At 45.6% G+C, this 72,089-nt stretch overlaps 1 protein-coding gene and 1 pseudogene across 1 annotated transcript; one reads left to right on the top strand and one right to left on the bottom strand.

Annotated features, from left to right (window-relative positions):
- The first annotated feature begins 30,290 nt into the window (after positions 1-30,290).
- On the top strand, positions 30,291-32,576 carry LOC127340625 (bisdemethoxycurcumin synthase). The gene is made up of 3 exons (XM_051366376.2): positions 30,291-30,386; positions 30,887-31,104; positions 31,228-32,576. Exons 2-3 carry the CDS (start codon positions 30,918-30,920, stop codon positions 32,223-32,225), a joined length of 1,185 nt encoding a protein of 394 aa, XP_051222336.1. The 5' UTR covers positions 30,291-30,386; positions 30,887-30,917; the 3' UTR covers positions 32,226-32,576.
- A 2,913-nt stretch (positions 32,577-35,489) lies between these two features.
- Positions 35,490-38,241, bottom strand: LOC139837455 (uncharacterized; annotated as a pseudogene).
- Between the last annotated feature and the right edge of the window lie 33,848 nt (positions 38,242-72,089).

The raw sequence follows: 72,089 nt of genomic DNA, 5'->3' as shown, positions 1-72,089 counted from the left end.
AAAAAAGGCATTGTGTGTCTATGAACGTATATGTGAAAAGGGAAATAATTTTTTTGAACAGACCACGTCAGACGTCAGACGGTTACAGAACAGCTCAAAACTCGAAGCGTGTTGTACGTGCATAGGGAAATAAAAAGGGGAGCGATGGGCGTCCTCCGGGGGATCAAACCCCCCACCAGAGGACGATATGTGTCCAGTTAGCCTTCCCAATCCCGCAAATGTTACCACTAAGCAAAAAAAATTTGTTTCGATCAGAGCAAAAAATTTATGCTATTGTAGCAAAACCAATTCCCATGTCAAACCCGCAAATGCTTCTATAAAGCAAAAAAAAAACCTTTCGTTCGCAACAAAAAAATTATGCTATTGTAGCATCGTTCCAACAACTTTTTTCGCAGTGGGTCAAAAAAGTATTATAGCATTTCAAAACACCAATGTAGAAAAACAAATATGAATGTGTAGCAAAACAAATATGAATGTGTAGCAAAATCATCCCCGGCTCCGCCCCTATGGTAGCATCATTGTCGGCTCATGGTAGCACCGGCCGCCGTAGCCTTTTGCAGCACCGCCAAATACCGCTGGAAGCATCTGCCATCGCCGGTGGGTAGCATTGTCGCCTCTGGTCATAGAGGAGGAAGACGATGTGTACACTAGTGTGGTTTCTCCCAGGGCATTTCACTATCAACTTGCCGACTGATGATGACATGGTCATAGAGGAGGAAGACGATGTAGTCGAGGATGTTGAGGAGGAAGACGATGTGGTCGAGGAGGTTCAAAGCGCACAAGACTTGACTTTGCTTGCCAGGTTCCAACAAGGCCTAGACACCGCCGAGTCAACGGAACCGCCTCCAGGTTACGTCCCCGATTATTGGGGGGAGCGTGATGGCGATGACGAAGCTTGTGGCCCGTTGGTTGTTCGCGATGATCAAGAAACGGGCTTCTGAAATTCGTCGTCTTCCTCTATGTAATAGTGATTTGTAAAAGTAGCCTATTCTAAGAACTCTATGTATTTTAATTATTGCCATTGTAAGAACTCTATGGTATGGTCTTGTACGAACTCTATGTATTTTAATTTATTTGCTTTGCTAATTTCTTCTTTCATCTACATCATTTTGTATCATGCGAGGTTGTATTCTAATTATTGCATTCTTCTTTCATCTATATCATTTTGTATTCTAAGAACTCTATCTAATAGGTACTTTTTTTGTGAATGCAGGTGATTCAAACATGCCAGGAGCACTAGTGAAGAAGGCCGCGAAGAAAGTTAGGGCCGTGTCGAGCCTTCTCTCGAAGCCAGACCAAAGAGCTTCAGGATCCACTTCGAGAAGGGCGGGTAGACGACCACCTAGTCCTGCTCCCACTACGAGGAGGAAGGGTATACGACCACGTACTCCTTCTCCCCCACCCGTTGACGAGGAGGAGGATGAGGAGGAGGAGGAGGAGGACCATGCGGCAGAGGACGAGGACGAGGAGGAGGACTCGGGGAGGGAGCAAGAGGAAGACGAGGAGGAGGACTCGGAGAGTGAGAAGGAGGAGGAGGAGCTGCCTGTTTTTGACTTCGAGGATGAGGAGGGTGAGGCGAGGGTCTGAAAGGAACCGCCCGAGTAAGTTGATCCTGAGTACACGGGGATGCCTCAGGAGCCTGGGACGACGACTCCGTACATGCGGGGGTGGCGTTACTACCTTGTATGGAATGGTGGGAGAAAAAGGATGGGAATGTGGTGCTCACACCGAGCGGAAAAAAGTGAGCACTTAACTTTTTTTCACAACCTTTTAGCTTTTGATATTATAGTAATTAATTCATCACCTGTTGCTAATACCCATTTTGGCTTCTCTATGTGCAGTTCGTTCGAGTATAAGCATGGGAGGCATGCGTGCACCTACTCGAGCAACCTTGGATGCATCATCAGAAAATACTTCCCTGGGGCTGTAAAAATGCCCAATGGTCGTTGGGAGATAGCTTGGACTTGGAGGCACTACAAGCTAGCAAGAGATCCCTTGTGATGGGATTCGTAGCATAGAAAACAGAAATTTTCCTACCGCAAGAACGAATAACAAGCCAAGATCCAATCAAGAAGATGGTAGCAATGAGAAGATCATGAGACTAACCCTCGAAGATTCCAAAGCCTACGAGATTAGATCTCGTTGTTGGTGTAGTCGATCACTTGCCGCTTTCAAAAGCGCGTAGAAGATCTTGACGGTGCCACAGTCGGGCAGCACCTCCGTACTTGGTCACACGTTCGGTGTTGATGACGACGTCCTTCTCCCCGTTCCAGCGGGCAGCGGAAGTAGTAGATCCTCCTCGGAATCCCGACAGCACGACGGCGTGGTGGCGGTGGTGGTGGAGATCTCCGGCAGGGCTTCGCCTAAGCACTGCGGGAGAAGCCGGAGAAGGGGGCGGCGGCTAGGGTTTGGGGAGAGGGGGCACTTGGGGGGGCGCCGGCCTGGGTGCCCTGGGTGGTGCTGGCTTGGTGTGGCCGGCCCCCTCCCTCTCCTCCTCATTATATAGGTGGAATCCCTAGGGTTTGCCCAAAGATCTGAATAAGACCCCAATTCAAAAACTGCCATATGGACGAAACCTAGGGGGACAAGGACTTCTCCCTTTCCCCCTTATGTGGCCGGCCAAGGAGGTGGAGTCCACCATGGACTCCACCTTCCCACTTGGTTGGCTGGTTAGGGTTGGTGGAGTCCTTCCGGGACTCCACCTTCCATGGTGATTTCTTCCGGAAGGTTCTAGAACATTCTAGCGCCTTCCATAAATGCACCGGATCATTTTCCAAACTAGGAAAGTGACTTCCTATATATGAATCTTATTCTCCGGACCATTCCGGACCTCCTCGTGATGTCCTGGATCCCATCCGAGACTCCGAACAACATTCGAACTCCATTCCATATTCCATATCTACTTAAAACGACATCAAACCTTAAGTGTGTCACCCTACGGTTCATGAACTATGCAGACATGGTTGAGACTCCTCTCCGACCAATAACCAATAGTGGGATCTGGAGATCCATAATGGCTCCCACACATTCAACGATAACTTAGTGATCGATTGAACCATTTACATACGATACCGATTCCCTTTGTCACGGTATACTTTACTTGTCCGAGGTTCGATCATCGGTATCTCCATACCTTGTGCAACCTCGTTAACCGACAAGTACTCTTTACTCGTACCGTGGTATGTCATCTCTTATGACCTAGTCACATGCTTGCAAGCTAATCAGACGACATTCCACCGAGAGGGCCCAGAGTATATCTATCCGTCATCGGGATGGACAAATCCCACTCTTGATCCATATGCCTCAACTCATACTTTCCGAATACTTAATCCCATCTTTATAACCACCCATTTACGCAGTGGCGTTTGATGTAATCAAAGTACCCTTCCGGAATAAGTGATTTACATGATCTCATGGTCAAAGGACTAGGTTACTATGTATTTGAAAGCTTATAGCAAGTTGAACTTGATGACTTGATCTTATGCTATGCTTACTATGGGTGTGTGTCCATCACATCATTCACCTAATGATATGATCTTGTCATTAATAACATCCAATGTTCATGATCAGGAAACCATGATCATCTATTTAATCAACAAGCTAGTTAAACGAGAGGCTTACTAGGGACTCTGGTTGTTTACACAACACACATGTATCAATGTTTCCGGTTAATACAATTATAGCATGGGGTGTAAATATTTATCATGAACACTAAGATATAGCAATAACTATTTTATTATTGCCTCTCGGGCATATCTCCAACAGTCTCCCACTTGCACTAGAGTCAATAATCTAGTTTACATTTGTAAAGATATAACACCTTGGCCTTTTGGTGCTTATCATGTTTTGCTCACGGGAGAGGTTTCAGTCAACGAATCTGACACGCTCAGAAACGTATGTATTTTGCAATTCATTTGAGTCTTCACGCATCACTCATTTTCCAAATGAGTCGGCATTAATCGTATATGTTCGGTCTTCTGGTGGAACCTTAATTCTGTGGTCTGAAAAATGTCACTAATATTGTCACACACAACATAGCTTCAAAGTTATGACACTATCGGAACTACACCAAGTTCTCAAAGAACTTCTCGACTTTAACATCCTCAGTCATTGTCAAAACAATGACATATTCTGCCTTCGTTTGTAGAATCCATCACAATATTTAGAACTTATCTAAATCTAGCATTGTGCTACCTTTTAATGAACACTTAGCCTAACTGAGATTTGAAATTCATTTTTATATGTGACCAAACTAATATCGGTGCAACACCTTACAGCGATTTGTTTGTCATTTCTCCATACAAAACTAATATCCTTGGTTCTTCTAAAGCACTCAGGGATATTCTTACTGTTGTCCAATGATCATCACATGAATCATTCTGGTATATGCTCCTAACTCCTTAGAGCACAGGACATCTGATTGTGTACATATTATACGTGATCTAAAATCACTCATGTGTTTTTACTCATTGAGTGTCAGATACACTCAAGTCTTGTTAAACCTTCACATGAAAAGAACACCTTCTTAATATTTTTATATTGAACTACTTCAATATTCATTCTATGTACTTTGACTTAAACTTATTATGCGTTTCAATATATCTTCATAGATCTTTACGCTAAATATGTTTCAGTCCATATCCTTTCATTGAAGTTAATTCTCAATGAAACCTTTTATTCACATCAAGTACATAATTACATCATTTATAATCAATGATATGTCATCTACATAAAATATTATAAACATGTCTCAGCGCTCCCACTTAATTTCTTGCAAATGCAAGTATCTTCATCGTTTCTGATGAAATCAAAAAACTTTGATTATTTCATCCGGTGAAGATTCCAACTCCGTGATACTCACTTCATCCAGTGAAGTTTGTATACCTTTCTAGTATTCTACGGACTAGCAAAACTCTCAGTTGTATCTTGTATACACCTTTAATACACACTTCTGTTAAGGAATGTATTTTGCCATCCTACTAACATATCTCATAAAAGAAATATGTAGTGATTACTAGAACAATCCGTATAGACTATAAGCATCGCTGCTGAAGATCTAATCTTATCGCAGTCAACTCTTTGAACTTTGTCGTAAACAAACTTTCGACAAGTCGAGCTTGTTCAAGGATATTCTATCCAAGTCCATCAATATTATAGATCCATTTACTTTCAAAAAGTATTCATCTATCTTGGATTTAATGGCGCTTAGCCATTTTAACGGAGTCAGGGCCCATCATAGTTTCTTTGTATGTAGTTGGTTTATCATTGTTCAAAATCAATCCTTTGTCCACAAATCATTTATTTGAACACAAAGTAAACCATACCTACAAGGTTCAATAGATATTTCGATCTCCATGACTATAACACTTTGTAGACATGAGAGTCATGATCGTCGTGGCTGCTACTGGAACCACTTCCGATGCTGCGCTACTATGATCATCATGCTCAGGTTCATAAACCTTATCAAGTTCCATTGTCCTCCCACTCAAATACTTCGCTAGAAACAATTTCTTGGAAATAAGTAAGAAACATCGACAAACACTTTTGTCTTTGTCTCCATAGTGGAAAGAATTCCCAATCAATTCTCTGGGATAACCAACAAAGACAATCATCCGATTTTGGTTGTAAACTTATTTACTTATGCTATGCATACCAAAATTTAAGAAAGGACTATTAGGGTTTATACCCATGCCATAACTCGTATGGTGTCATTTCAACGGATTATGATGATGCTCTATTTAGTGTAAAAGCGGTAGTCTCTAAAGCATAATCCACAAAAATATAATGGCGTCATATAATTTTATCTCATCATTAATCCAACAAGGTTTGGATACGTCTCTCGGATACTCCATCATCACTATGATACTCCAAGAAACGTGAGTTGTAGAACAATTTCATAACTCTCTTGGATGTTCGCTAAAATTCGTAATTCAAATATTTCCACGATGATCCAATCATAGATATTTGACTTTTCTATTACGATGATTTCCACTTCATGCTGAAATTTATTTGAATCTATTCAAATGTTTCAAACTTCTTCCTTATTGAATAAATATATCCTTATATATACACTCATTTCATTGTTGGAAGTTTTTATGAAGTAGAAGAATCTCCCGCACACAACTATGCCCAGTGAACCACATACATCATCATGTATGTTTCCACTAAGTTAGTTGCCCATTCAACTCTTGGCCTATGAATGGTATTTTAGTCATTCTCTTTAGAAGAGATTTGCAAGCGCCAAACGATTCAAAAATCAAATGACTCCAAAAATCCATTTGCATGGAGTTTCTTCATGCATTCCTTTCTAACATGACCTAAATGGCGGTTCCACAACTAAGTGGAATTCAAATCATTTGCCTTATGGCATTTTAGCGTCAGTGTTATGCATGTGTGTTTCACCATTAAGATTTATAATAACTTATCCATCGTACATGGAATACGGTCATAACTTTGAACAACTCATTGTTTTTATTTGACCAGAGCTAAATAACAATTATTAAGTTCTTTATTATATATCTGAAGGGCTAGGTAGAATGCCAACGACGAACATAATAACACTTTATTTTGTCCAGACGTGCATTATTACCACATTCCTTATCAGTCACTTAGGCCATTGTATTCTTGTATTGCGTTGTGTTGTATGACATCTCATACCAACCAATATGGTACAAATACCCAAGAATTTCATTGTGTGACCAATCAAAGAATACATGCATAACATGTATATCATCTATATACACCTGAGCTAGACTTTCTAGTCTTTTCTTTCTTTCTACCAAAAACTTTTGTAGTTTCTCTTTTGGCTTTCCTCATATTTCAGAAAACACTTCAACATCAATAACTTTTAGGTTTGTTGGTTGATACGCGTTCAACACGCGTCCGTTGGGAACCCCAAGAGGAAGGTGTGATGCGTACAGCGGCAAGTTTCCCTCAGTATGAAACCAAGGTTATCGAACCAGTAGGAGCCAAGAAGCACGTTGAAGGTTGATGGCGGCGGGATGTAGTGCGGCGCAACACCAGAGATTCCGGCGCCAACGTGGAACCTGCACAACACAACCAAAGTACTTTACCCCAACGAAACAGTGAGGTTATCAATCTCACCGGCTTGCTGTAACAAAGGATTAACCGTATTGTGTGGAAGATGATTGTTTGCAGAAAACAGTAGAACAATATTGCAGTAGATTGTATTTCAGTAAAGAGAATTGGACCGGGGTCCACAGTTCACTAGAGGTGTCTCTCCCATAAGATAAACAGCATGTTGTGTGAACAAATTACAGTTGGGCAATTGACAAATAAAGAGGGCATGACCATGCACATACATATCATGATGAGTATAGTGAGATTTAATTGGGCATTACGACAAAGTACATAGACCGCCATCCAACTGCATCTATGCCTAAAAAGTCCACCTTCAGGTTATCATCCGAACCCCCTCCAGTATTAAGTTGCAAAGCAACAGACAATTGCATTAAGTATGGTGCGTAATGTAATCAACAACTACATCCTTAGACATAGCATCAATGTTTTATCCCTAGTGGCAACAGCACAACACAACCTTAGAACTTTCTCACACATCCTTTGTCCCAGGTGTCAATGCAGGCATGAACCCACTATCGAGCATAAATACTCCCTCTTGGAGTTACAAGCATCTACTTGGCCAGAGCATCTACTAGTAACGGAGAGCGTGCAAGATCATAAACAACACATAGATATAACTTTGATAATCAACATAACAAGTATTCTCTATTCATCGGATCCCAACAAACGCAACATATAGAATTACAGATAGATGATCTTGATCATGTTAGGCAGCTCACAAGATCCGACAATGATAGCACAATGGGGAGAAGACAACCATCTAGCTACTGCTATGGACCCATAGTCCAGGGGTAGACTACTCACACATCACTCCGGAGGCGACCATGGCGGCGTAGAGTCCTCCGGGAGATGATTCCCCTCTCCGGCAGGGTGCCGGAGGCGATCTCCTGGATCCCCCGAGATGGGATCGGCGGCGGCGGCGTCTCTGGAAGGTTTTCCGTATCGTGGCTCTCGGTACTGGGGGTTTCGCAATGGAGGCTATTTGTAGGCGGAAGGGCAGGTCAAGAGGCGGCACGAGGGCCCCACACCACAGGGCCGCGCGGCCAAGGGGGGGGCCGCGCCGCCCTAGGGTGTGGCCCCCTCGTGGCCCCTCTTCGTCTCCTCTTCGGACTTCTGGAAGCTTCGTGGCAAAATAGGACCCTGGGCATTGATTTCGTCCAATTCCGAGAATATTTCGTTACTAGGATTTCTGAAACCAAAAACAGCAGAAACAAAGAATCGGCACTTCGGCATCTTGTTAATCGGTTAGTTCCAGAAATTGCACGAATATGACATAAAGTGTGGATAATACATGTAGATAACATCAATAATGGGGCATGGAACATAAGAAATTATCGATACATCGGAGACGTATCAGCATCCCCAAGCTTAGTTCTGCTCGTCCCGAGCGAGTAAAACGATAACACGAGATAATTTCAGAGTGACATGCCATCATAACCTTGATCATACTATTTGTAAAGCATATGTAGTGAATGCAGCGATCAAAACAATGTATATGACATGAGTAAACAAGTGAATCATAAAGCAAAGACTTTTCATGAATAGCACTTCAAGACAAGCATCAATAAGTCTTGCATAAGAGTTAACTCATAAAGCAATAATTCAAAGTAAAGGCATTGAAGCAACACAAAGGAAGATTAAGTTTCAGCGGTTGCTTTCAACTTGTAACATGTATATCTCATGGATATTGTCAACATAGAGTAATATAATAAGTGCAATATGCAAGTATGTAGGAATCAATGCACAGTTCACACAAGTGTTTGCTTCTTGAGGTGGAGAGAAATAGGTGAACTGACTCAACAATGAAAGTAAAAGAATTGTCCTCCATAGAGGAAAAGCATCGATTGCTATATTTGTGCTAGAGCTTTGATTTTGAAAACATGAAACAATTTTGTCAACGGTAGTAATAAAGCATATGTATCATGTAAATTATATCTTACAAGTTGCAAGCCTCATGCATAGTGTACTAATAGTGCCCGCACCTTGTCCTAATTAGCTTGGACTACCGGATCATCACAATGCACATGTTTTAACCAAGTGTCACAAAGGGGTACCTCTATGCCGCTTTGTACAAAGGTCTAAGGAGAAAGCTCGCATTGGATTTCTCGCTATTGATTATTCTTCAACTTAGACATCCATACCGGGACAACATAGACAACAGATAATGGACTCCTCTTTTATGCATAAGCATGTAACAACAATTAATAATTTTCTCATTTGAGATTGAGGATATATGTCCAAAACTGAAACTTCCACCATCGATCATGGCTTTAGTTAGCGGCCCAATGTTCTTCTCTAACAATATGCATGCTTAACCATAAGGTGGTAGATCGCTCTTACTTCAGACAAGACGGACATGCATAGCAACTCACATGAAATTCAACAAAGAGTAGTTGATGGCGTCCCATGAACATGGTTATCGCACAACAAGCAACTTAATAAGAGATAAAGTGCATAATTACATATTCAATACCACAATAGTTTTTAAGCTATTTGTCCCATGAGCTATATATTGCAAAGGTGAATGATGGAATTTTTAAAGGTAGCACTCAAGCAATTTACTTTGGAATGGCGGAAAATACCATGTAGTAGGTAGGTATGGTGGACACAAATGGCATAGTGGTTGGCTCAAGTATTTTGGATGCATGAGAAGTATTCCCTCTCGATACAAGGTTTACGCTAGCAAGGCTTATTTGAAACAAACACAAGGATGAACCGGTGCAGCAAAACTCACATAAAAGAGATATTGAAAACATTATAAGACTCTACACCGTCTTCCTTGTTGTTCAAACTCAATACTAGAAATTATCTAGACCTTAGAGAAACCAAATATGCAAACCAAATTATAGCATGCTCTATGTATTTCTTCATTAATGGGTGCAAAGCATATGATGCAAGAGCTTAATCATGAGCACAACAATTGCCAAGTATCACATTACCCAAGACATTTATAGCAATTACTACATGTATCATTTTCAAATTCCAACCATATAACAATTTAACGAAGAAGAAACTTCGCCATGAATACTATGAGTAGAAACTAAGGACATACTTGTCCATATGCTACAGCGGAGCGTGTCTCTCTCACATAAAGTGAATGCTAGGATCCATTTTATTCAAACAAAACAAAAAACAAAAACAAACCGACGCTCCAAGAAAAGCACATAAGATGTGATGGAATAAAAATATAGTTTCAGGGGAGGAACCTGATAATGTTGTCGATGAAGAAGGGGATGCCTTGGGCATCCCCAAGCTTAGACGCTTGAGTCTTCTTAGAATATGCAGGGGTGAACCACCGGGGCATCCCCAAGCTTAGAGCTTTCACTCTCCTTGATCATGTTGCATCATACTCCTCTCTTGATCCTTGAAAACTTCCTCCACACCAAACTCGAAACAACTCATTAGAGGGTTAGTGCACAATAAAAATTAACATATTCAGAGGTGACACAATCATTCTTAACACTTCTGGACATTGCATAAAGCTACTGGACATTAGTGGATCAAAGAAATTCATCCAACATAGCAAAAGAGGCAATGCGAAATAAAAGGCAGAATCTGTCAAAACAGAACAGTTCGTATTGACGAATTTTAAAATGGCACCAGACTTGCTCAAATGAAAATGCTCAAATTTAATGAAAGTTGCGTACATATCTGAGGATCACTCACGTAAATTGGCATAATTTTCTGAGTTACCTACAGGGGAAAACAGCCCAGATTCGTGACAGCAAAGAAATCTGTTTCTGCGCAGTAATCCAAATCTAGTATGAACTTTTCTATCAACGGCTTTACTTGGCACAACAAAACACAAAACTAAGATAAGGAGAGGTTGCTACAGTAGTAAACAACTTCCAAGACACAAAATAAAAAAAAGTACTGTAGGTAAAAACATGGGTTGTCTCCCATAAGCGCTTTTCTTTAACGCCTTTCAGCTAGGCGCAGAAAGTGTGTATCAAGTATTATCAAGAGATGGTGCATTCTCAGCGGGGTGCGGAGTTTTCTCAACCAGGCATAGTATATTAGATACATAAGTTTTAGCATCTCCTTTTTCATTAGTCTTAGGCGTGCTACTCTCATCAAACAAATTTTCAGGAACAAGCCAAGCATAGTTATTTTCTAGTGCATCATTCATAGCTAGGAGCTTACATGGTATTGGTGCTTTGATCTCCCCACCATCATCAATATTATTAGTGTATCTTATTCTATCCATGTCCATCTTTTCAAGGAGACTAACAAAATTAGTATGCGAACCAAGCATATTAAATTTAGCAAAGACCTTTCTAGCTTCTCTTGCTAGACCACCAAATTCTCTAAGAAGGGTTTCTAAAACAAAATCTTTCTTTTCCCCTTCTTCCATATCACCAAGTGTGAGAAACATGTGTTGGATTATAGGATTAAGATTAACAAATTTAGTTTCCAACAGGCGAACTAAATGCGCAGCACCAATTTCATAAGTAGGCGCAAGGTCTACCAAGTGTCTATCTTCAAAATTTTCAATGGTACTAACATGATTGAAGAATTCTTCTATATTATTTCTCCCAACTATAGACCCACGTCCTACCGGTATGTCTTTCGTGGTAAAATTAAAAGGAAACATGATGAATCAACTAAAGTAAATGCAAGTAACTAATTTTTTTGTGTTTTTGATATAGCAAACAAGATAGTAAATAAAGTAAAACTAGCAACTAATTTTTTTGTATTTTGATTTAGTGCAGCAAACAAAGTAGTAAATAAAACTAAGCAAGAAGAAAACAAAGTAAAGAGATTGAGAAGTGGAGACTCCCCTTGCAGCGTGTCTTGATCTCCCCGGCAACGGCGCCAGAAAAAGCTGCTTGATACGCGTTCAACACGCGTCCGTTGGGAACCCCAAGAGGAAGGTGTGATGCGTACAGCGGCAAGTTTCCCTCAGTATGAAACCAAGGTTATCGAACCAGTAGGAGCCAAGAAGCACGTTGAAGGTTGATGGCGGCGGGATGTAGTGCGGCTCAACACCAGAGATTCCGGCGCCAACGTGGAACCTGCACAACACAACCAAAGTACTTTGCCCCAACGAAACAGTGAGGTTGTCAATCTCACCGGCTTGCTGTAACAAAGGATTAACCGTATTGTGTGGAAGATGATTGTTTGCAGAAAACAGTAGAACAATATTGCAGTAGATTGTATTTCAGTAAAGAGAATTGGACCGAGGTCCACACTTCACTAGAGGTGTCTCTCCCATAAGATAAACAGCATGTTGGGTGAACAAATTACAGTTGGGAAATTGACAAATAAAGAGGGCATGACCATGCACATACATATCATGATGAGTATAGTGAGATTTAATTGGGCATTACGACAAAGTACATAGACCGCCATCCAACTGCATCTATGCCTAAAAAGTCCACCTTCAAAGTTATCATCCGAACCCCCTCCGGTATTAAGTTGCAAAGCAACAGAACAATTGCATTAAGTATGGTGCGTAATGTAATCAACAACTACATCCTTAGACATAGCATCAATGTTTTATCCCTAGTGGCAACAGCACAACACAACCTTAGAACTTTCATCACTTGTCCCAGGTGTCAATGCAGGCATGAACCCACTATCGAGCATAAATACTCCCTCTTGGAGTTACAAGCATCTACTTGGCCAGAGCATCTACTAGTAACGGAGAGCATGCAAGATCATAAACAACACATAGATATAACTTTGATAATCAACATAACAAGTATTCTCTATTCATCGGATCCCAACAAACGCAACATATAGAATTACAGATAGATGATCTTGATCATGTTAGGTAGCTCACAAGATCCGACAATGATAGCACAATGGGGAGAAGACAACCATCTAGCTACTGCTATGGACCCATAGTCCAGGGGTAGACTACTCACACATCACTCCGGAGGCGACCATGGCGGCGTAGAGTCCTCCGGGAGATGATTCCCCTCTCCGGCAGGGTGCCGGAGGCGATCTCCTGGATCCCCCGAGATGGGATCGGTGGCGGCGGCGTCTCTGGAAGGTTTTCCGTATCGTGGCTCTCGGTACTGGGGGTTTCGCAACGGAGGCTATTTGTAGGCGGAAGGGCAGGTCAAGAGGCGGCACGAGGGCCCCACACCACAGGGCCGCGCGGCCAAGGGGGGGCCGCGCCGCCCTACGGTGTGGCCCCCTCGTGGCCCCTCTTCGTCTCCTCTTCGGACTTCTGGAAGCTTCGTAGCAAAATAGGACCCTGGGCGTTGATTTCGTCCAATTCTGAGAATATTTCGTTACTAGGATTTCTGAAACCAAAAACAGCAGAAAACAGCAACTGGCACTTCGGCATCTTGTTAATAGGTTAGTTCCAGAAAATGCACGAATATGACATAAAGTGTGCATAAAACATGTAGATAACATCAATAATGTGGCATGGAACATAAGAAATTATCGATACGTCGGAGACGTATCATTGGTCAATTACCAATAACCTTGAGGTTCTTGATCATCTCATGACAAGTGTTCTGGATTTCACTGTTCGTAACCTTTTAATGTGATGAACAATTTCACTCATAATTTTTATCCATCAATTCATGTCGTCTTTCCGAGACCATGTCTGTACATGCTAGGCTCGTAAAGTTTAACCTCAGTATTCGCATGTGCAAATCTGACTTGCACCCATTGTATGCACACGTAGAATCTATAACACCCGATCATCACGTGATGCTTCGAAACGACGAGTCTTACCAACGGTGCATGCTAAGGACGATCACTTCATGGATATGCGAATATCGTTAGTGCCCAACTAGTTGGAGGATTGGGACGCCTAGCGTCTTCAACCTTCGTACATTCCCATAAAACTTATGAGTTTATGTAGTCTCACTAAATTATATTCTATCATCTTGTAATAAGGTCTTAGATATCACATATATCTCACACCTTGTTTATTTCTGAAAACAAACTTTCCAGCTCCTTTCTTTTCAAACGGATTTGAACTTCAAGTTTCATGGAGACAAGATGATTTTAGGTACTAATTGAAACCATTGCTCTAATGTGAGTTTTACCAAAAGTTTGCAATAGGACTTAATCATTACTTGATTCTTTAACAATACGGTACCAGTCCGTAAAGTTACTTGTCAGATTTAACAGTATTTCTATCTCAATTATAAGACTAGCGCATGGTAGATAACGGATGCCAATTCTACAAATTTAATTCAAAATACTATTCAAACTATGTTCATGATAATTAGTTCATGTTTTAATCTAATTACTAATGAACTCCCACTTAATACAACATCCCTCATAGTTGTTTAGTGGCACACGATCCATATCCACTACACCAAAACCGATCATCACGTGAGATGATGTAGCTTCAATGGTGAACATCAACATGTTGATCATATCATCCATATGACTCGTGTTCAACCTTTCGGTTTCATGTGTTCCAAGGCCATGTCTGTACATGCTAGGCTCGTCAAGCAAACCCAAGTATTTCCGCGTGTGCAACATGGCTTACACCCGTTGTATGTGAACGTAGAATCTATCACATCCGATCATCACGAGATGCTTCAAAATGACGAACTGTAGCAACGGTGCATACGAGGGGAGAACACTTTATTATCTTGATATTAATGTGAGGAATCATCTTATAATGCTACCATCGCGATCTAAGCAAGATAAGATGCATAAAGGATTAACATCACATGCAATTCATAATGTGATATGATATGGCCCTTTAGTCTTTGCGCCTTTGATCTTCATATCCAAAGCACGGACATGATCTCCATCATCAACAGGCATGATCTCCATCATCGTCGGCGTAACGTCAAGGTCCATGGCGCCGTCTTCATGGTTGTTCACCACATGTAGCAACTATTACAACTACTTTGAAATAATACTACTACATGAAATATAAAGACAACCATAAGGCTCCTGCCAGTTGCCACAATACAATAATGATCATCTCATACATATTCATCATCACATCATGGCCATATCACATCACCAAACCCTGCAAAAACAAGTTAGACGCCACTAATTTGGTTTGCATATCTTACGTGGTTTAGGGTTTTCGAGTAAGATCCAATCTACCTACGAACATGAACCACAACGTTGATACAAGTGTTATCAATTGAAATTGTAAATTGAATCTTAACTATGGTGAGAGAGACAGACACCCGCAAAGGCACTTATGCAATACAAGTTGCATGTCGAGCGTGAAGCAAGTCTCATGAACGCGGTCATGTAAAGTTAGCCCGGGCCGCTTCATCCCACCATCCCGCAAGATGCAAAGTACACATAACAAGAGACAACAAAAGCATCAACGCCCACAAAACCATTGTGTTCTACTCGTGCAACCAATCTATGCATAGACACGGCTCTGATACCACTGATGGGATTCGTAGCATAGAAAACAAAAAATTTCCTACCGCAAGAACGAATAACAAGCCAAGATCCAATCAAGAAGATGGTAGCAACGAGAAGATCATGAGACTAACCCTCGAAGATTCCAAAGCCTACGAGATTAGATCTCGTTGTTGGTGTAGTCGATCACTTGCCGCTTTCAAAAGCGCGTAGAAGATCTTGACGGTGCCACAGTCGGGCAGCACCTCCGTACTCGGTCACACGTTCGATGTTGATGACGACGTCCTTCTCCCTGTTCCAGCGGGCAGCGGAATTAGTAGATCCTCCTCGGAATCCCGACAGCACGATGGCGTGGTGGCGGTGGTGGTGGAGATCTTCGGCAGGGCGTCGCCTAAGCACTGCCGGAGAAGCCGGAGAAGGGGGGGGGGCTAGGTTTTGGGGAGAGGGGGCACTTTGGGGGCGCCAGCCTTGGTGCCCTGGGTGGTGCTAGCTTGGTGTGGCTGGCCCCCTCCCTCTCCTCCTCATTATATAGGTGGAATCCCTAGGGTTTGCCCAAAGATCTGAATAAGACCCCAATTCAAAAACTGCCATATGGACGAAACCTAGGGGGACAAGGACTTCTCCCTTTCCCCTTATGTGGCCGGCCAAGGAGGTGGAGTCCATGGTTGGCTGGTTAGGGTTGGTGGAGTCCTTCCGGGACTCCACCTTCCATGGTGATTTCTTCCGGAAGGTTCTAGAACATTCTAGCGCCTTCCATAAATGCACCGGATCATTTTCCAAACTTGGAAAGTGACTTCCTATATATGAATCTTATTCTCCGGACCATTCCGGACCTCCTCGTGATGTCCTGGATCCCATCCGAGACTCCGAACAACATTTGAACTCCATTCCATATTCCATATCTACTTAAAATGACATCAAACCTTAAGTGTGTCACCCTACGGTTCGTGAACTATGCAGACATGGTTGAGACTCCTCTCCGACCAATAACCAATAGCGGGATCTGGAGATCCATAATGGCTCCCACACATTCAACGATAACTTAGTGATCGATTGAACCAATTACATACGATACCGATTCCCTTTGTCAAGAGATACTTTACTTGTCCGAGGTTCGATCATCGGTATCTCCATACCTTGTTCAACCTCGTTAACCGACAAGTACTCTTTACTCGTACCGTGGTATGTCATCTCTTGTGACCTAGTCACATGCTTGCAAGCTAATCAGACGACATTCCACCGAGAGGGCCCAGAGTATATCTATCCGTCACCGAGATGGACAAATCCCACTCTTGATCCATATGCATCAACTCATACTTTCCGAATACTTAATCCCATCTTTATAACCACCCATTTACGCAGTGGCGTTTGATGTAATCAAAGTACCCTTCCGGTATAAGTGATTTACATGATCTCATGGTCAAAGGACTAGGTTACTATGTATTTGAAAGCTTATAGCAAGTTGAACTTGATGACTTGATCTTATGCTATGCTTACTATGGGTGTGTGTCCATCACATCATTCACCTAATGATATGATCTTGTTATTAATAACATCCAATGTTCATGATCAGGAAACCATGATCATCTATTTAATCAACAAGCTAGTTAAACGAGAGGCTTACTAGGGACTCTGGTTGTTTACACAACACACATGTATCAATGTTTCCGGTTAATACAATTATAGCATGGGGTGTAAATATTTATCATGAACACTAAGATATAACAATAACTATTTTATTATTGCCTCTCGGGCATATCTCCAACACCTTGGCCACGAAGCACGAGTACCTCGTGCACTGCCAGGCGATGGTCATCAAGGAGTTCTGGGTAAGTTTCTTCGAGTACTAACCATTTGGTAACCTTGAGGTTGAAAATAGTTGAACTAACGCATTTCTGCCACTTTTAACCTATGTCCATCTTGCTTGTAGACTTACTTTCAGATGGACCCGGATTATCCCCAGGCGGTGTGCGTTGCCCAGACTCGCAGGGCGGCTGCAAAGCAAGTCACTGACACTATGCATGAGGCGCGTGTATGCTGCGTCCGAAGATGGTACGCCGAGAAGCGCAAGTTGCCGATGCAGAACAAGTCTCAAGCCCGAGATATCCTTATGGAGCTGTGGCAGTACTTGCAAGTAATATGTGTATTTTGTCTAAGCACTGCCCAACTCCGTGCACCTTTCACTAATATGTGTATTTTGTGCATGCAGGTTCCTCCTCCGTTCGTAGGTCACGCTAGACCGGGAGTCTACCGGGCTATGGTCCATTGGTGGACAAACGTCGAGTTCAAGAGGAGGCACATAGCAGGACAGCTAAAGAGAGCTGCGATGATAGGTGGGTCACACACGCAAGGCATCATGCCCACGACCGTCATCATGCAGAACAAGGTGAGAAAAAGCTTTCTCTTAACCTTGCTCATCATGTTGTTCCTTATTCCGCAAATGCGTCCCTCTTGATATATGTTCGTGCTCTCTTTTGCAGGCAAAAGAGTTAGGCACGACGCCCTCGATGTTTATGGTGTGGAAAGAGTGCCATCAGAAGAAGAATAAGGATGGGACGTTGGCGTTGGTGAGCGAGAATGCCGAGCTCAAGGACACATCGTACCGGGCCGGCTTTGCTGAATCATATGGCGAGGCAGACCCTGAGACCGAGCCCTTTGACCCCGAGGTTGCCATGCGTATGGGAGGTGGTAGGAAGAATGGCCGCTTGTGGATGTGTGATGGCGCCGTCGATCCTAAGACCGTCCGGTCTATGAGAGAGATTAGGCGTGACAGCTCGAGCTCCTCCACTACCATACAGTCCCACCCGACGCTATCGTCTAGAGCCATTGAGAAGCTCCGGGTATGCTTTTCTTCCTTTGCCATCCACACTTCATTCCACGTTTTCCATTGCAACATCCATGACCTTCCAATGACATAATGTAGGAGGACTTTGAGAATGAGAAGAGATAGAGAGGGAGCAGGCCCAGGCCCTCCTTGCTCAGCAGAGTCAGATGATGGCGCAACAGAATCAGATTATGGCGTGGTTTACACAGAGGATGACATCGTGCGAGTCCCAGTTATCGGTAAGTTATTTCTCATAGGACCTAAGACAAATCCTAATTCCATACACCTTACCCGCACATGCTTGATTTGCAGGCCATTTTGCCGAGTGGCACCACCCTTCCTACGGTTGATCCACCTCCTTTTAACCTCAGCGCATGGGTAAGTTGTCTTGCGTATTAGGTGCCAATTTCAAAATACCACATGTCTAGTGCATATTGACTAAGGCTCACAATTTTCCATCTTGTAGCTTCAAGCATCGGGTCGATCCAACAACGCGGAGCACGGTGGACCATCGTCTCAGGACGAGACCATGCAAATGCCTCCTACGGGGGGAAACCCTGACAACCCACACGCTCGCTCGCTCTTCTAGGTATGTATTCTAATTCTAGTGACTTGTAGAATTCCACATAGTCATAGAGAAACTTAGTCATACAAGGAACTTAGTCATAGAGAAACTTAGTCATAGAGAAACTTAGTCATAGAGAAACTTAGCCATACAAAAATACATGATCTTTTCCATATAAGTATAGCACATGGTAGCCAATTCTGTATATTTGTATGTTTCTCTTATGATCGTGGTCCTTATTCCTTGTATATTGCAATGTTTCTCTACTTTTCAAAATTTATAGAATCTTTACTTTACTTGGCAAACTTTTAATTTTTTCGTTCTAGACTTGTACATGAATCTCGTGTCTTTGAGTTCTATTTTGTAGGACGTGCTCGAAGGAAGGAGCTATTCCCCGTTTGTTGATTACATGTGATGAGCTCTATGCATGCATATGGTTGTACTCTATTTGTGGTTTGGACTCTATGTATGGTTTGGACTCTTGATGTCTACTTCCCCCTCCTTTTCCTGTAGACAGTGTTGGGCCTCCAAGAGCAGAGGTTTGTAGAACAGCAGCAAGTTTTCCCTTAAGTGGATCACCCAAGGTTTATCGAACTCAGGGAGGAAGAGGTCAAAGATATGCCTCTCATGCAACCCTGCAACCACAAAGCAAGAAGTCTCTTGTGTCCCCAACACACCTAATAGGTGCACTAGTTCGGCGAAGAGATAGTGAAATACAGGTGGTATGAATATATATGAGCAGTAGCAATGGTGCCAGAAAATAGCTTGCTGGCGTGTAGTTGATGGTGGTAGTATTGCAGCAGTAGTAACACAGTAAAACAGTAAACAAGCAGTAGTAACGCAGCAGTATTTAGGAACAAGGCCTAGGGATTAGACTTTCACTAGTGGACACTCTCAACATTGATCACATAACAGAACAGATAAATGCATACTCTACACTCTTGTTGGATGATGAACGCATTGCGTAGGATTACACGAACCCTCAATGCCGGAGTTAACAAGCTCCACAATTTGTTCATATTTAAGTAACCTTATAGTGTAAGATAGATCAAAAGACTAAACCAAGTAATAACATAGCATGCACACTGTCACCTTCATGCATATGTAGGAGGAATAGATCACATCAATATTATCATAGCAATAGTTAACTTCGCAATCTACAAGAGATCATGATCATAGCATAAACCAAGTACTAACACGGTGCACACACTGTCACCTTTACACACGTGCAGGAGGAATAGAACTACTTTAATAACTTTGCTAGAGTAGCACATAGATAAATTGTGATACAAACTCATATGAATCTCAATCATGTAAAGAAGCTCATGAGATTATTGTATTGAGGTACATGGGAGAGAGATGAACCACATAGCTACTGGTACAGCCCCGAGCCTCGATGGAGAACTACTCCCTCCTCATGGGAGCAGCAGCGATGATGAAGATGGCGGTGGAGATGGCAGCGGTGTCGATGGAGAAGCCTTCCGGGGGCACTTCCCCGCTCCGGCAGTGTGCCGGAACAGAGACTCCTGTCCCCCAGATCTTGGCCTCGCGATGGCGGCGGCTCTGGAAGGTTTCTGTGTTTTTCGTCAATCGTATCAGGGTTTTCGATCCAGGGGCTTTATATAGGCGAAGAGGCGGCGCAGGAGGGTCGAAGGGGCGACGACACCATAGGGCGGCGTGGCCAGGGCCTGGGCCGCGCCGGCCTATGGTCTGGGGGCCCAGTGCCCCCCCTCTGGTCCTTCCCGGGTGTTCTGGATGCTTCCGGTGAAAATAGGAACTTGGGCGTTGATTTCGTCCGATTCCGAGAATATTTCGTTACTAGGATTTCTGAAACCAAAAACAGCAAAAACGAGGCGCACTTCGGCATCTTGTTAATAGGTTAGTTCCAGAAAATGCACGAATATGACATAAAGTGTGCATAAAACATGTAGATAACATCAATAATGTGGCATGGAACATAAGAAATTATCGATACGTCGGAGACGTATCAGCATCCCCAAGCTTAGTTCTGCTCGTCCCGAGCAGGTAAAATGATAACACAGATAATTTCTGGAGTGACATGCCATCATAACCTTGATCATACTATTTGTAAAGCATATGTAGTGAATGCAGCGATCAAAACAATGTATATGACATGAGTAAACAAGTGAATCATATAGCAAAGACTTTTCATGAATAGCACTTCAAGACAAGCATCAATAAGTCTTGCATAAGAGTTAACTCATAAAGCAATAAATCAAAGTAAAGGTATTGAAGCAACATAAAGGAAGATGAAGTTTCAGCGGTTGCTTTAAACTTATAACATGTATATCTCATGGATAATTGTCAATGCAAAGCAATATAACAAATGCAATATGCAAGTATGTAGGAATCAATGCACAGTTCACACAAATGTTTGCTTCTTGAGGTGGAGAGAGATAGGTGAACTGACTCAACAATGAAAGTAAAAGAATGGTCCTCCATAGAGGAAAAGCATCGATTGTTATATTTGTGCTAGAGCTTTGATTTTGAAAACATGAAACAATTTTGTCAACGGTAGTAATAAAGCATATGTATCATGTAAATTATATCTTATAAGTTGCAAGCCTCATGCATAGTATACTAATAGTGCCCGCACCTTGTCCTAATTAGCTTGGACTACCGGATCATCACAATGCACATGTTTTTACCAAGTGTCACAAAGGGGTACCTCTATGCCGCCTGTACAAAGGTCTAAGGAGAAAGCTCGCATTGGATTTCTCGCTATTGATTATTCTTCAACTTAGACATCCATACCGGGACAACATAGACAACAGATAATGGACTCCTCTTTTATGCATAAGCATGTAACAACAATTAATAATTTTCTCATTTGAGATTGAGGATATATGTCCAAAACTGAAACTTCCACCATGGATCATGGCTTTAGTTAGCGGCCCAATGTTCTTCTCTAACAATATGCATGCTTAACCATAAGGTGGTAGATCGCTCTTACTTCAGACAAGACGAACATGCATAGCAACTCACATGATATTCAACAAAAGGTAGTTGATGGCGTCCCCAGTGAACATGGTTATCGCACAACGAGCAACTTAATAAGAGATAAAGTGCATAAGTACATATTCAATACCACAATAGTTTTTAAGCTAATTGTCCCATGAGCTATATATTGCAAAGGTGAATGATGGAATTTTAAAGGTAGCACTCAAGCAATTTACTTTGGAATGGCGGAAAATACCATGTAGTAGGTAGGTATGGTGGACACAAATGGCATAGTGGTTGGCTCAAGTATTTTGGATGCATGAGAAGTATTCCCTCTCGATACAAGGTTTACGCTAGCAAGGCTTATTTGAAACAAACACAAGGATGAACCGGTGCAGCAAAACTCACATAAAAGACATATTGAAAACATTATAAGACTCTACACCGTCTTCCTTGTTGTTCAAACTCAATACTAGAAATTATCTAGACCTTAGAGAAACCAAATATGCAAACCAAATTTTAGCATGCTCTATGTATTTCTTCATTAATGGGTGCAAAGCATATGATGCAAGAGCTTAAACATGAGCACAACAATTGCCAAGTATCACATTACCCAAGACATTAATAGCAATTACTACATGTATCATTTTCCAATTCCAACCATATAACAATTTAACGAAGAAGAAACTTCGCCATGAATACTATGAGTAGAAGCCAAGGACATACTTGTCCATATGCTACAGCAGAGCGTGTCTCTCTCCCATAAAGTGAATGCTAGGATCCATTTTATTCAAACAAAACAAAAAAACAAAAACAAACCGACGCTCCAAGCAAAGCACATAAGATGTGATGGAATAAAAATATAGTTTCAGGGGAGGAACCTGATAATGTTGTCGATGAAGAAGGGGATGCCTTGGGCATCCCCAAGCTTAGACGCTTGAGTCTTCTTGATATATGCAGGGGTGAACCACCGGGGCATCCCCAAGCTTAGAGCTTTCACTCTCCTTGATCATGTTGCATCATACTCCTCTCTTGATCCTTGAAAACTTCCTCCACACCAAACTTAGAACAACTCATTAGAGGTTTAGCGACAATAAAAATTAACATATTCAGAGGTGACACAATCATTCTTAACACTTCTGGACATTGCATAAAGCTACTGGACATTAGTGGATCAAAGAAATTCATCCAACATAGCAAAAGAGGCAATGCGAAATAAAAGGCAGAATCTGTCAAAACAGAACAGTTCGTATTGACGAATTTTATTAGGCCACCAGACTTGCTCAACTGAAAATGCTCAAATTGAATGAAAGTTGCGTAAATATCTGAGGATCATGCACGTCAATTGGCTTAATTTTCTGAGCTACCTACAGGGAGGTAGACCCAGATTCGTGACAGCAAAGAAATCTGGAACTGCGCAGTAATCCAAATCTAGTACTTACTTTACTATCAAAGACTTTACTTGGCACAACAAAACACTAAACTAAGATAAGGAGAGGTTTCTACAGTAGTAAACAACTTCCAAGACACAAATATAAAACAAAGTACTGTAGCAAAATAACACATGGGTTATCTCCCAAGAAGTTCTTTTCTTTATAGCCATTAAGATGGGCTCAGCAGTTTAAATGATGCACTCGCAAGAAATAGTATTTGAAGCAAAAGAGAGCATCAAGAGGCAAATTAAAAACACATTTAAGTCTAACATGCTTCCTATGCATAGGAATCTTGTAAATAAACAAGTTCATGAAGAGCAAAGTAACAAGCATAGGAAGATAAAACAAGTGTAGCTTGAAAAATTTCAGCACATAGAGAGGTGTTTTAATAACATGAAAATTTCTACAACCATATTTTCCTCTCTCATAATAACTTTCAGTAGCATCATGAGCAAACTCAACAATATAACTATCACATAAAGCATTCTTATCATGAGTCTCATGCATAAAATTATTACTCTCCACATAGGCATAATCAATTTTATTAGTAGTTGTAGTAGGAGCAAATTCAACAAAGTATCTATCATTATTATTCTCATCAAGTGTAGGAGGCATAGTATAATCACAACAAAATTTACTCTCCATAGTAGGTGGCACCAAAAGACCACTATCATTATAATCATCATAAATAGGAGGCAAAGTATCATCAAAGAAAATTTTCTCCTCAATGCTTGGGGGACTAAAAAGATCATGAAAACCAGCTTCCCCAAGCTTAGAACTTTCTATATCATTATCAACAATGGTGTTCAAAGCGTTCATACTAATATTACTACCAGCATGCAAATAAGATTCCATAGGTTTTTTAATTTTTGCATCAAACAATCCATGTTTTAAATCAGGAAATAGAATAAGAAGCTCATTCTTGTCCATTATGCCAAACTAGTGTAAACAAGAAACAAAAAGTTGCAATTGCAGGATCTAAAGGAAATAGCTTCGAGTACTTACAGCGGCGGGAAATAGCTTAGTAGCCGGGATCCGCAGTGTGAGTACCTTTTACCTTTCCTCCCCGGCAACGGCGCCAGAAAATAGCTTGATGTCTACTTCCCCCTCCTTTTCCTGTAGACAGTGTTGGGCCTCCAAGAGCAGAGGTTTGTAGAACAGCAGCAAGTTTTCCCTTAAGTGGATCACCCAAGGTTTATCGAACTCAGGGAGGAAGAGGTCAAAGATATCCCTCTCATGCAACCCTGCAACCACAAAGCAAGAAGTCTCTTGTGTCCCCAACACACCTAATAGGTGCACTAGTTCGGCGAAGAGATAGTGAAATACAGGTGGTATGAATATATATGGGCAGTAGCAACGGTGCCAGAAAATAGCTTGCTGGCGTGTAGTTGATGGTGGTAGTATTGCAGCAGTAGTAACACAGTAAAACGATGAACAAAGCGGTAGTAACGCAGCAGTATTTAGGAACAAGGCCTAGGGATTAGACTTTCACTAGTGGACACTCTCAACATTGATCACATAACAGAACAGATAAATGCATACTCTACACTCTTGTTGGATGATGAACGCATTGCGTAGGATTACACGAACCCTCAATGCCGGAGTTAACAAGCTCCACAATTTGTTCATATTTAAGTAACCTTATAGTGTAAGATAGATCAAAAGACTAAACCAAGTACTAACATAGCATGCACACTGTCACCTTCATGCATATGTAGGAGGAATAGATCACATCAATATTATCATAGCAATAGTTAACTTCGCAATCTACAAGAGATCATGATCATAGCATAAACCAAGTACTAACACGGTGCACACTGCTTGTCACCTTTACACACGTGCAGGAGGAATAGAACTACTTTAATAACTTTGCTAGAGTAGCACATAGATAAATTGTGATACAAACTCATATGAATCTCAGTCATGTAAAGCAGCTCATGAGATTATTGTATTGAGGTACATGGGAGAGAGATGAACCACATAGCTACTGGTACAGCCCCGAGCCTCGATGGAGAACTACTCCCTCCTCATGGGAGCAGCAGCGATGATGAAGATGGCGGTGGAGATGGCAGCGGTGTCGATGGAGAAGCCTTCCGGGGGCACTTCCCCGCTCCGGCAGCGTGCCGGAACAGAGACTCCTGTCCCCCAGATCTTGGCCTCGCGATGGCGGCGGCTCTGGAAGGTTTCTGTGTTTTTCGTCAATCGTATCAGGGTTTTCGATCCAGGGGCTTTATATAGGCGAAGAGGTGGCGCAGGAGGGTCGAAGGGGCGACGACACCATAGGGCGGCGCGGCCAGGGCCTGGGCCGCGCCGGCCTATGGTCTGGGGGCCCAGTGCCCCCCCTCTGGTCCTTCCGGGTGTTCTGGATGCTTCCGGTGAAAATAGGAACTTGGGCGTTGATTTCGTCCGATTCCGAGAATATTTCGTTACTAGGATTTCTGAAACCAAAAACAGCAGAAAACAGGAACTGACACTTCGGCATCTTGTTAATAGGTTAGTTCCAGAAAATGCACGAATATGACATAAAGTGTGCATAAAACATGTAGATAACATCAATAATGTGGCATGGAACATAAGAAATTATCGATACGTCGGAGACGTATCAACTCTATGTGTGAACTTGTATGATCTTATTATGGACATATGGACATATGCACTCTATATTTGTGGCTTTGGATCACTTATTATGGACATATGTTGTGGTGTTTGATCTTTTATGTGATCTATTTGTGGTGTTTGATCATTGTATTGTGGATTACATGTTATATGCATTGAATTATGTTGCTATTGTGCCACATGTTGGCTCTGATATATATATTTGTGTATATTTGAATTTGAATTGCTGTCAAAAATGGAAAAAGGGTGAAAAAAATATATACAGGCACCTTTGCCGTGTGTTAAGAGACCAAGGTCTCTTTGCCGTCAAAGGTGCCACGCGGCACAATACTGTGCTCCCGGGGCGCACCTGGTGACCAAATGATCACTTTGCCGTGTGCTGCCCCAGGACGCACGGCAAAGGGCGGATGATCTAGCAGCCCCAGGACTCTCTCTGCCGTGCGAGAGTGCATGGCAAAGGGTAGAGCTTGTGCCGTGTGATGCTTCACGACAAAGGACATAGCCTTTTGCCGTGTGAGGGTGCATGGCAAAGGGTAGAGCCTGTGCCGTGTGAGGTTGCACGGCAAAGGACAGAACCTTTGCCGCGTTAGGGTGCACGGCAAAGGACAATGCCTTTGCCGTGTGAGGGTGCACGGCAAAGTGGCCTAATGGGACCCACCAGCGGCGCCGTCTCGCCCGCGACGGCGTCAAGTTCTTTTCTGTGCCGTCCAGGGAAGCAAGGCACATGGCAAAGGCTTTGCCGTGCATATTCATCGATGCGCACGGCAAAGATACATTTGTCGTCCCGATTGTTGCCGTGCGATCTTTGCCGTGTAACCATGCACGGCAAAGGCTTTGCCGTGCACTTTTGAGGCTTTGCCGTGCACTTCCAGTTACACGGCAAAGCATCGATTTCCTGTAGTGATTGATATGATACTAATATCAATAACGTGTGTGCAAAGGACTTGGAAGCGGGATGGAATGAAACTTAGGGTCTGTTTGTTTGGGCTATCACATTGTTTTCCCCTTCACATTCCATATCTTGCTATCACATTGTTGCTCATATGAAAAAAGAGAATGTGAAGGGGAAAAAAACGACCCCCGCGTTGCCCTCCTCTGGCGACACGGGGGAACCACCGCCGCCGCCGCCTCTTGCGGCCCCCCACCACCCTCCCCCTCTTCGCCATCACCGGAGAGGCCATCGGCGAAGCTGTGCGCGTCCCATGGAAGGTGGCGGCGGGGAACCTTTCTCCTCCCCACGCGGGGAGCACTCCATGGCACGCGAGCATGGCGACAAAGATGGGGTCAGGCTCGTCGGCTGCGGGCGGCGGGCGGCGGGAGGCGTGGAGCAGCGGCGATGGGCCGGGTGCAAGGACGCCGGAGCAGCGGCTCCGGGACGGTGGCGGTTCTGGGGCCTTCGCACCCAGATCTGATGGGGGAGGCGGGCCGTGGCAGCGGCCCGGCGGATGCGGCGGCGCTCAGACCGTGTGGACGGTCGGGCGGCGGCGCACGCGGTCCCTGCCCGACGTGGGGTGCGGGGACGGTTCGGGAGCGCTGTGCTGGCCCATTTCTGGCCTCGCCGGGGTTCCAGAGGGCTTGGGCAGCGCGGATCTTCGGCGGTGCTGGGCAGCGAGGCTGTTGCCTCGAGACCTCGGCGGTGGTTCCAGTGCGGAGGTGGCGCTGTCGCCACACAGGAGGTGTGTGTGTCAGTGGAGTGCGGGCTGGCGGAGTTGGTGCTGTCCGATTGCGTGGTGATGTGTAGGCTCGATTGCTCCGGATGAAAGCCTGACCGTGCGGCGTCCGTGGATGTCATCGTCCTCTTTGGGGGCGGTCGTGGAGCTCTCCGACCTTCACTACCCTCGGGTTCACGTCTTCCGGTGAAGGCCTAGATCCTGCCTTGTGGGATCGGACGACGGTGTCGTTCCATTGTCGCTTCCCCTCTTGAGGTCGTCTGTCTTGAAGACGGGGATCCCCTTCGCGGACTCCGGCGGGCTAGCCGCACACGGCATCTGGTTTGGCAGGAGGTCAACCGGAGATGCGGGTGTTCCGGGTGGAGGCCTGTGAGGCAACGATGATGGTGGTGACCAAGGTTTGGTTGCGGCAAGGTCATGTTAGTCGGCTCCATTCCGGCGTGTCCGAATGTCTTCGTGGTGGTCTCCTCTTGTTGTGAAGTCACTAGTAGAAAAAAGGCTTTCCATCCCAACCCATTAGTCCCCAAATACTTTGACCCGGGACTAATGGGGTCTTTAGTCCCGGTTCTTCTGGTGAACCGAGACTAATGCTCACCAACCAGGACTAAAGGGCTATGGTGGGCTGCCGGCCCTAAAGGGTACCCTTTAGTCTCGGTTGGTGTCCCCAACCGGGATTAAAGGTTTTCCCTGGTTTTTTACTTTCCCACGCACCCTTCACCCTCCCCCCCCGCGTGGATTGCCTTTTTTTGCTTTGTAAAATACAAAAGAAAATGATAGAAAATTCAAAAAATAAAATGTTTTGAGATTCTTGTATGTTATGCAACCTACTATTCGGCGAAATTAAGAAATTCGAATTTTCACTTTTTTTGCAAAAAAGGTTTGAAAAATGGTAAAACCGCATTAACTTTTGCATACGACGTTGGAAAAAAACGTATAACATATCAAAATCATCGTGGGAAAAAGTTACATCCGAATTTACCCGGTTAGCCAATTTTTAGATTCTCAAAATTCCAAATGAAAATATGAAAGCAGGAAGATTTTAGTTTTTGCTATAAATTACGGATTTTATATTTTTTAAATTTTTAAAAAAATTAAAATTAATAATTGCATCCTGCATAAAGATTACTATTACTTTTACCCAATTTTTAGATTTTCAAATTTTTAGGTTTTGGGTTTGGCAAAAAAATAAATATTTAAAAAATTAAAAAATTAAAAAATAGAAATAATACAAATTAAAAAGTTAATGTTTATTTATTTATTCAAGATTATTATTACATCATTACTTTTGTTTATTAAAAGATTTATTTGAAATTCAAACAATAAAGAAATGTGACATCGACTAACATGTTAATATGATTGATATGATACTAGTATCACATACATGCGCGCGAAGCACTTGGATGCGGGACGGAATGGAACTCGGAAGTTAAGCGTGCTAGTGCTAGAGTAGTGGGAGGATGGGTGACCGAGCGGGATGTTTGACCACGAGTAAGTAATTTGACTAGAGATAATCGTAGTTAGACACTAAACTATGCAAGTAACTGAAATAATAGAAATTCTGAAAAAATAGGAAAAGAAGGAGTAAAAAATAATTAAAAACCCAAATGAATTAATTTTTTTTTAACGAAATAGCCTTTAGTCCCGGTTCGTGTTACAAACCGGGACTAAAGGTCCTTCGCCCCGGCGCACGCCAGCCGCCCACGTGGATGGACCTTTAGTCCCGGTTCGTAAGCAACCGGGACTAAAGGGGGGGGGGGGGGGGCTTTAGTCTCGACCCTTTAGTCCCGGTTGCACAACCGGGACTAAAGCCCGTTATGAACCGGGACTAAAGGCCATTTTTCTACTAGTGAGTCGAAGCTTCCCTTGGCGGTGTACGATAACCTTTGAGGGGCGGTCCAGTGAAGGTCCTATTCGGCGCTTGTCTTGCGCATCTCCTCTCCGAGGCTCGTCTTCAGAATCGAAGCTGCCGGTCTCTCCTCGAAGAGCCATCTGTTTGGCATATGCCGACTTGAGCTTCTTGTGTAGCTTTTGTGGGTAGCCAGGGTGGCGGTGTGTGTGGTTGTGGGTGTGCTTTGGCACTGTTGTTGTTGGTTTTCGCCCGGTTTTCTTCTAAAAATCGGGCACCTTCTGCTTAATGAATGGATGAGGCAAAGCTTTTGCCTCCGTTTAAAAAAAAATTTGTTGCTCATATTGCTTAGCATAGGTTGTTGGTGCACATTAGGCAAACCCTAGTTTGTAGGCTTTGTGCTTGACAAGTAAAACGATAGTTTTATTCCGCACTTGTTGAGCCCTCAAGTAGAAGTTTTTGAAACTGCCTATTCAACCTCACCTCTAGGCGACATCCTTGGTCTTTCAAACGAGAGTCTATTTTGAATACTACCTCTATCCATACTTATATCTAAATTTTGACAAATCTAAGACATCTATTTATGGACGGAGGGAGTAGTAAATTTTAGTGTAGTGTTCCACATGGCAGCACTTAGGAAGTCTCACCATGCTTGTAGGTTTGTCCTGGCTCCTTGGCACTACATGCTCCCATTTCCAAGCATCTGCAGAATTATTAGCGTGTCATTTTAACTAAACTAGTACACGTGAGTAACGTTGATAGTGTGCGCACCAGGGAGAGAGAGAGGGACGGCACATCTCGCCAGAGCTAGCAGGAAAAAGGCAAATAAAAGGGCGAGGAACTATTGCGCTTCCCGAGTCTTCCAGGGTGTTGTTGTTTGCGTATGTTGCACGAGTCGAGTATAAGATGCATGCGACCGTCGGCATCACATCTGCCCTGCTCCCGTCCTTATAAATACAAATCCCTCACATCTCGCAAAGCAAACAATCTTAGAGCAGCTACCCTAGCTTGTCCATCTCTCTTGGATTGCACTGGGTACTCCCTTCTTATTGGCTAGGTATGTTCCCATTCGTACGTTTTCCCCTTTCGTTCTTACCTAGCTAGTATCTTTACGCTGTATCTATATTAAATAACTATGCATATATGTTGATCTAGCCTCTGCCCTTATAATGCATATATACTTTGACAATTAAATGCCTTAATATAGTTCATACTCTCTACTACAACTTTCGGTCCATACGAATTTCGAACTATTTTCTACTGGCCAACCGAATTATCACCAACTATATATGCATGAATTGAGCTAATGAAGCTGAACAGGAAAACACTTTACAAAACCAGGGTATGTGTGATTGTACAGGTTTACTGAACGGAATTATCCTTTGTCCATAAAATTTTACATATGGACATAGAACACGGAAACATGTGAGTGTTAACGTCTGCAAGCGCGCGTTTGTGTTGTCACTAGTGGTGCGAGAATGAGTCGTGTGATACTGTTTTGATACTTTAAAATTATCTCTAATAGAGTACCATTTTCCTCCGTATGCATACGTACAGGCTAGATAGTCGGTCACTCAGCTCCGAGACCATGGCAACAAGCAGTACCCTGGCCGAGATCAGGCGTTCACAGCGTGCGGACGGGCCTGCGGCCGTGCTGGGCATCGGCACAGCGAACCCGCCCAACTGCGTATCCCAGGAGGAGTACCCGGACTACTACTTCCGCGTCACCAATAGCGAACACCTCACGTACCTCAAACAAAAATTCAAGACAATGTGTAAGCACAATGCATGGAAATATGTTTGTGGAGATATCAAAACGCAAATCATGTCCAGCACTACAGCACAGTACGTATATTTAATCTGATTGAATCAAGTGTCTTTCCTAATTAATCATCCAGGTCAGAGCACAGACACGGAGAAGCGTTTCTTTCACCACACGGAGGATCTGCTCGACGCCCACCCTCATTTCCTGGATCGCGGGCAGCCGTCCCTCGATGACCGGCTAATGATCACAGCCGCCGCTGCTCCAGAGCTCGCCGCATCAGCCGCGGCGAAGGCCATAGCCAAGTGGGGCCGTCCAGCCACCGACATCACCCACCTCATCCTCAGCACCAACTCATGCGGGCACGCCCCGGGCGCCGACCTCCGCCTAGCCTCTCTCCTCGGCCTCCGCCCGTCCGTCGTTCGCACGATGCTCCAGCTCAATGGCTGCGCCGCCGGTTCCGCTTCGCTGCGCCTCGCCAAGGACATAGCCGAGAACAACCGCGGCGCGCGTGTCCTGGTGGCCTGCGTCGAGCTGACCATCGTCGCCTTCCGTGGGCCAGAGGAGGCATACCCCCACACCCTCGTCAGCCAGGCTACGTTCGGCGATGGCGCGGGCGCGGTCATCGTCGGTGCTGACGCCGTGCACCATTTCGAGCGCCCTCTCTTCGAGATGGTATCCGTCTCGCAGACGGTGATACCGGGGACCGATCACGTGCTCACAATGAAGCTCACGGAAGCCGGTCTTGACGGCCACCTTTTGAGGCGGGAGCTCATACCGATAGCGGCAGAGAACATTGAACGGTGCCTGTCGAATGCGTTTGGGCAGCTTGGAGTTGGCGTGGAGTGGAATGACCTCTTCTGGGCGGTGCACCCTGGCCTCCGTGCAATCTTGGACCACATTGACGGGGCTCTCCGGTTGGAGCCAGGGAAGTTGGCGGCCAGCCGGACTGTGCTAAGAGAGTACGGGAATATGCTTGGTGCGACGGTGATCTTCGTGCTCGATGAGCAGCGGCGGCGAATGGAGGAGGATGGAGAGGGGGCTGATTGGGGTGTGATGGTGGGATTTGGACCGGGGTTCACTATTGAGACCATGGTGCTGCATGCCACCACCAGCCTCAGGAAAAAATATTAACACTTTTTTAAGCTACGTACAAAGCTACTTCTTTCATATGTAATGTGAAAATAAAGTAATAAAGGGTCAACCCGGAGGTGGTTTGAATACAATGGTATATATCATGGTCAAACTCTTTCACACTGGTATAGTATATACAGGTGAGACTAATCTGTCGAATCTGGATACATATATACATCGAGAATCCCCAATTAATGTTGAATGCGCAATATCCTATGATTTTATTAGTGCACAAAGGTTAAGGGGTAGAAAATATCATAGTCAGACTCGTACTAGAAAAGTAAAATAGTTTACAAACGGTTGTAATTGCCTTATGGGAGTAGATACATGTAACGCCCCAATTTTCATTAACCTTGTTTTTGTGAATTCTTCTGATTAAATTTGGTGGCAACCTTTTTATTTGGATTTCTTTGGAATTAATTGGATCTTATTTAGATCTTTTGGTGGATGATGTTGGAATGATGGTATCATTTATCCCTCAACCCAACAAATATTCCCCAAATATATATTTTCCACTATTCATCTCATTCCTTAGGGTTTTATCTCTAAAACCCTAATTCCAAATATTAAATCCATAAACCCTAATCTTGCCTTTCCAAAGCAACCCTTATTTTATTTTTCTTGTAAAATTCCCCAAAAATTCACAGTGACTACTCTACATATATATAGACCACTTAAGCAAAACTATTGCCATGTTCAGTGCAATACTTCAAGAATAAAAATAATTCCATTTCTGGCCATCAATAGCCCATAAATCCACTCCTGTATTTCCACTCATCTATAAATCATGAAACATTGGATTTTTTAAAAATATTTTTTTTACCAAATTTCAGAATATTATTCCAAAAAAATAATTTTCAGAAATATTACTCCGTCGTTCAGCGCTTGAACGATATCATCTTATCGTTCTGGGTTCGAATGATAAGTTCTGACACCGAGGAAACACAGGTTGCTAGGGACTGATCGTTTGGCCCAGAACGAAATGTCCTTATCGTCCTGTGCTTGGACGATAAGGGGCTTCTCGCGTAACCAGGCCGACAACAGTGCATGTCGTCCAGGCCTAGGATGATTTGGGCCCGTCGTTCTGGCCGTGGACGATACGCCCTTTTTTTTCTCCTGCCTTTATCTCCCGCGTTTCTTCGTTCCTGCCCTTTTTCTTCCCTCTATTTCTTCGTTCCTGCCATTTTCCTTCCCGCCATCTCTCTCCCGCCCTATTTCTTCCCGCCATTTTCCTTGTAAGTTGCATATATCCCCGACGTCACCAATCTTAAGGTTCTCGCCTGAGAAATATGCATGTCACATTAAGCTAATTGGTAATGGAATCAAGGCCCATCATTGCTTCCTTGTATGTAGTCGGTTCATCATTGTCCAACAATTAGACTTCGTCCTCAAATCTTGCTATTTGATTTTGAATTCTTCCTGATATACGTGGTTCAATACAAACTTCCATTTCCGGGGCCACACCACTTGTGGCACGAGAGCCGTGGAAGTCGTAGCCGTCTCCGGAATAACTTCCGGTGCTACACTACTTTGATCTTGCTCGGGTTCAGCAACCTCGTCGAGTTGTACTATCCTCCCACTCAAACCTTTTGTGAGAAACTCCTTTACAAGAAATACGCCATTCTTGGCGACAAACACTGCACTTTGCCTTCAGTTCTGTGATACAAGGAATACCTAGCGGTTTATCTAGGATAACCTACAAATACACACTTTTCCGACTTGGGTTCGAGCTTGTTTGGTTATAACCTCTTTACATAAGCATCGCATCCCCAAATTTTAAGAAATGACAAGTTGGGTTTCTTCCCAAACCATATTTCACATGGTGTTATTTCAACAGATTTAGATGGCGCTCTGACGAGGGAATATGTAACCGGATAGGCCCAAGGGAGCGAGTCGCTGACTAAGACCAGGATGGCCCAGTCCAGTCGCCTCCCTTGGCTATGCACCCTTGGCTATAAATTTTGTGCTTGCGTGTGTTCATCTATTTTTGATGTGACGATCTGTGGGCGAATTCCAACATCCCCTTCTAGTCCGTCCGTCCAGGTACGCGTCGTCCTCCTCCCCTTCGCGCCCTCCTCCTAGCTCTGCTCGCCCCTCCCGTCAGGATAGCACTATTAGGAAAACAGCTATCCGTGGGTTTGATATCAGTGACGCACCACAAACCTATGCGCCACTGATATCAACTTATCAGTGACACACCATTTAAAGGGGTGCGCCACTGGTATTCCTAGGCCGGGCTGGGTGGGGTTGCCACAGCGCAACTGATATGTGTGGGCCCTCTGCTATCGAAAGGGGCCTCGTTATCATTGGCGCACCATATACTGATGCGCCACTGATATCTCACATATCAGTGGCGCACCAAATAATGGTGCGCCACTGAGAACCTGTGGGCCAAAATCCTCACCCCCCCCCTCTCTTGGATCGCCTTTTCAATTTTGAAAGAAATAAAAGAAAATGATAGAAATTTCAAATTTTAAAATCCTTTGAGATGTCTGCATGTAATGTAATCTAGCTGTTAGGAAAAATAACAAACATGAATTTCATTAAATTTTGCAAAATGGCGCCATGTTTCGGTAAAACGGCTCTGGATTTTGCATACAACGTCGGATGAACTTAGCAGAAAAAGTTACATCCGAATTGGATGGCCTTTGGCCGTTTACCGATTTTTAGAATCCTCAAAATCAAAAGGGAAAATAGAGTTTTTGGAGGTTTTAAATTCCGCTAAAAAAAATTCGAAAGAGGCAAAACTTAGCAGTGGCGCACCAAGATGTGGTGCACCACTGATATGGGAGACATCAGTGGCACACCAGTATTTGTTGCGCCACTGGTATCCTGGCACCACCCAAGTCCAAACCCTAGGAGGAAACCCACCTGGTGGTCTGGCATTGTTCCTTTTACCCCCCCCCCCCCCCCCACCCGCCCCCCGTTTCCTTTCAAAAGCGATCAAGCCCTTCTCTCCACCCCGTCGCCTTCTTCCCGAGCAGAGCAAGCTCGCGATGCGCGCGAGCACTCCTACCTTCCTCTATCGATCCCCTTCGTCTCCTCCCCGCGAGCATCCGACCTAGCCACGGGAGGCTCCCCTTGGCTTTCCTCTTCTGGATTGCGAGCACGCGTTGCTTCGGCTCTCCCTGCCGGCGCCACCAAGGACCCCGACGCCGCCTCTCTCATCACGCCCTGCTCCACGACGGCGACCGCCTCTGCTCTAGCCGTCCGCCACCGGCTGATAGGGGTGCCACCTCCACGAGCTTGTCCATGCCTCTCTGCTCACCACTCTCTCTCCTCCATGTCATCTTTCACTGTCACTTTGTTTAAATCAATGTCACTTTTATTCAAATCAATGTCTCCAAGCATGCTCATCTAGTGTTAATACATTACATACAGTAACATTATTATACCAAAAGAAATAGGACATTGATTGCCATGTTGAGATACACATGTCTGCCAAAAATTGGCTCATTTAATACATATAGTCACTTGTTTCCTAAAATGCCTTGGAGGCCATGAACCTTCTTCGCGTATGTCCCTTGCTTATGATCGCGTCGGCCCTAACCATGAAGCATCTTCATCATTTAACCGGATGCTTGGGTCAGTGTTCACTGTGAAGGGCGGAATTTCATCAAATTTATTATAATCTTCTGACATGTTTGTCTTGTCCTCCACTCCCACGATGTTTCTTTTCCCTGAAAGAACTATGTGGCGCTTTGGCTCATCGTATGATGTATTCGTTTGCTTATTTTTTCTTTTTTTTCGGTTTGGTAGACATGTCATTCACATAGAAAACCTGAGCCACATCATTGGCTAGGACGAATGGTTCGTCTCTGTACCCAAGACTGTTGAGATCCACTATTGTCATTCCGTACAGCTTGTCTTCCTGAACGCGGCCTCCTGTCAGCTTTACCCATTTGCACCGAAACAAAGGGACCTTAAAAGAAGGTCCATAGTCAAGTTCTCATATCTCCTCTATGTAACCATAATATGTGTCCTTTTGCCCATTATTGTTTGTTGTATCAATGCGGACACCAGTTTTTTGGTTGGTGCTCTTTTTTTTATCTTGGGCGATCGTGTAAAATGTATTCTCATTTATCTCGTACCCTTGGAAAGTCAATACAGTCGAAGATGGTGTCCTGACCAACAAGTACAACTGATCTCCAACAGTGGTGTTATTCATGAGATGTGTTTGCAACCAACCACCGAAAGTCGCCATGTGTGCACGTGTAATCCAGTCGTCAGATTGCCCCGGGTATTGGGAGCGTACAATATTCTTGTGTTCATTGATATACGGAGCCACCAAGGTGGAACTTTGTAGAACTGTGTAGTGGGCTTGAGTGAAAGAATGCCCGTCTGTACTTATTATTGCTTTCTTTCCTAGCGTGCCTTTTCCACTCAGTCTGCCTTCATGCCGCGGTTGAGGAACACCAATCGGCTTAAGGTCAGGAATAAAGTCAACACAGAACTCAATAACCTTCTCTGTTCGATAGCCCTTGGAGATGCTTCCTTCTGGCCTAGCACGGTTATGAACATATTTCTTTAAGACTCCCATGAACGTCTCAAAGGGGAACATATTGTGTAGAAATACAGGACCGGGAATGGCAATCTCTTCGACTAGGTGAACCAGGAGATGCGTCATAATATTGAAGAAGGATGGTGGGAACAGTAGCTCAAAACTAACAAGATATTGGACCACATCATTCTGCAACCTTGGTAGAATTTCTTGATCGATTACGTTTTGAGAAGTTGCATTGAGGAATGCACATAGCTTCACAATGGGTACTCGATAATTTTCCGGTAGAAGTTCCCTCAATGCAACCGGAAGCAATTGCGTCATTATCACGTGGCAGTCATGAGACTTTAGGTTCTGGAATTTTTTCTCTGCCATATTTATTATTCCCTTTATATTCGACGAGAAGCCAGACGGGACCTTGATACTGCTCATGCATTCAAAAAAGATTTCCTTCTCTGATTTGGTAAGAGCGTAGCTGGAGTAATGACGTCCTTTATCCGTCTCGTTCTTTGGATGCATGTTATCTCGTTCCTTCATACGTTGCTGGTCTTACCGTGCTTCCGGTGTATCTTTTGTCTTCCCATACACGCCTAGGAATCCTAGTAGATTCACGCAAAGATTCTTCGGCATGTGCATCACGTCGATTGAAGAGCGGACCTCTAGGACTTCCCAATAAGGTAGCTCCCAAAATATAGATTTCTTCTTCCACATGGGTGCGTGTCCGGCAGAGTCATTTGGAACAGATTGTCCGCCTGGACCCTTTCCAAAGATTACTTCTAGATCCTTGACTATACCAAAGATATTATCACCAGTACGGTGGACAGGCTTCTTCCGGTGATCTGCCTCACCTTTGAAATGCTTGCCTTTCTTTCTTACGGGATGATTCTACGGAAGAAATCGACGATGCCCCAGGTACATGATCTTCTTATACTTATCCAAATATATACCTTCTGTCTCATCTAAATAGTGCGTGCATGCATTGTATCCCTTGTTTGTCTGTCCTGAAAGGTTACTAAGAGCAGGCCAATCATTGATGGTTACGAACAGCAACGTTCGTAGGTCAAATTCCTCCTGTTTGTGCTCATCCCACACACGTACACCTTTTACGTCCCACAACTGTAGAAGTTCTTCAACTAATGGCTTTAGGTACACATCAATTTCGTTGTCGGGTTGCTTCGGGCCTTGGATGAGCACTGGCATCATAATGAACTTCCGCTTCATGCACAACCAAGGAGGAAGGTTATAGATACATAGAGTCACATGCCAATTGCTATGACTGCAGCTCTGCTCTCCAAAAGGATTCATGCCATCTGTACTTAGACCAAACCTTAAGTTACTTGTGTCATCTGCAAAGTCCGGGAACTCTCTCTTAATTTTTCTCCACTGCGACCCATCAGCGGGGTGTCTCAACATCATGTCTTTATTACGGTCTTCTTTATGCCATCGCAACAACCTGGCATGCTCTTTGTTTCTGAACAAACGTTTCAACCATGGTATTATAGGAGCATACCACATCACCTTGGCAGGAACCCTCTTCCTGGGGCGCTCGCCCTCAACATCACCGGGGTCATCTCGTCTGATCTTATACCACAATGCGGTGCATACCGGACATGCATTCAACTTCTCATACTCCTCACCGCGGTACAGGATGCAGTCATTAATGCATGCATGTATCTTCTGCATGTCTAATCCTAGAGGGCAGACAACCTTTTTTGCTTCGTACGTACTTTCGGGCAATTCGTTACCCTTCGGAAGTTGCTTCTTCAATATTTTCAGCAACTTTTCAAATCCATTGTCAGTGCAACAATTCCAGTGTGCTTCCCAGCTTTTTCAGGCCATCTTCGCAATTTGGGTATAACATTTTTTTGTGATCCTCTAACATCTGCTCGAACATCAACCTCTCATTTTCAGTTTCGCAGTCTCTCTTTGCATCAGCAATGGCCCGACCAAGATCATCAGCGGGCTCATCTGATACCTCTTGATCTTCAGCTTCCCCCGTTGCAGTATCACCGTATTCAGGGAACATAGGATAGTTGTCATCATCCTCTTCTTCTTCATTGTCTTCCATCATAACCCCTCTTTCTCCGTGCTTGGTCCAACAATTGTAGCTGGGCATGAAAGCGGACCGAATCAGGTGGGTGTGAAGGGTTCTCGAGGAAGAGTAATCCTTCTTATTCTGACAGACAACACATAGACAACACATAAAACCATTCCGATTGTTTTCCTCAGCCACACCGATAAAATTTTTCAGGCCCGTAATGAACTCGGCATGGCGTCGGTCACCGTACATCCATTGCCGGTTCATCTGCATTATATAATTAAGTTTATCAAAAACCATTACAGAACATCATGAATAGTGAAGCGATGTACATCGACACATGCATTTTATCAATAAAGGATAAAAGGATAAAGTTGTTAACCTCGATCGAGAAGGAAAAAAAAGGAGAAAGCTTAAGTGTGGATCAGGCACTTCATATCATATTTGTTTTGTGTGAACTCAAGTGGCATCATTCTCTTAAGCATTTCATCGAGCACCTCTTGTGCATAAGAAGGAAAAGCAAACCAACATACACCCTTCTGAATAAGAAGGGAAAAAAGAGGAGAAAGTTAAGCTTGGGCAGGACATGGGGACACTAGTAGAAAACAGGCCTTTCGTCCAAAGCCCATGGGAGCTTTAGTCCTAGTTTTAAAGCAAACTGGGACCAGTGGGAGGTATTGGTCCCGGTTCGTTTGGCGCGGCGCGACGCCACCCTCTGGTCCCGGTTCGTTTGGGGCCTTTGCAGCAAGGCGCTGCAGGCCGTGTTAGGCCCCGATACCCTCTAATCCCGGTTGGTATTTCCAACCGGGACCAAAGGCCTACCCTTTGGTCCCGGTTTGTCTTACCAACCGGGACCAAGTGCCGATTTGTCTATATATACCCTTGCCCTGCCCAAGTTTGAGCCACACTTAGCATTTTCCACTTCTTAGCACAAGAGAGGTGTATGTTGCTTTGCCCTCTTCATATGCATAAGAGGTGTTCGATGAAATGCCTAATAGCTTTTGCCACTTGATTTCACACAAAACATGCCACATTTAACTGTCTTTTTCCTTCTCCATCGAGGTTAACAACTTAATTTATCCTTTAACTGTCATTGATAAAATGCATGTGTATATATATACATCGTTTCACTAATCATGATGTTCTGTAATAGTTTTTTAATAAGCTTAATTATATCATGCAGATGAATCGGCAATGGATGTACGGTGACCGACGCCTTCACGAGTTCACTTCGGGCCTGCAAAATTTTATCAATGTGGCTGAGAAAAACAAACGGGGTGGTTTTATGTATTGTCCATGTGTTAACTGTCAGAATGTCATAAATTACTCTTCCTCGAGGACCATTCACACCCACCTGCTGCGGTCCGGTTTCATGCCCCACTACAATTGTTGGACCAAGCACGGAGGAAAAGGGGTTATCATGGAAGACAACGAAGAAGAAGAGGACGATGACAACTATCCCATGTTCGCTGAATACGGTGATACTGCAAAGGGGGATTGTTTTCCATCAGAAGACAACAATGAAGACAATGAAGCAGAAGATCAAGAGGCATCAGATGAGCCTGCTGATGATCTTGGTCGGGTCATTGCTGATGCAAGGAGAGAATGTGAAACTGAAAAGGAAAGGTTGAACTTCGACAAGATGTTAGAGGATCACAACAAATTGTTGTACCCAACTTGCGAAGATGGCCAGAAAAAGCTAGGTAGCACACTGGAATTGTTGCAATGGAAGGCAGAGAACGGTGTGACTGACTCGGGGTTTGAAAAGTTGCTGAAAATAATTAAGAAGCAGCTTCCAAGGGGTAACGAATTGCCCGCCAGTACGTACGAAGCGAAGAAGGTTGTCTGCCCTCTAGGATTAGATGTGCAGAAGATACATGCATGCATTAATGACTGCATCCTCTACCGTGGCGCGTACGAGAATTTGGATGCATGCCCGGTGTGCACTGCATTGCGGTATAAGATCAGACAAGATGACCCGGGTGATGTTGAGGGTGAGCGCCCCAGGAAGAGGGTTCCTGCCAAGGTTATGTGGTATGCTCCTATAATACCACGGCTGAAACGTTTGTTCAGAAATAAAGAGCACGTCAGGTTGTTGCGATGGCACAAAGAAGACCGTAAGAAAGACGAGATGATTAGACACCCCGCTGATGGGTCCCAGTGGAGAAAAATCGAGAGAAAGTTCCCGTACTTTGCAGAGGATGCAAGGAACTTAAGGTTTGGTCTAAGTACAGATGGCATGAATCCTTTTGGAGAGAGCGGAAGCTGCAGTCCTGCTTACAATTTGTGACTCTGTGTATCTATAACCTTCCTCCCTAGTTGTGCATGAAGCGAAAGTTCATTATGATGCCAGTGCTCATCCAAGGCCCGAAGAAACCCGGCAACGACATTGATGTGTATCTGAAGCCATTAGTTGAAGAACTTCTACAGCTGTGGGCCATAACAGGTGTACGTATGTGGGACGAGCACAAGCAGGAGGAATTTGACCTACGAGCGCTGCTTTTCGTAACCATCAATGATTGGCCTGCTCTTGGTAACATTTCAGGACAGTCAAACAAGGGATACAATGCATGCACGCACTGTTTAGATGAGACGCCAGGTGCATATTTGGATAAATCTAAGAAGGTCGTGTATCTGGGGCATCGTCGATTTCTTACGCGTACCCATCCCGTAAGAAAGAAAGGCAAGCATTACAACGGTGAGGCAGATCACCGGAAGAAGGCTGCCCACCGTCATGGTGCTGATATATTTGGTATGGTCAACGATCTAGAAATAATATTTGGAAAGGGTCCTGGCGGACAGTCTGTTCCGAATGACGCTGCCGGACACGCGGCCATGTGGAATAAAAAATCTATATTTTGGGAGCTACCCTATTGGAAAGTCCTAGAGGTCCGCTCTTCAATCGATGTGATGCACGTGACGAAGAATCTTTGCGTGAACCTGCTAGGCTTCCTGGGCGTGTACGGGAAGACAAAAGATACACCAGAAGCACGGGAGGACCAGCAACGTATGACAGACCCAAAAAAACTGCATGAGACAGATAAAGGACGTCATTACTCCAGCTACGCTCTTACAAAAGCAGAGAAGGAAATCTTTTTTGAATGCTTGAACAGTATCAAGGTCTACCTCATACTTGCTTCGAGAGGTCTCCGTACCGCTACGTCCCGTCTGGGGTTCGTGTTACGCAGGCGAGGTACCACACTGGTGGGTACGTTGACCCGGAGCAGGATAACAGCCGCCTGTTCATGACAGCTCAGTTCGTGCAGTGCCAGGACCGTTTTACTCAGGCTCTTCTCCAAGAGCTGGACTCCGTCACTGAGCAGCTCTGGTGCACACGACAGCACTTGGCAGCTTATACCACTCCTCAGCCGTCGCACCCCTCCTACCCGCAGAGTGTGCAGTTTCCTCCCAGTTGTGCTCCTTCAGATGTTGGAGGGTACATTCCTCGTCGTGGGCAGCTTCTCTCGGTCGACCCACACCACCGAGGGCCACTTCTGTACGGAGAGCAGGGTCCTGAGGCTCACTCTTTGTACACTCCGAGGCTCCGTCTTCCCGTGGATCAGCACAGTCGTGGTCGCCGCCGTACCAACAGGCATCGTGGTGACTACCAGCCCATGGGTTGAGTGGATGTGTTAGATTTGCTATCTTTGTATCCTTGTGTTGGTTGTAGTTGTTCTATCCTTGTATCCGGTTGGATGGATCTCAGGTGTACTTGAACCATGTATGGTGTACCTTGATGAATTCTTTGGATCGATGTGTTATCTGGTCTTGAATCCTTGTTGTTAAGCTATGTTGTCATATGTTGTTTCAACTGTCTTAATGTTTTCCCTCAACAGGATGGTTAGACCTCCACCACCCCCTGAGCTGGGACCAACCCTGTTGCATATGACTCAGCTGTTGGGTCAGATGCAACAAACCCAGCACAACTTCGATCAAGCTCGTCAAGGCTATGGCCAAGTGATGATCCGGGACTTCCTGTAGCTGAACCCGCGATCGTTCGACTCTACTCCTGAACCGCTGGATGCAGATGATTGGGTGCGCGATGTCAACCGCATGCTCAACACAGCGGGAGTCGCCCCAGAAGACAAGGTGCGGTTTGCGACTCACCTACTGACAGGAGGGTCCGCCGCATGGTGGGAGAACTTTCTCGAGATGCGTCCCGCCAATGCGCCTGATGTCACATGGGAAGAATTCAGGGAAGCTTTCAGGAGCCACCACATTCCTGAAGGGCTCATGGACAGGATGAAGGAGAAATTCCTTAGTCTTGTTCAAGGCAACAAAGATGTGATGGCCTATAGCATCGAGTTCTCCAAGCTAGCTCGCTATGGTGGTGAAGAAGTGTCTACTGATGCCAAGAAGCAGAAGAGGTTCCGTAATGGCCTCAAGCCGGCACTCAAGTACGCGCTCACTCATGTCACGCTGGACACCTTCGACAAGCTTGTCAACACTGCCATCAAGGAAGAGTCGGGTAGGCTTGCGTTCGAGGATTCGCGCAAGCATACTCGAGAGGTTGGTGCTCCTTCAGCATCAGCGCCGCCTCAGAAGCGCAGGCTGTGGGTTCCTTATCCCGCACTGCCAAGACAGGCTGCACAAGCTGGGTATGCTCCCCGCGCAGCAAACGCTGGGTATGCTCCCCGCCCTCCCACCCCACAGCTACAGCAGAGGACCTACCAACCTCCGCCAAGGCCTGCATATGGTGGACCAAGGCCGATGGGTCCACGTGCCGACCCCACGTGCTACAAGTGTGGCCAGGCAGGGCACATCTCCACCTTCTGCCCTCAGAAGCTACCTCCACCACCACCACGCTCCACTCCGACACAAGCGATGGTTCGTGCACCAGCTCCAGGCCGTGCCTTCAACAACAACAACAGGCAAGGTCCGAGGGCTGCTCGCGTCAACAACCTCAACATCGAGCAGGCTGAACAAGCTACCGACGTCGTGCTTGGTACTTTGCTTGTTAACTCTATTCCTGCCAAAAATCTTTGTTCGATACAGGAGCTTCTCTATCTTTTGTATCTGATAGTTTTGCTCAAAGTAACAACCTCCCTATGGAAAGCTTACCGTCTAATCTCTTGGTTCATTCTCCCGGAGGACAAATGTTATCTTCGAAAATAAGTCATGGCAATCAAATTCAGATTGGAAGCCATGTGTTCCTTGCATCCCTCATCGAGTTAAGATCTTCTGGCATTAATGTCATCCTTGGCATGGATTGGTTGAAGGCCAACAAAGTTGTCATTCATTGCGCTGAACATTCAGTTTCTCTTCCTACTTCGTCAGGAACCTTGACCTATACACCTTCTCAAACACCTTCCGTTCAGCTCTTTGCTTTGAATCCTAGTTCTCTTCCGGAGCTTGAGTCTATACCGGTGGTTTGCGACTTTCCTGATGTTTTTCCTGAAGAACTCCCTGGTATGCCACCTGACAGGGCTGTTGAGTTCGTCATTGAGCTAGAGCCTAGAACAGCTCCTATCTCAAAGCGGCCATACAAAATGGGTCCAAATGAGTTGGCTGAACTCAAGAAGCAGCTTGACGAGTTGCAAAAACTTGGTTTCATTCAGCCAAGCACTTCTCCTTGGGGATGTCCTACCATCTTTGTCAAGAAAAAGGATAAAACTGATCGATTGGTGGTTGACTACCGCCCTCTCAATGAGAAAACGATCAAGAATACATATCCTCTTCCTCGCATCAATGAGCTCTTTGATCAGCTTGCGGGTGCAACTGTGTTCTCTAAGATGGATTTGAGAAGCGGTTATCACCAAATCAAAATCCGCAAAGAAGATGTACCCAAGACAGCCTTCAAAACTCGTTATGGTCTCTATGAATACACCGTCATGTCCTTTGGCCTCACTAATGCTCCTGCCACTTTCTCTCGGTTGATGAACTACATTTTCATGGAGTACCTCGACAAGTTTGTGGTAGTCTATCTCGATGATATCCTTGTCTACTCCAAGTCCAATGAGGAGCATGAAGAGCATCTTCGCCTCATCCTCCTGAAGCTTCGTGAACATCGCCTTTATGCCAAGTTCTCCAAATGTGAATTCTGGCTTCCTCAAGTCGTCTATCTTGGGCATGTCATTTCTGGAAAAGGCATTGCTGTCAATCCTGAAACCGTCAAGGCGATCGTTGAATGGCTTCCTCCGAAGAATGTCAAGCAAGTGAGAAGTTTCCTCGGTTTGGCAAGTTACTGCCGCCGCTTTGTTGAGAATTTCTCCAAGATCGCCAAGCCTCTTACCGATCTCCTGAAGAAAGACAAGAAGTTCTTTTGGTCCCCTCAATGTCAAGAAAGCTTTGACCTTCTCAAGCAGAAGCTCACTTCCACACCTGTCCTTGTTCTACCAGATACTTCTAAACCTTTCCAGATATTCTGTGATGCCTCTCTTCATGGACTAGGTGCTGTCCTCATGCAAGAACGTCAAGTTGTGGCGTATGCTTCTCGTCAGTTGAAAAAGCATGAACTCAACTATCCCACACATGATCTCGAGCTTGCAGCTGTGTTACATGCTTTAATAACATGGCGCCAATACTTGTTGGGCAACAAATGTGAGATCTTCACCGACCACAAGAGTCTCAAATACATCTTCACCCAACCCAACTTGAACCTCCGTCAAACGAGATGGATGGAAACCATCAAGGACTTTGATCTGTCTATCAGCTACACTCCAGGCAAAGCTAATGTCATGGCTGACGCCCTTAGTCGCAAGTCCTATTGCAACAACCTCATGATTCAAGAAAGTCAACCTGCTCTTTATGAAGAATTCAGGAAATTGAATCTTGAGCTCGTTCCCCAAGGCTACCTTGCAAACTTGGTGATCACGCAGACTCTTGAAGATAAGATCCGAAAAGGACAGTTGCGAGATATTTGCAGCAAGAACATCAAAGAGAATATGCACAAGCCCAAGTACAAGTCCTTCTCTATCGACGATCAAAGAACTCTGTTCTTCCAAGGTCGTTTTGTTGTTCCGAACGATCCAGACCTGAGAAACCTCATTCTCAAAGAAGCTCACGACACTCCTCTTTCTATACATCCTGGAAGCACAAAGATGTATCTCGATATCAAGTCTACCTATTGGTGGACTAGGATGAAAAGGGATGTTGCTCGCTATGTCTCGGAATGTGATGTCTGTCGCCGTGTCAAAGCAGAACATCAGAGACCTGCCGGTGTCCTGCAACCCCTGAAGATTCCTGAGTGGAAATGGTATAAGATTGAGATGGACTTTGTAACTGGTTTTCCAAAGTCTAGAAAAGGCAATGATGCTATCTTCGTGGTGATCGACCGTCTTTCCAAGGTTGCTCACTTCCTTCCTGTCAAAGAGACAATATCTGCTAGTCAGTTGGCCGAGCTCTACACCGCAAAGATCGTCTCTCTTCATGGTGTTCCCTTGGAAATAAGCTCTGATCGCGGAAGTATCTTCACTTCCAGGTTTTGGGCTAGCTTTCAGAAAGCTATGGGAACTAATCTGCTCTTCAGTACAGCTTACCATCCGCAAACGAGTGGGCAAGTCGAAAGAGTCAATCAGATTCTCGAGGACATGCTCCGTGCCTGTGTTATCTCCTTCGGCATGAAATGGGAAGAATGCCTTCCATTCGCTGAGTTCTCTTACAACAACAGCTATCAAGCCAGTTTGGGCATGGCACCTTTCGAAGCTCTCTATGGTCGCAAATGCAAAACACCTCTAAACTGGTCTGAAACCGGTGAAAGGCAAATCTTTGGCCCCGATGTCATCAACGAGGCTGAAGAAAAGGTGCGAATCATTCGTGACAATCTGAAGATAGCACAATCTCGGCAGAAAAGCTATTATGACAGCAAGCACCGTGATATGATCTATCAACCTGGAGATCAAGCCTACCTTCGTGTTACTCCTATGAGGGGCACTCATCGCTTTGGTATCAAAGGCAAGCTGGCGCCAAGATACATTGGTCCCTTCAAAGTTCTAGCAAAGCGTGGTGAAGTCGCTTACCTCCTTGAACTTCCCGAGAAGCTCTCCAAAGTGCACGATGTCTTCCACGTGTCACAGCTCAAGAAGTGCTTCAAAGATCCGGGCCGTGCAGTTGATCACGAGTCCATCGACCTCCAAGAAGACCTCTCCTACAAAGAGTATCCCGTTCGGATTCTTGATGAAGCTGAACGTCGAACTCGCAACAACTATGTCAAGTTCCTCAAGGTGCAGTGGTCGCACCATTCCGATAAAGAAGCAACTTGGGAGCGGGAAGATCAACTCCGTTCCGAGTACCCGTCCTTTTTCTCTTCTTCCTGAGAATCTCGGGGCGCGATTCCTTCAAGGGGGGGCGTTTGTAACATCCCAAGAGTAATACATAGACCCCTTTGTATCTTTCTTGCATCTTGTTCATGTCATCATGTTGCATTCATGCATTACACCACCTTTGGCTTTTATAAAGTTGCATTTGGTTTTTGTTGTTGACCTCTTTTGTTTGCTTGTTGTTCTCCTTCTTCTTCTCTTTTGGTTCATCCCCTCCTCTTGTGATGTTCCAAGAAAGGCACAAGCCAACCACCTCCCTCCTTTAACCCTAATACACAAAGGTCATGCCAAATTTTCTAAAATTTGGTGACACCCTTAATCTCTCTTCTACCTCTCCTACTTGCTAAACCAATCTAATTGAGTTGGAGATACTCCATTCCAAATGGTTGGTCCCTTTTGTTATTCTCTACCAAACTATGTTGCACATAAAATATTGAACCACATCTTCCTTTCAAACCCTATGTGCAACCCTTCTTTATTTTTTTCTTCTTTCTTCAGCATATGTGTTATGGTGGAACCTTCTCATACTCTTTCCCCTCTTCCAATTCCCAAACAACACCTTCTGGTCTTTTCCAAAAACAGTTGGTGTTTTGAAAACAAAATAAAAACAGAAAAATAAAAAGAGGAAAAGAAGAGAGAAATAAAAAGGAAAAATAACAAACCCTAGCTAAACCCATCTAACCTATCCAGCCGGAGCCACAGCAGCCCATCTTTCTTCTCCTCTCTCTCTCCCACCGAAGCCACTCCTCTGCAGCCCACCTAGCCCAGCCCACTTACCTGAAGAGGTAAGCGAGGACCTCGTCGTCGCCAACTTTACACGTCGACGCTTCCACCATATCGGGTAATGGCTGCGCCCTGGCTCTCCACGTCGCCTCCTTCACCATCGCAGGGCCTCCCCTTTCCCTTTTAAAGCACAGCACCAGCCTCGCCAACCCTAGCTTGCCTTCCTCTCCGCGCCGCCGCCATCGCTTTCCTCCACTTCCTTCTGTGAGCTTACGAGAGGGTTTTACCCGTAGACGCCGTCGACCGCCGCCGTCGCCATGGACCGCCGGGCGCCTAGCTGAGTAGCAGAAAAGACCGCCGCGTCTTCGTCATCATCCTCGTCTACTTCACGGAAGCGGAGACGCCAAGTTCTGCTCATCTACGGCCGCGAACGTCGCTGTCTACCTCAGCCATCTCCTTCTTCTACGACGCCGGCGAAACCTCCTCTTCTTCCCCTCCTCTTCGGCGAGCCCAGGGTGAGCAACACCACCTCATACACCTCATCGGCATGCCAGTATCACAGATCGAGGTAGGAAACATTTTTCAAAAACAAAGAAAGTGTGCACTTTTATCTGCTCCACGGCACCTTTCCGACAAACGCCGCCGGTGACACACACCTCGCCAGAACGCGCCGTCAGCTCCAGTCGATGCACGGCACTGTGGGCTACACCTTTGCTGTTGACATCATCCCAAGGCGATGCTCGCACGCAACGCCCACGTCAACACAAGATCGTGCCGTGAGCAGATCTCGCCACCTTGTCACTGCCGCGGTACCCTTTTTCTCCGGCGAATCACAGGCGCCACCGTCCACCTCAGCTTGCAACGTTTGTACCTCTAGATGCACGGCACCTCAGGCTACATCTTGGTTGTTGAATCATCCAAATCGGCGCAGAAACGACGACGCCACACTCATCCAAAGTTTGGTCCAGAACAAGGGTTTCAGTTTCGCAGTTCATCGCTGATACGCGGGCTCGTCTTCCGACGATCGTCGCCGTCGACTCCGTGCCCCGTTTTCCTCCAAACATGTTGCATTCGAAACTTGGCATCTCCACCTTGCTCAACTACACCGGAGTTCCCCCTAGCACCTACTAGATTCGCCACGAGCACGTCTTTAAAATCCGTGCGTAACACTGTCAACAGTAACTGCTACTGTCACGTTTTTCAGTGTTCGCTGTCAGTTTTCAGATAACCGCGGCCAACACCTTACCTAGTCTGCAGCCTGTCTTCTGACAAAAACGAGTCAGCAGCCCAGTGGCTGTGCCCTAGCTCTTCCGCCGCACAGACCCAGGTTCGACTCCCCCGCGGCGCAAGGTAAGCCCACCTTTTTGGATTGCCACGCACGCAGTCCTACGTGGCAGTGGGACCCACTGGTCAGCCACAGGGGTACATCCCAGCACGGTATAAAATGTTTCCCGCCCAGTCTTTTCCAAATTTTGAATTCTGTTCTTTTTCTGAAATTGATTTCTGCCCATATTCCAAACTAATAATTTTTGCACTTTTCGAATTCCAATTTCAACAAACTTTATATGTTTGAGTATCAGCAAATTGTGTACTTTCCAAATATGAACTTTGTTTTGGGTTTTGGATAATTAAAATTTGGACATTTTTAAATCTGAAATTAATTTGGTTAATATGGCATAATTCATAACTCTTTTTCTATAATTCCAAATTCAACAAACTTTATATCTATTTTCATCAGAAAAATTAGGGGAAGTCAAATCTTGCATCATCATGCATCATTGGCATCATCTCTGAATTGTCCAAAATAAAACTTGCAACTTCAATTAAGGTATATGTGAGGGTGCTTATCATTTCATGTGACATTGGAGCACCCCACTTAATTTTGCCTTGCACAAATCATCTTGCCATGTCATCATGCATCATATTGCGCATTGCATTCACTTGTATTGATTTGTGCTATATCTTTCCTTGTATGTGTTATTTGGTTCTTCTCGAGTAGACGCCGACGCAGAGCAGTACGAGCAGGAGTACGAGCACCCCCAGGAGGATCGTGCCTGTGCTTCTACTGCTGATCTGACAGGCGAGCCCACCTCTTCACCTATTTTACAGTTTCATGCTCTTTTGATCTATTGCTATCCCTATGTTGCGATTCTGTTGTGTCACGTGTCCTATCCACCTGTTACCTATATATCCGAGTTACACCTCCTCGCCCAACCTATTGTTTGTTGTTTGCCAGCTTTGCGAGTCGTAGGCGAGTTTAGGGTTTTTGTTGATATCTCGAGAAAGTTCGGGATATCTTGTTGGGAAGTTGACACATGTATCACCTTTTGAAAATGATGATGATAACTTTTGCTACAACTAAAATTGATAAGGGATAATAATATTGCAGAGGCATCGGTGAGCCCCTTTGCGAAAGCATCGGATTTTTTTTGTCTCGCTTGTGTCCCCTAGGACCCGAGTTCTTGTTATCTGTTCTAAGACTGAGCGCGCTAACCACTCGTGGGAGATTTTATCGGGATCCCCCATCACCCATTACCTTTTCTCAAGTCTGTTGAAAAGGGGGCCACAACCTTGGTTTTATTTGCCTATGCCATGTATGCCATGCTTTACTTACTGTTGCCTTCGGGTGTTTACTTTCTGTTGCCTTCAGGTGTTTATATTCTGTATTGTACCCCGCGGGACGTTTAGCGAAAGCGTGTGGTTCGCACGCCTAGCCGCCGTCGCAAACCCTGAGTCCGCTTCGGAGTACGGCCGGACTTCGTTACGGGTAGCTTAGTCGGGTGGCCCCCCTAGGCATTCTTGCAGATCTGGGAACGGTCTTGTTGTGAGACTCCGCCGTAATTAAGCGGGTTCGAGCGTGCGTGTATGGTAACATTGGTGCACCCCTGCAGGGTTAAATCTTATCGATAAGCCGTGTCCGCGGTTATGGACAACTTGGAACTGTTTAACTCGATCATAGAACAACTTACACCTAATCTTGTCGCTAATAATTTTGCTAATAATCTGCATAGTAAGTTAGTACTACTACAATGGATATGGAATAAAATTGTCAACTGTGTGAGTGCCTTGTTAGTACCTCTTGGCTAAGGGGGATCGCATTGGCTGGGTATTGTTTGCAGAGTATAGAACTGTTAGCTTATGCGCTCTCTCATCTTCTCTGATAGACGAATGTTGTAGCGTGTCTCTATTGGTTAGTTGCTTTGCTGCCGCTAAACTCCACATATAGCCGGGCGAAGTTTATACCACCCCCAGCAAGCATAGCTGGTCTTGTCTCGCAAGTACGTGCCATTTGGTACTTACCCTCGTTTTTCTCTCTTTTTCCGGAACCCGCTTTTCGACAAACAGGTACGATAGATGATGAGCAGTACGCAGGAGGCTACTTTGTCGAGTTCACGGACGACGACTTCGTTGCGTAGCAGGATCGTTCCTAAGGCAGCAGCCGGTGGCTTGTTGGTTATGGACCCCGCTTGGTTATCTTCAGGACTCTTAGTCCAATTTGGATCTTGTCTGTACCCAAACTATTTGCTATCTTTATGTATGATGTACTGATGGGATATGTTTCCCTTTTGAGTGTCATTTGGATCTTGCTCAGTAGAGCGTTGCTATATATGAACTTTATTTCCATCTTTTGTGTCGTAGATGGTCATGTTGTGATATTGAATCTGTATTCTACCCTTGTATCCTGTGCACCGTGCGTGTATGTGTGAAGTGCACAGGAAGGTGAAGCACTCAGGCTTGGAAAGCCTAACGTGAGCCTTTGAGGTGGGTGATGTGTGCATGGGCGTGTCGAGCTGTTGCTTGGCCTACCCATAAGCTTGGGAATGCGAGGCGACCTCACGGTCCCTTGTAGTGACCTCATGCACATAAACCCCTCATACCTGCGCGCTCTGGGTTTTCCTACTCCTGGGGCTTACAGACTTGGTATCAGAACCGGTACCATGAGGATTCCAGCGATCCCGCCGAAATCCGCACGATATCGATTCAGAGACGCCCTCCGACACGACGTGCGCGACGAATCACACACGTGATGCCAGAGGAATTAACACGAGCGGTAACATTACAACAGGATTACAATAGAGCCCACAAGAAACATATATTACAACAACGACTCCAACGAGTCAAGATACAAATATACAATACAAAGAACCAAATCATACAGAAGAGCGAATACATCCGAGTACGGACAAGATACAAATTGGACTAAGAGTCCTGAAGGTAACCAGTGGCGTCCATAACCCTGCCCAGGCCAAGCCGGAAGGGTAACCTTGCTAACGTCGTCTTCGTCGAACAAAACTTCATACCTGCCCGGTTATGTCCCAAAGAAGCAGCAATAAGTACGGGTTCGTACTTAACAAGACTTCAAGACGTATAAGCATTCGTCAACCAGTCGTCCTTTGTACTTGAGGCACGCAGGGGACTTAGAGGACGCAAGAGGAACGTCATAGGCAATATGGTGGGGTTAAGCGGCAGCGCGCAAGCACTAAAAACCTATAGAGACACTCTACAACATTCGTCTAATCAGAGAAGATGAGAGAGCGCATAAACTAACAGTTCTATACTCTGCAAACATAACACAGCCGATGTGTTCCCCCCTCGCAAGGAAGTACTTACAAAGGCACTCACACGATGGACAAGTTTTATTAGGTAGCCGTTGTAGTAATGCTATATTACTACACAAGTTATTAGCAAATTATTAACATAAGCACAAAGGTGTAAGTTGTTCTATGATCGAGCTATACAATTCCAAGTCGTCCATAACCGCGGACACGGCTTATCGATAAGATGTACACCCTGCAGGGGTTGCCCAAATGTAACCATACGCATGCTCGACCCGCTTCTTACAGGCGATGTCTCACAACAAGACCGTTCCCAGTTCAACAAGAAAGTCTAGGGGGGCCACCCGACTAAGCTACCCGTATCGAAGTCCGGCCGTACTCCGAAGCGGACTCAGGGTTTGCGACGGCGGCTAGGCGTGCGAACCACACGCTTTCGCTAAACGTCCCGCGGGTACGGTCTGAGAATATAAACACCCGAAGGCTACAGGAAGTAAACACCCGAAGGCAACAGTAAGTAAAGCATGGCATACATGGCATAGGCAAATAAAACCAAGGTTGTGGCCCCCTTTTCAACTGACTTGAGAAAAGGTAAAGGGTGAGGGGGGGGGGTCCCAATAATCGTCCCCACGTACGGGTAGAGCGCTCAATCTCGGAACAGATAACAGGAACTCGGGTCCTAGGGGACATTAGCGAGTCAAAGTTCCGATGCTTTCGCAAAGGGGCTCACAGATGCCTCTGCTTACAATTTTAGTTGTTAACAAAAGTAAGTGTGATTATCTCCAACAAACATATCCAAAAACCATGTGTTATGATTCCCCAACAGATAACCCGATAAGATAACAACAACGGTAACGAGATATAAACAGCACTAGCATGCACTACGACTCGCAAGGCAGACCCGATAACCAAACAATAGCTGTAGGAGGTGGTGGTGGCAATATGGGCTGCTTGAGGTAACAAGTGGAAAGGACACGTGACAAGAACGCAACTCAAGGCTAGCATAAGAGAGAAGGCAAAATAAAATAGGTGAGCGACTCCTGCATTGACAGGAGTATAGGAAATGCTTGCCTGTTAAAGCTTGCCGAGGAACATCCGGAGAACTCGTCGTATCTCACAACACCACTTCGCGATCCTATCCGGGAAGAAGCAAATGCTGGAGCAAGCAACGAATGCAAATCTTACTACTACGGCAAAAGAATCGGCATGATCATGATATGATATGCATGGCATGGCAAACATGATGCGACGATGCAACTATCCAATTAAGCGGAGTCGGAACCCCGGACAAACAATTAAGGTTGGAGTTGCATTTCTACCGCCAAAGTTAAGGGTGGATTAGCATAGCAACATGACAGGGGTGAGCTACAACAAAGTTAAATGGAACCGGGACAACATTTATATAGTATCCCACATATTCCATATGTTCCATATTAGGTGTTATTGCAAACTATCACGAGGTTGTATGATGCGTTATGCAAAAGCAAGTATGGATGGCATATTAATGTTCCTCTCATTTTTCTGATCAATTTTCATATATAACTTATTTGGTTTCGAGTTAGCATTTGAAAGATATGAATTATACAAGATATATCATTTTCTGGAATTTCAGAAAAACAGAGAAAAGGGAAAAACGTTTTATACCCAGGATGGGCTAGCCACAGTGGCTGACGGGGCGGGCCCAGGGGCGCTGACACGCAGCTGACAAGGCAGAGGGGCCCCGGGTTGCTTCTCAGGACTTCCAGGGGGTTATGCTGAAAATGGCCAGGGAGCAAGGACTGCGGGTTTAGAAAGGAATAACTTCAGGGGTCTCTTTGCAAAACGATTTCAGATCTAGATCTGCAGGGTTTCCTCACCAGCGAGGAGGCTAGGCACGGTGAATGATGGGTGGGCCCGGTGAAGAGGACGTGGCGCCAGCGTGGCCGACCTTCTGCGCACAAGGGGTGCCGCGCGCGTTCTGGCAGTGGCGGTCACCGCGGGGCGGCGTGCACGGGCGGGCGAGGCAGGGCGCGCGAGGATGCAAGGCTGGGCGCGTTCCACTCGTCTCGCCGGCGCGGACCAAGAGGGCGAGGCGCCGCCAGGGGGAGGTCACCGGAGGGCCGCCGTCGAAGAGGACCAGGATGTCGTGGAGAGGGTCGGAGACGAAGGGGAAGGGCGGACGGCGACGCCATCGCCGGCGACGTGCTTGCAGACGGAGACGGGGAAAACGAAATTGACGGCGATGTAGGGCGCCCCCGGATCGACTAGGTGTACCAGGGGAACGAGGAGAACGAGGCGCAGTTCCTGGTGGTGGTGGCTTGGCGGGGGAGGCTCCAGAGCGACGGCACCATGGGGTGCTGCTCGGTGGCCGGGGATGGAGGTTGCTCCTCTCTCTGTGTTTGCTTGTAGGAGGGGAAAAAGGAGGAGGGAGCGGTGGTGAGATAGGGACTGAGAGGGTGCGGTCCAGGCAGGCAGCTGGAGATGGGGATCACGCTGGTGCCAGAGCTAAAGCAAGGTTGAGGAGGACCACGTCGTGGCTCACACTCTCTGCGTGCCAGAAAAGATGAGGAGAAACGAGAGAGAAGAGAAAAAGAATCGAGGGGGGGTACGGTGGGACTTGGGCCAGGGGAGGTGGAGAAGTGGGCCGAAAAGAAAAGGGGACGATGGGCCGCGCCAGGGGGAAAAGAAAAGGAGAGAGGGAGAGGGCCCAGGGAGGCTGCGGCCCAAGGTAGGGTTAGGGTTTTGTTTTCAGGTTTTCATTTTACAAACCATTTGAAATTTAATTCAATTCTGTTTTGAATTTGAGGAGTGAGAGTGAGATTCAAATCTAGTTTTTCAAATAGTTAGTTTATTTGTAATCAAATCAAAGCATATTTTTAACCCAAAATTATTTGTTGAAAAGGCTTAGTTATGAAATAGAGAATATGAGGGGGGGAAGATTAGGGTTTCATTATATCACCCATATGAGAAAGAAATAAAATAATTTTAGGGTTTATAAAATAGTTTTATTTAATAAAATCATGGATGACATGATGCATGATGCATGTTGATGCACAAAAAGAGAAGAGCAAACAAATCTATAGGGGGTACTACCCGGGGCCGTTACAATCGACACCACTAACAAGGAACCTCGCCCCGAGGTTCCACGTCAACCTAAGGGGGAGAGAGGTGAACTATCGGATCTTCTGGCGACGTGTCGAGCTCCTCGACACCACTATCAAGAGGTCTTGCTCCAGATAGAATGGTCGACACCACCAACAAGAAGTCGTTGTTCCGATGACGACGATGACTCTGGAGAAACAAAGAAAGGTGTAACAGTCACACAGATCCACCAATTCATCGTAACAAGAGCGAATAATAAGAGTAGTCGGTATGGTGATCAGCCCATCCCGCACTCAAAGTATTACTCTGCACATGAATAGGAGAGTCGTGTAACAGCTCCCAGAATTCTGATTGACGATATCGACAAGCATTGTCAGCAAGGATTCGATTGGGTCAAAGCACAAGGAATTGAAGAGGGGTCACAAAAATAAGGATGATATCAATCGGAGAAGACAAGGTTGCCGTCGGTGATGTTCTTCTGTTGGAAAGGTCTTCAAAGATCAGTCCTATTAGGTTAAAGGCATAGATCGTCCAACCAACGTCGAAACCTAAGACTCAAAGAAACTCAGGTAAGAGAGAAGACACAAAATCGCAAAGGTAAGAGGAGAAAGAAAATAGGTAAGAAGAAAAATCAGAACTAATCAGAACTATCCAACGAGTTTTAGAAAATAGTTTTGACACTAGACACAACAACGTCCATTGGCAAGGTTATCCTACAGGCTGGACTAGTGGGGTACCGTCAACCTGAGGCTCTGATACCAACTTGTGACGCCCCGGAACCGGTACCATGAGGATTCCAGCGATCCCGCCGAAATCCGCACGATATCGATTCAGAGACGCCCTCCGACACGACGTGCGCGACGAATCACACACGTGATGCCAGAGGAATTAACACGAGCGGTAACATTACAACAGGATTACAATAGAGCCCACAAGAAACATATATTACAACAACGACTCCAACGAGTCAAGATACAAATATACAATACAAAGATCCAAATCATACAGAAGAGCGAATACATCCGAGTACGGACAAGATACAAATTGGACTAAGAGTCCTGAAGGTAACCAGTGGCGTCCATAACCCTGCCCAGGCCAAGCCGGAAGGGTAACCTTGCTAACGTCGTCTTCGTCGAACAAAACTTCATACCTGCCCGGTTATGTCCCAAAGAAGCAGCAATAAGTACGGGTTCGTACTTAACAAGACTTCAAGACGTATAAGCATTCGTCAACCAGTCGTCCTTTGTACTTGAGGCACGTAGGGGACTTAGAGGACGCAAGAGGAACATCATAGGCAATATGGTGGGGTTAAGCGGCAGCGCGCAAGCACTAAAAACCTATAGAGACACTCTACAACATTCGTCTAATCAGAGAAGATGAGAGAGCGCATAAACTAACAGTTCTATACTCTGCAAACATAACACAGCCGATGTGTTCCCCCCTCGCAAGGAAGTACTTACAAAGGCACTCACACGGTGGACATGTTTTATTAGGTAGCCGTTGTAGTAATGCTATATTACTACGCAAGTTATTAGCAAATTATTAACATAAGCACAAAGGTGTAAGTTGTTCTATGATCGAGCTATACAATTCCAAGTCGTCCATAACCGTGGACACGGCTTATCGATAAGATGTACACCCTGCAGGGGTTGCCCAAATGTAACCATACGCATGCTCGACCCGCTTCTTATAGGCGATGTCTCACAACAAGACCGTTCCCAGTTCAACAAGAAAGTCTAGGGGGGCCACCCGACTAAGCTACCCGTATCGAAGTCCGGCCGTACTCCGAAGCGGACTCAGGGTTTGCGACGGCGGCTAGGCGTGCGAACCACACGCTTTCGCTAAACGTCCCGCGGGGTACAGTACAGAATATAAACACCCGAAGGCTACTGGAAGTAAACACCCGAAGGCAACAGTAAGTAAAGCATGGCATACATGGCATAGGCAAATAAAACCAAGGTTGTGGCCCCCTTTTCAACTGACTTGAGAAAAGGTAAAGGGTGAGGGGGGTCCCAATAATCGTCCCCACGTACGGGTAGAGCGCTCAATCTCGGAACAGATAACAGGAACTCGGGTCCTAGGGGACATTAGCGAGTCAAAGTTCCGATGCTTTCGCAAAGGGGCTCACAGATGCCTCTGCTTACAATTTTAGTTGTTAACAAAAGTAAGTGTGATTATCTCCAACAAACATATCCAAAAACCATGTGTCATGATTCCCCAACAGATAACCCGATAAGATAACAACAACGGTAACGAGATATAAACAAGACTAGCATGCACTACGACTCGCAAGGCGGACCGATAACCAAACAATAGCTGTAGGAGGTGGTGGTGGCAATATGGGCTGCTTGAGGTAACAAGTGGAAAGGACACGTGACAAGAACGCAACTCAAGGCTAGCATAAGAGAGAAGGCAAAATAAAATAGGTGAGCGACTCCTGCAGAGACAGGAGTATAGGAAATGCTTGCCTGTTAAAGCTTGCCGAGGAACATCCGGAGAACTCGCCGTATCTCACAACACCACTTCGCGATCCTATCCGGGAAGAAGCAAATGCTGGAGCAAGCAACGAATGCAAATCTTACTACTACGGCAAAAGAATCGGCATGATCATGATATGATATGCATGGCATGGCAAACATGATGCGACGATGCAACTATCCAATTAAGCGGAGTCGGAACCCCGGACAAACAATTAAGGTTGGAGTTGCATTTCTACCGCCAAAGTTAAGGGTGGATTAGCATAGCAACATGGCAGGGGTGAGCTACAACAAAGTTAAATGGAACCGGGACAACATTTATATAGTATCCCACATATTCCATATGTTCCATATTAGGTGTTATTGCAAACTATCACGAGGTTGTATGATGCGTTATGCAAAAGCAAGTATGGATGGCATATTAATGTTCCTCTCATTTTTCTGATCAATTTTCATATATAACTTATTTGGTTTCGAGTTAGCATTTGAAAGATATGAATTATACAAGATATATCATTTTTTGGAATTTCAGAAAAACAGAGAAAAGGGAAAAACGTTTTATACCCAGGATGGGCTAGCCACAGTGGCTGACGGGGCGGGCCCAGGGGCGCTGACACGCAGCTGACAAGGCAGAGGGGCCCCGGGTTGCTTCTCAGGACTTCCAGGGGGTTATGCTGAAAATGGCCAGGGAGCAAGGACTGCGGGTTTAGAAAGGAATAACTTCAGGGGTCTCTTTGCAAAACGATTTCAGATCTAGATCTGCAGGGTTTCCTCACCAGCGAGGAGGCTAGGCACGGTGAATGATGGGTGGGCCCGGTGAAGAGGACGTGGCGCCGGCGTGGCCGACCTTCTGCGCACAAGGGGTGCCGCGCGCGCGTTCGGCATGGCGGTCACCGCGGGGCGGCGTGCACGGGCGGGCGAGGCAGGGCGCGCGAGGATGCAAGGCTGGGCGCGTTCCACTCGTCTCGCCGGCGCGGACCAAGAGGGCGAGGCGCCGCCAGGGGGAGGTCACCGGAGGGCCGCCGTCGAAGAGGACCAGGATGCCGTGGAGAGGGTCGGAGACGAAGGGGAAGGGCGGACGGCGACGCCATCGCCGGCGACGTGCTTGCAGACGGAGACGGGGAAAACGAAATTGACGGCGATGTAGGGCGCCCCCGGATCGACTAGGTGTACCAGGGGAACGAGGAGAACGAGGCGCAGTTCCTGGTGGTGGTGGCTTGGCGGGGGAGGCTCCAGAGCGACGGCACCATGGGGTGCTGCTCGGTGGCCGGGGATGGAGGTTGCTCCTCTCTCTGTGTTTGCTTGTAGGAGGGGAAAAAGGAGGAGGGAGCGGTGGTGAGATAGGGACTGAGAGGGTGCGGTCCAGGCAGGCAGCTGGAGATGGGGATCACGCTGGTGCCAGAGCTAAAGCAAGGTTGAGGAGGACCACGTCGTGGCTCACACTCTCTGCGTGCCAGAAAAGATGAGGAGAAACGAGAGAGAAGAGAAAAAGAATCGAGGGGGGGTACGGTGGGACTTGGGCCAGGGGAGGTGGAGAAGTGGGCCGAAAAGAAAAGGGGACGATGGGCCGCGCCAGGGGGAAAAGAAAAGGAGAGAGGGAGAGGGCCCAGGGAGGCTGCGGCCCAAGGTAGGGTTAGGGTTTTGTTTTCAGGTTTTCATTTTACAAACCATTTGAAATTTAATTCAATTCTGTTTTGAATTTGAGGAGTGAGAGTGAGATTCAAATCTAGTTTTTCAAATAGTTAGTTTATTTGTAATCAAATCAAAGCATATTTTTAACCCAAAATTATTTGTTGAAAAGGCTTAGTTATGAAATAGAGAATATGAGGGGGGGAAGATTAGGGTTTCATTATATCACCCATATGAGAAAGAAATAAAATAATTTTAGGGTTTATAAAATAGTTTTATTTAATAAAATCATGGATGACATGATGCATGATGCATGTTGATGCACAAAAAGAGAAGAGCAAGCAAATCTATAGGGGGTACTACCCGGGGCCGTTACAATCGACACCACTAACAAGGAACCTCGCCCCGAGGTTCCACGTCAACCTAAGGGGGAGAGAGGTGAACTATCGGATCTTCTGGCGACGTGTCGAGCTCCTCGACACCACTATCAAGAGGTCTTGCTCCAGATAGAATGGTCGACACCACCAACAAGAAGTCGTTGTTCCGATGACGACGATGACTCTGGAGAAACAAAGAAAGGTGTAACAGTCACACAGATCCACCAATTCATCGTAACAAGAGCGAATAATAAGAGTAGTCGGTATGGTGATCAGCCCATCCCGCACTCAAAGTATTACTCTGCACATGAATAGGAGAGTCGTGTAACAGCTCCCAGAATTCTGATTGACGATATCGACAAGCATTGTCAGCAAGGATTCGATTGGGTCAAAGCACAAGGAATTGAAGAGGGGTCACAAAAATAAGGATGATATCAATCGGAGAAGACAAGGTTGCCGTCGGTGATGTTCTTCTGTTGGAAAGGTCTTCAAAGATCGGTCCTATTAGGTTAAAGGCATAGATCGTCCAACCAACGTCGAAACCTAAGACTCAAAGAAACTCAGGTAAGAGAGAAGACACAAAATCGCAAAGGTAAGAGGAGAAAGAAAATAGGTAAGAAGAAAAATCAGAACTAATCAGAACTATCCAACGAGTTTTAGAAAATAGTTTTGACACTAGACACAACAACGTCCATTGGCAAGGTTATCCTACAGGCTGGACTAGTGGGGTACCGTCAACCTGAGGCTCTGATACCAACTTGTGACGCCCCGGAACCGGTACCATGAGGATTCCAGCGATCCCGAAATCCGCACGATATCGATTCAGAGACGCCCTCCGACACGACGTGCGCGACGAATCACACACGTGATGCCAGAGGAATTAACACGAGCGGTAACATTACAACAGGATTACAATAGAGCCCACAAGAAACATATATTACAACAACGACTCCAACGAGTCAAGATACAAATATACAATACAAAGATCCAAATCATACAGAAGAGCGAATACATCCGAGTACGGATAAGATACAAATTGGACTAAGAGTCCTGAAGGTAACCAGTGGCGTCCATAACCCTGCCCAGGCCAAGCCGGAAGGGTAACCTTGCTAACGTCGTCTTCGTCGAACAAAACTTCATACCTGCCCGGTTATGTCCCAAAGAAGCAGCAATAAGTACGGGTTCGTACTTAACAAGACTTCAAGACGTATAAGCATTCGTCAACCAGTCGTCCTTTGTACTTGAGGCACGTAGGGGACTTAGAGGACGCAAGAGGAACATCATAGGCAATATGGTGGGGTTAAGCGGCAGCGCGCAAGCACTAAAAACCTATAGAGACACTCTACAACATTCGTCTAATCAGAGAAGATGAGAGAGCGCATAAACTAACAGTTCTATACTCTGCAAACATAACACAGCCGATGTGTTCCCCCCTCGCAAGGAAGTACTTACAAAGGCACTCACACGGTGGACAAGTTTTATTAGGTAGCCGTTGTAGTAATGCTATATTACTACGCAAGTTATTAGCAAATTATTAACATAAGCACAAAGGTGTAAGTTGTTCTATGATCGAGCTATACAATTCCAAGTCGTCCATAACCGCGGACACGGCTTATCGATAAGATGTACACCCTGCAGGGGTTGCCCAAATGTAACCATACGCATGCTCGACCCGCTTCTTATAGGCGATGTCTCACAACAATACCGTTCCCAGTTCAACAAGAAAGTCTAGGGGGGCCACCCGACTAAGCTACCCGTATCGAAGTCTGGCCGTACTCCGAAGCGGACTCAGGGTTTGCGACGACGGCTAGGCGTGCGAACCACACGCTTTCGCTAAACGTCCCGCGGGGTACAGTACAGAATATAAACACCCGAAGGCTACTGGAAGTAAACACCCGAAGGCAACAGTAAGTAAAGCATGGCATACATGGCATAGGCAAATAAAACCAAGGTTGTGGCCCCCTTTTCAACTGACTTGAGAAAAGGTAAAGGGTGAGGGGGGGTCCCAATAATCGTCCCCACGTACGGGTAGAGCGCTCAATCTCGGAACAGATAACAGGAACTCGGGTCCTAGGGGACATTAGCGAGTCAAAGTTCCGATGCTTTCGCAAAGGGGCTCACAGATGCCTCTGCTTACAATTTTAGTTGTTAACAAAAGTAAGTGTGATTATCTCCAACAAACATATCCAAAAACCATGTGTCATGATTCCCCAACAGATAACCCGATAAGATAACAACAACGGTAACGAGATATAAACAGCACTAGCATGCACTACGACTCGCAAGGCAGACCCGATAACCAAACAATAGCTGTAGGAGGTGGTGGTGGCAATATGGGCTGCTTGAGGTAACAAGTGGAAAGGACACGTGACAAGAACGCAACTCAAGGCTAGCATAAGAGAGAAGGCAAAATAAAATAGGTGAGCGACTCCTGCAGAGACAGGAGTATAGGAAATGCTTGCCTGTTAAAGCTTGCCGAGGAACATCCGGAGAACTCGTCGTATCTCACAACACCACTTCGCGATCCTATCCGGGAAGAAGCAAATGCTGGAGCAAGCAACGAATGCAAATCTTACTACTACGGCAAAAGAATCGGCATGATCATGATATGATATGCATGGCATGGCAAACATGATGCGACGATGCAACTATCCAATTAAGCGGAGTCGGAACCCCGGACAAACAATTAAGGTTGGAGTTGCATTTCTACCGCCAAAGTTAAGGGTGGATTAGCATAGCAACATGGCAGGGGTGAGCTACAACAAAGTTAAATGGAACCGGGACAACATTTATATAGTATCCCACATATTCCATATGTTCCATATTAGGTGTTATTGCAAACTATCACGAGGTTGTATGATGCGTTATGCAAAAGCAAGTATGGATGGCATATTAATGTTCCTCTCATTTTTCTGATCAATTTTCATATATAACTTATTTGGTTTCGAGTTAGAATTTGAAAGATATGAATTATACAAGATATATCATTTTTTGGAATTTCAGAAAAACAGAGAAAAGGGAAAAACGTTTTATACCCAGGATGGGCTAGCCACAGTGGCTGACGGGGCGGGCCCAGGGGCGCTGACACGCAGCTGACAAGGCAGAGGGGCCCCGGGTTGCTTCTCGGGACTTCCGAGGGTTATGCTGAAAATGGCCGAGGAGCAAGGACTGCGGGTTTAGAAAGGAATAACTTCAGGGGTCTCTTTGCAAAACGATTTCAGATCTAGATCTGCAGGGTTTCCTCACCAGCGAGGAGGCTAGGCACGGTGAATGACGGGTGGGCCCGGTGAAGAGGACGTGGCGCCAGCGTGGCCGACCTTCTGCGCACAAGGGGTGCCGCGCGCGTTCTGGCAGTGGCGGTCACCGCGGGGCGGCGTCGCACGGGCGGGCGAGGCAGGGCGCGCGAGGATGCAAGGCTGGGCGCGTTCCACTCGTCTCGCCGGCGCGGACCAAGAGGGCGAGGCGCCGCCAGGGGGAGGTCACCGGAGGGCCGCCGTCGAAGAGGACCAGGATGCCGTGGAGAGGGTCGGAGACGAAGGGGAAGGGCGGACGGCGACGCCATCGCCGGCGATGTGCTTGCAGACGGAGACGGGGAAAACGAAATTGACGGCGATGTAGGGCGCCCCCGGATCGACTAGGTGTACCAGGGGAACGAGGAGAACGAGGCGCAGTTCCTGGTGGTGGTGGCTTGGCGGGGGAGGCTCCAGAGCGACGGCACCATGGGGTGCTGCTCGGTGGCCGGGGATGGAGGTTGCTCCTCTCTCTGTGTTTGCTTGTAGGAGGGGAAAAAGGAGGAGGGAGCGGTGGTGAGATAGGGACTGAGAGGGTGCGGTCTAGGCAGGCAGCTGGAGATGGGGATCACGCTGGTGCCAGAGCTAAAGCAAGGTTGAGGAGGACCACGTCGTGGCTCACGCTCTCTGCGTGCCAGAAAAGATGAGGAGAAACGAGAGAGAAGAGAAAAAGAATCAAGGGGGGGGTACGGTGGGACTTGGGCCAGGGGAGGTGGAGAAGTGGGCCGAAAAGAAAAGGGGACGATGGGCCGCGCCAGGGGGAAAAGAAAAGGAGAGAGGGAGAGGGCCCAGGGAGGCTGCGGCCCAAGGTAGGGTTAGGGTTTTGTTTTCAGGTTTTCATTTTACAAACCATTTGAAATTTAATTCAATTCTGTTTTGAATTTGAGGAGTGAGAGTGAGATTCAAATCTAGTTTTTCAAATAGTTAGTTTATTTGTAATCAAATCAAAGCATATTTTTAACCCAAAATTATTTGTTGAAAAGGCTTAGTTATGAAATAGAGAATATGAGGGGGGAAGATTAGGGTTTCATTATATCACCCATATGAGAAAGAAATAAAATAATTTTAGGGTTTATAAAATAGTTTTATTTAATAAAATCATGGATGACATGATGCATGATGCATGTTGATGCACAAAAAGAGAAGAGCAAACAAATCTATAGGGGGTACTACCCGGGGCCGTTACACTTGAACAGTATCAAGGTCCCGTCTGGCTTCTCCTCCAATATAAAGGGAATAATAAATATGGCAGAGAGAAAATTCCAGAACCTGAAGTCCCATGACTGCCACGTGATAATGACGTAGTTGCTTCCGATTGCATTGAGGGGGCTTCTACCGGAAAATGTTCGAGTGCCCATTCTGAAGCTATGTGCATTCCTCAAGCAATTTCTCAGAAGGTAATCAATCCAGAAAGTCTACAGAGGTTGCAGAATGATGTGGTCCAATGTCTTGTTAGTTTTGAGCTGGTGTTCCCACCATCCTTCTTCAATATTATGACGCATCTCCTCGTTCACCTGGTCGAAGATATTTTCATTCTCGGTCCCGTGTTTCTACACAATATGTTCCCCTTTGAGAGGTTCATGGGAGTCTTAAAGAAATATGTTCATAACCGTGATAGGCCAGAAGGAAGCATCTCCAAGGGCTATGGAACAGAGGAGGTCATTGAGTTCTGTGTTGACTTTATTCCTAACCTTAAGCCGATTGGTGTTCCTAAATCGTGGCACGAGGGGAGACTTAGTGGAAAAGGGACGCTAGGAAAGAAAGCAATGATATGTAGGGACGGGCATTCGTTCACTCAAGCACACTACATAGTTCTACAAAGTTCCACCTTGGTGTCTCCGTATATCAATGTACACAAGAATTTTGTACGCTCCCCAACCTGTGCGCTCGGACGATCGGATTATACGTGAACACATGTCGACTTTCGGTGGTTGGTTGCAAAAACATCTCAGGAATGACACTACTGTTGGAGATCAGCTGTAATTGTTGGCCCAGACACCATTTTCGACTATATTGACTTTCGAAGGGTACGAGATAAATGAGAATACATTTTACACGATCGCCCAAGATAAAAAGAGAACCAACCAAAACAGTGGTGTCCGCTTTGATGCAACAAACAACAAAGGCCAAAAGGACACATATTATGGTTACATAGAGGAGATATGGGAACTTGACTATGGACCTTCTTTTAAGGTCCCTTTGTTTAGGTGCAAATGGGTCAAGATAACAGGAGGCGGGGTTCAGGTAGACAAGTTGTATGGAATGACAACAGTGGATCTCAACAATCTTGTGTATAGAGACGAGCCATTCGTCCTAGCCAAGGATGTGGCCCAGGTTTTCTATGTAAAGGACATGTCTACCAAACCAAGAAAAAGGAAAAATAAGGAAACGAATACATTATACGATGAGCCAAAGCGCCACATAGTTCTTTCTGGAAAAGAAACATCGTGGGAGTGAAGGACAAGACAGACATGTCAGAAGATTATAATAAGTTTGATGAAATTCCGCCCTTCTCAGTGAACATTGACCCAGGCATCAAGTTAAATGATGAAGATGCTCCATGGTTACGGCCGAAACGATCATAACAAGGGCATACACGAAGAAGGTCCATGGCACACATGTGTATCTCAATATGGCAATCAATTTCCCATTTGTTTTTGTGTAATAATGTAACTGTATGTAAGATATTAAAAGTGGAGATGGTTGGCTTGTTTTTACTAGTTCAATAGAGGCTTTCACGGGCTTGCTGGGAAATTTTTCCGAGGCGGAGTTTCTGAAGATGCTGTAGGGCATGTGCACCAACGACATCTTCGAGAAACTCCGCCACGGGAGATTTCCCAACCCTTTCCCCAACAATGTTACGGGAGATGGAGGCTTTCACGGGCTTGCAGGAAAAAAATTCCGAGGAGGAGCTTCCGAAGATGTCGTAGGGCGTGTGCACCAACGACATCTTCGAGAAGCTCCGCCACGGGAGATTTCCCAACCCTTTCCCCAACACTGTTAGAGGAGATGGAGTCTTTCACGGGCTTGCAGAAAAAAAATTCCGACGCGGAGCTTCCGAAGACGTCGTAGTGCGTGTGCACCAACGACATCTTCGAGAAGCTCCGCCACGGGAGATTTCCCAACCCTCATCCATGTGGATGAATCTCTCCCTACCTTCTAGGTTGGCTTGTTGAGCTGCTTGCTATGGCGTATCGATGCTCCTTTTATAGGCACGGTGCCGCTTCTACTTGGTCTTGTTCCTCCAACAGGGCGTCATGCGCTACATGCTTTATCTCATCGAGCAGTGCGTCCACGCACGCGTCCTTATCCTGCCGACAGCTTTAGTCTCGGTTGCACCCACCAGCCGGGACTAAAGGTTACCCACACGTCCTTATACCACCGACAGTTTTCTTAGATGACACAAAAACCACTTTAGTCCCGGTTCTACCCACTAGCCGGGACTAATGGTTGCCCGCACGTCCTTATCCCGCCGACAGTTTGGTACATGGCTTCTAAAACCACATTAGTCCCAGTTGCACCCACCAGCCGGGACTAAAGGTTAGATGGCCAGCTCTGGGTTCCTCTTCTTCCTCCATATGCTCACCACCAGCTCTAGCTTCCCCTTCTTCCTCCTCCTCATCATCATCGGCCTGAGCCACGATGAAGCCACCAACTTAGGCTTCCTCTTCTTCCTCCATATATATGCTCACCACTAGCTCTGGGTTCCTCTTCTTCCTCCATATGCTCACCACCAGCTCTAGCTTCCTCTTGTTCCTCCTCATCATCATCGGCGTCAGCCACGATGAAGCCACCAGCTTAGGCTTCCTCTTCTTCATCCATATGCTCACCACCAGCTCTGGTTTCCTCTTATTCCTCCATATGCGCACCACCAGCTCTAGCTTCCTCTTCTTCCTCCTCATCATCATCATCGGCGTCAGCCACGATGAAGCCACCAGCTTAGGCTTCCTCTTCTTCCTCCATATGCTCACCACCGGCTCTGGGTTCCTCTTCTTCCTCCATATGCTCACCACCAGCTCTAGCTTCCTCTTGTTCCTCCTCCTCATCATCATCGGCGTCAGCCACGATGAAGCCACCAGCTTAGGCTTCCTCTTCTTCATCCATATGCTCACCACCAGCTCTGGGTTCCTCTTCTTCCTCCATATGCGCACCACCAGCTCTAGCTTCCTCTTCTTCCTCCTCCTCATCATCATCGGCGTCAGCCACGATAAAGCCACCAGCTTAGGCTTCCTCTTCTTCCTCCATATGCTCACCACCAGCTCGAGCTTCCTCTTCTTCCTCATCCTCATCATCATCGGCGTCAGCCACGATGAAGCCACCAGCTTAGGCTTCCTCTTCTTCCTCCATATACTCACCACCAGCTCTAGGTTCCTCTTCTTCCTCCATATGCTCACCACCAGCTCTAGCTTCCTCTTCTTCCTCCTCCTCATCATCATCGGCATCAGCCACGATGAAGCCACCAGCTTAGACTTCCTCTTCTTCATGCATATGCTCACCACCAGCTCTTGGTTCCTCTTCTTCCTCCATATGCTCACCACCAGCTCTAGCTTCCTCTTGTTCCTCCTCCTCATCATCATCGGCGTCAGCCACGATGAAGCCACCAGCTTAGGCTTCCTCTTCTTCATCCATATGCTCACCACCAGCTCTGGGTTCCTTTTCTTCCTCCATATGCTCACCACCAGCTCTAGCTTCCTCTTCTTCCTCCTCCTCATCATCATCGGCGTCAGCCACGATGAAGCCACCAGCTTAGGCTTCCTCTTCTTCCTCCATGCGCGTCCGCCGCCGCCGCCGCCCCCTCCTACCGCGCGTCGTCCAGACGCCGCCGCGCCACATCGAGCCGCTCCGCCGCCGGCCTCTTCCTCCGCCGCCGTCCTCCTCCATTTTTGTAAGTTTTTTTTAATTTTAGCACTATTATTTGTTAGTAATGTAGTGTAGTAAAACTATTTGTTAGTAGTGTAGTATTTGTTAGTAATGTAGTGTAGTATTTGTTAGATAGAAATATTTGTTAGTAAAAATTTGTTAGTAAAAATATTTGTTAGTAATGTAGTGTAGTATTCGTTAGATATAAATATTTGTTAGTAAAAATTTAGATAGAAATATCTGTTAGTAAAAAAGTAGTGTAGTGTAGTGTAGTAATATTAGTTTTGATAGAAATATTTGTTAGTAAAAATTTAGATAGAAATATTTGTTAGATAAAAAAAGTAGTGAAATTTATATGTTAGAAATATTTGTTAGATAAAAATTTATATGTTAGAAAAAAGTAGTAAAAAGTAGTAATATTTGTTAGTAATATATATTCATAAGTTATTCAAATTCAAATTCATATTCATTAGTAGTAAATATTAGTAGTAGTATTAGTTAGAAGTATTAGTTATAGAACTATATTATAGTAGTATGTATATATAGTTAGTTTATTTAGCACAATATTATTTCATATATAGTTAGTTTATTTAGCACAATATTATGTTTGTTTAATTATGTTAGTATATATATGTTTAAGTTTTCATAGCTACGATGCCACGCCCGCCGCGTCGTGGAGGGTCTGGGCACGTTCTGGACCAGATGAGCATGATGGGGGAGGTCTGGGACTGGGCTCCACCGGGCTAGCACTGGAAGGTGTTATCTTCCGGGGCGCGCACCTTGGTGCGGAATCCGGGTCCCGTCGTCAACCCGGATCTTCTTTGGTGGCGGTCGCGTGGGCCACGATCGGTGCGGAGGGAGCCGGCGCCCGAGGAGGTGGTAGCTCGCCGCATTAGAGAGGAGGACGAGCACGTTCGCCGTTATCTGCATGTCTTAGACACCAGCATGTATAGGAACGGATGTTCAGTTATGCAGGGACCTCACGTGAGCTATGATCCTGTGGTTGTTCCGTATCTTTGGGGGTTCACCGTGCGCGGCTCGGCACCTCGCGGCTCAGCACCCGGTCGACGTTGCGAGGTTAATGCATGGGAGTCGGTTGTAGTGATGTATTAGGGTTAAATAAAAAATGGACCCCAGCTATATATGTAACTGCAATCTATGTTTTGAGCACTACATTATCCTTAATTAATAGCTATATATGTGACTCTAATCTCTGTTTTGTGCATTATCCTTAATTAATATTTATATATATGATTATACGATGGTTCCTATAACTTGCAAGTCGTTGCAGAAACTATGGACGCTGACAGAGAAGCACAAGAAGAATTCATGGCGAACATCATCGGCGGCGGTGTTCTGGATGATGGCGGTGGAGATGACGATGTCACCGCAACGTATTTGAATGACTCCGGTGAGGGAGCGGATCAGGATCTTGAGCGAAGAGAAGATGGCTCCGGTGAGGAAGAACATAATGGCTCTGCTGATGGAACCGTAGTTATTACAAAGTCCACCGAGGTATATAATTTAAGCCGCTGCTGACTAGATGCATTAACTAATTTGTATATATATATATTGACGATGAATTCCTTCCTTTTTAGCCCTCTGGATCGAGCAAATCTTCTGTAAAGTCGAAGCGATGCCCGGCCAAAAATTTGTCCGAAGGTGATAGGCATGACATCGTCGAAATCGATCAGAGTGGCCGACCGACTGCTCCCGCCAAGGCTGCAAAATTATTTATAGATCAATGCGGAGTGGTTGCTAGGGACTGCATCCCGATCACCGTTCGAGAATGGCACAAGCCAAAGGCTGCAGCGGCTGAAGCAGGTCATTATATCGATGATGTAGCCAAAAACAACATTTGGCGTCGGCTCATGGCACATTTCAACCTACCTCCAGAGGAGAATGCCGATAAAGCCAGACAGATGGAGGAGAAAGTCAAGGATTTTGCTCTAAAGAAGATGGCCGAAATATTCAAGAACCACAAGAAAAGATTGTACCATGACTTTGTGAAGCAAAAGAAGACTCCGGACTTCACTGGAGCATATGAGAAGATAAAAGATCACTGGCCCGAATTCGTGAAGTACACGCTGTCAGAAGAATTTAAGAAAAGGTCGGAAACAAATAAGAAAAATGCTGCGTTGAAGAAATATCACCAAGTTACGGGTCCAGGTGGCTACAGGGCTAACAGGCCTAAGTGGCAGGCAGCTGAGGCGGAACTGGTCAGGAAAGGGATCCAAATAGGGACATTCGATTGGACAGAACGGTCGAAGGAGTGGTTCTACGGGATTGGGGGAAGGTTGGACCCAGAAACAGGGAAGTGTATTTATAATAAAGAACATCTCAGAAACCCTTGTGAAGCCCTTATAGAAGCACATAGGGACGTGCGGGAGGGGAGGTTCCATCCCGAAAGAGAGAACGACGAGCTGACACGCGCCCTTGGGTACAAAGAACACGGCGGACGAACACGAGGCATGATTGGCTCCGTTCCGTGGAAGTATGGCTTTCCCGAGGAAAGGAAGAGATTTCCTGATAAAAGCCATGCGAAGAGAAAGGCAAGGGAAGGAGACCGCATATCGTCCTTAGAGGAATCTGTGAGCGTCCTTAGAGCCCAAATACAGGAAGTACTTACCGGCCAGCGATCTCAGGGGCAGCATGAAGATCCTGCTATCGACCCGCAGCAATCTCAGCCCCGAAAAAGCAGCGTGGCTTCCACGCAGCTCCAGCTCGAAGCAGGTGATGATCAGGAGATGTTGGCTCCTCGCTACCCCGTGGATGATATCACAGAGAGCTGTCCTTGTGAGCTGCACGTAAAAGTTGTGAACATATCCAAGTTGGCGGCGGTCAGCTATGTCGTACCTGCAACAACTTATCATTGCGGTCCGATTCCAGATGCCTATGCTGTTGCGTTGGTGGATGAAGTGATGGGAGGATATGAGCCGGTGATGCTTGACCACCCTGCTGGTGAAGATCGGGAAATCAATGAACTGGGAGAAGCCATTAGAACCACCGTTCTATGGCGAAAGGAATACATTGTGCTTCCAGGTTCAAAGAAAAGCAGGCCACCTCCAGCTCAATCTCCGCCGCCTCCACCGCCTCCGTAGTCTCCTCCGCGTGAGCATACTCCGCCACCTCCTCCTCGTCAGGACAGTAAGCAGAATCAGCAAAAGAGGAAGACTGCCCCGAATAAGAGATCATCAGCTCCGAAGAGGACTAAAGCTCCTGAGTTGTTACCGTACGAGATGACTGATGAGCAAACCGATGAATGCGTAAAGGCCGAGATGAAGGAGCATTTTGCACCGAAGAAGCCAAAGCCAAAGCGGTTTATACCACCGAATACAGTGAGGCACTTTACCGAGACGAGAGCAAAGAAAGCTGAGTTGGCAACTGACTATGACCGCTCTCTTGGACAGTCCTCTAGAGCAGATTACGAGAGAAAGTATGGTAGTAGACCCTTAATAGGGGAACAATTCCCTAGTTCGGACAGCAGGAAAACCAATCTATAGCCCCCTTGGTCGTGCACTCCTATGATGATCCGGAGACTAGATAATTGATCGAACGGTCGGCTAGACATCTTGGAGCAACCGTTGAGTACGATGACTACTTCCCCATGGCTGAACCCGTATACAAATACAAATACGGTATGCCTCTCGTCAGTAATGACAAGCTCTCGCTTCTACAAACTCAAATGCGAAAATTGCATGACTGGTACATGCAAGCCTCTCATAAGTCGGAGGGCTACCTCGTAGTGGGAATTAAAGATGAGGATTACTTCCGGGGAAAAGAGGAGATAAACATTCAGTTTGAAGAACTATTTCAGTTATTCAATCAAGACGCCCTCGACAAAAGTCTCATGAGTTGCTACTGTCTATAGGTGATTTATTTATGTAATTAAGTCTCTAGCTCAGCTCGTTCAATGCACTAACAATTAATTATCCCCACTATATTCTTTTATACGCTATATATTGTGCAGAATGAAGATGCTCGAATGCAGAAGAGGCGGACTATATGACATTGGGTTCATTGACCCAAACACCGTTCATGAAGTTACGGTAAACAAATTCCCCAAGGACACAGAGG

Source organism: Lolium perenne, chromosome 3 (genome assembly GCF_019359855.2).
Source record: "Lolium perenne isolate Kyuss_39 chromosome 3, Kyuss_2.0, whole genome shotgun sequence".
In the NCBI taxonomy this organism is placed as follows: Eukaryota; Viridiplantae; Streptophyta; class Magnoliopsida; order Poales; family Poaceae; genus Lolium; species Lolium perenne.
Note: the sequence above shows the minus strand (reverse complement) of the source record. Positions and strands in the feature narration are given on the sequence as shown.

Bases quoted from the DNA above. Each gene is read 5' to 3' on its own strand.
- LOC127340625 (XM_051366376.2), top strand. From the start codon at position 30,918: ATGGCAACAAGCAGTACCCTGGCCGAGATCAGGCGTTCACAGCGTGCG. The intron at 31,105-31,227 runs GTAAGCACAATG...TTAATCATCCAG, and splicing joins ACAAAAATTCAAGACAATGT to GTCAGAGCACAGACACGGAG.